The 65,327-nt window shown below is 61.9% G+C and overlaps 9 protein-coding genes across 9 annotated transcripts in view; 4 read left to right on the top strand and 5 right to left on the bottom strand.

The window, feature by feature from the left end:
* LOC118571893 (nuclear factor 1 C-type-like) overlaps positions 1-1,177 on the bottom strand; it is a 15,964-nt gene extending 14,787 nt beyond the window's left edge. Inside the window, exon 1 of the mRNA XM_036171230.1 lies at positions 267-1,177. Coding sequence (XP_036027123.1) covers positions 267-335 — 69 coding nt within the window. The 5' untranslated portion in view covers positions 336-1,177. The remainder of the gene's footprint in view (positions 1-266) is intronic.
* Positions 1,178-1,422: 245 nt separating this feature from the next.
* On the bottom strand, positions 1,423-2,403 carry LOC118572025 (translation initiation factor IF-2-like). The gene is made up of 2 exons (XM_036171430.1): positions 1,939-2,403; positions 1,423-1,896 (listed from the first exon to the last, which is right to left on the bottom strand). The coding sequence occupies exons 1-2, from the start codon at positions 2,312-2,314 to the stop codon at positions 1,883-1,885; spliced, it is 390 nt and encodes a 129-aa protein (XP_036027323.1). The 5' UTR covers positions 2,315-2,403; the 3' UTR covers positions 1,423-1,882.
* Positions 2,404-2,422: 19 nt separating this feature from the next.
* LOC118571892 (nuclear factor 1 C-type-like) lies at positions 2,423-13,112 on the top strand. The gene is given in 10 exon segments (XM_036171229.1): positions 2,423-2,552; positions 3,715-4,044; positions 4,285-4,404; positions 4,489-4,511; positions 4,513-4,613; positions 4,914-5,038; positions 6,684-6,809; positions 7,515-7,699; positions 9,302-9,378; positions 11,203-13,112. Coding segments are annotated over 9 exon segments (1,191 nt in total). The 3' UTR covers positions 9,353-9,378; positions 11,203-13,112.
* Positions 13,113-17,512: 4,400 nt separating this feature from the next.
* Positions 17,513-21,011, bottom strand: Smim24 (small integral membrane protein 24). Its single transcript, XM_036171227.1, has 5 exons — positions 20,999-21,011; positions 20,718-20,816; positions 18,651-18,762; positions 18,412-18,474; positions 17,513-17,633 (listed from the first exon to the last, which is right to left on the bottom strand). Exons 1-5 carry the CDS (start codon positions 21,009-21,011, stop codon positions 17,513-17,515), a joined length of 408 nt encoding a protein of 135 aa, XP_036027120.1.
* Positions 21,012-25,129: 4,118 nt separating this feature from the next.
* Dohh (deoxyhypusine hydroxylase) lies at positions 25,130-27,869 on the bottom strand. The gene is made up of 5 exons (XM_036171336.1): positions 27,713-27,869; positions 26,830-27,128; positions 26,626-26,702; positions 25,831-26,071; positions 25,130-25,749 (listed from the first exon to the last, which is right to left on the bottom strand). Exons 2-5 carry the CDS (start codon positions 27,101-27,103, stop codon positions 25,433-25,435), a joined length of 909 nt encoding a protein of 302 aa, XP_036027229.1. The 5' UTR covers positions 27,104-27,128; positions 27,713-27,869; the 3' UTR covers positions 25,130-25,432.
* Positions 27,870-32,472: 4,603 nt separating this feature from the next.
* On the top strand, positions 32,473-45,402 carry Fzr1 (fizzy and cell division cycle 20 related 1). The gene is made up of 14 exons (XM_036170670.1): positions 32,473-32,675; positions 40,818-40,921; positions 41,017-41,142; positions 41,235-41,298; positions 41,436-41,563; positions 41,737-41,819; positions 41,903-42,086; positions 42,393-42,458; positions 42,976-43,078; positions 43,158-43,342; positions 43,602-43,835; positions 43,935-44,039; positions 44,467-44,559; positions 44,661-45,402. The coding sequence occupies exons 2-14, from the start codon at positions 40,853-40,855 to the stop codon at positions 44,700-44,702; spliced, it is 1,482 nt and encodes a 493-aa protein (XP_036026563.1). The 5' UTR covers positions 32,473-32,675; positions 40,818-40,852; the 3' UTR covers positions 44,703-45,402.
* A 67-nt stretch (positions 45,403-45,469) lies between these two features.
* On the top strand, positions 45,470-49,835 carry C21H19orf71 (chromosome 21 C19orf71 homolog). Its single transcript, XM_036171226.1, has 4 exons — positions 45,470-46,984; positions 48,010-48,248; positions 48,317-48,624; positions 48,781-49,835. Exons 1-4 carry the CDS (start codon positions 46,902-46,904, stop codon positions 48,952-48,954), a joined length of 804 nt encoding a protein of 267 aa, XP_036027119.1. The 5' UTR covers positions 45,470-46,901; the 3' UTR covers positions 48,955-49,835.
* On the bottom strand, positions 48,678-55,909 carry Mfsd12 (major facilitator superfamily domain containing 12). Its single transcript, XM_036170671.1, has 10 exons — positions 55,574-55,909; positions 52,755-52,965; positions 51,727-51,865; positions 51,471-51,650; positions 50,841-50,933; positions 50,616-50,708; positions 50,085-50,255; positions 49,913-50,007; positions 49,306-49,436; positions 48,678-49,213 (listed from the first exon to the last, which is right to left on the bottom strand). Exons 1-10 carry the CDS (start codon positions 55,863-55,865, stop codon positions 49,191-49,193), a joined length of 1,428 nt encoding a protein of 475 aa, XP_036026564.1. The 5' UTR covers positions 55,866-55,909; the 3' UTR covers positions 48,678-49,190.
* A 5,913-nt stretch (positions 55,910-61,822) lies between these two features.
* Positions 61,823-65,327, top strand: part of Hmg20b (high mobility group 20B) — a 5,489-nt gene continuing 1,984 nt past the window's right edge. The window contains exons 1-7 of the mRNA XM_036171407.1: positions 61,823-61,907; positions 62,132-62,187; positions 62,881-62,989; positions 63,281-63,484; positions 63,919-64,039; positions 64,196-64,242; positions 65,324-65,327. The exon at positions 65,324-65,327 is cut by the window's right edge and continues 69 nt beyond it. Of these exons, the coding sequence (XP_036027300.1) occupies positions 61,836-61,907; positions 62,132-62,187; positions 62,881-62,989; positions 63,281-63,484; positions 63,919-64,039; positions 64,196-64,242; positions 65,324-65,327 (613 nt within the window). The 5' untranslated portion in view covers positions 61,823-61,835. The remainder of the gene's footprint in view (positions 61,908-62,131; positions 62,188-62,880; positions 62,990-63,280; positions 63,485-63,918; positions 64,040-64,195; positions 64,243-65,323) is intronic.

Raw genomic sequence — 65,327 nt, 5'->3', positions numbered from 1 at the left:
TGCTTCTGCCCTTCCCCCACAATGGCTGCTGAGGCTGGGGAAGAGATGGGAGATTGGGCTAGCCTCAGGGAGCAGGAGCAGGGGCGGGGGGCTCTTCCTGGGTCAGGGTCGGAACTGACATGCGAGACCAGAGACAGGCAGGAACCAGGTTACACACCCTCAGCGGGGCTGGGGCAGCCGGGAGGAGGGTCCCCGGCCCCAGGATGGGTCTGTGGGTGCAGTAACCATGTGTGGGTTGCAACCCAGGGGCCGGTCTCTAAACTCACCCTGAGTACCTCTGCCTGCTGGTCCCATCTGTCACTGTTCTCTAGGTCCCACCCCCTCGGGGAGGCCATGGTGGGCGTCCATATCACGGTCCCTCGTGGCCAACAAGGTAGGAAGGTAAACAACAAGTGACCGGGTCACAGACCTGCTGGCCATGTTCCCTGTCCTCTCTGGCCAGGCCGGCCCAGGCCCTCTCTGTCCCACAGGACCAGCCACAGCCAGGACATTGGCACAAGGGCCCGTCAAAGGAAAGAGCCAAGGCTGGTGTGGGGCTGAGAACCCTCTTGAACTCCTACACATCCCCAGATGCCCTGCCCTCGGCGCCCCCTCCTCTTCTCAAGCCTGGACCACGTGGTTTAACATGGCCACCCTCTTCCCCAACCAAGGAAGGACATCAGACAGACCTCACAGATGTGGGGGGCTGGTAACCAGGCCTTCCCCATGATTGGGGCGCCTACACTGGGCTTGCTGGCCACTCCTCATGGCTACGCGTCTGGGCGCAGTTCTGAGAACCTGCCGTGTCTACCCCCAAACTCCCAGGCATCCTTCCAAGCTCAAATCCCTTCCCCACATGGCGGGTGGGGGGCAGAGCGCCTGTTGGACATTCTAGAATCCTACTCCCCAGCTGGGACAGTAACGGCGCCCACCGCGCTCGGAGCCTGGCGCCTGTGGTAAGCTCTCTCCTAACTCAGTCACTGCATTTACTTTCTGCCAGCCTGGTACAGGGTGACCCTGGCCAGTGCAAAGGTCCTGGGGGCAGGAAGCGGGGGAGTGGGGGGCAGACCGGAGGGGTACACTCCCCGACCCCCACACTCTCCCAGCTCCCTGTGCACCCTCCTCTCTACTCAGTCTGAGGTCATAAGATGCTTTTTATTTTTTATTTTTTTGAGACAGGGTCAGAAACTCATAATCCTCCTGCCTCAGACTCCCGAGTACCAAAGTCACAGGCCTGTGCTACCACGCCGGGTGGATCTTACAGTGTCTGTCTTCTTCCAACTCTCCCCACGCATGCACCCTAACTTACCATACGGCCGACAGCCTCAGGGTGTGGGGTGTTGGTGTGGGGTGGTGTGGGGTGTTGGTGTGGTGGTGTTGGTGTGGGGTGGTGTGGGGTGGTGTGTGGTGTGGGGTGGTGGTGTGGGGTGTGGTGGTGGTGTGGGGGTGTGGGGTAGTGTGTGGTAGTGGTGTGGGGTGTGGGGGTCAGACTTAAGACTGGAGTGAGTGGGGGGTGGTGGCCGCTGTGACAGGTGCCAGGACCCTCCAGGGCCAGACCGGGACAGGTGGCCCCTGGGGAGCGAAGGGCACGCCGGACCCCACCTGCACCCTGACGTTTGGGGGTCGCAGGTGTCCCCCATCCCCACCTCCAGCCCGCTCCACTTGAGCTGGGAAGTGTCTGCTGGCCAAGCACAGCAGCGTGTATCAGGTGCCTACTGTATACCCAGCTCCGGGCCGTGGGTGTGCCGTGGGTGTGCCGGTGCACGGCCCGTTCTGTGGGAGGTGACTCACCAGCAGCCGCTGACCGTGTGCAGAATACCTACTGTGTGCCACCCCGTGCCCGAGAGCGCTTATGGAGCTCCTACTGTGTGCCACCCCGTGTCCGAGAGCGCTTATGGAGCTCCTACTGTGTGCCACCCCGTGCCCGAGAGCGCTTATGGAGCTCCTACTGTGTGCCACACCCTACAGACAGCACATAAGAAATACCGGTCCCCCAAGCTCGGGGGAGGTCACTGGGATTCTGGGCTGGCTGAGGGGCGCAGGGCCGTGCGGGGGCCGTGCGGGGGGCCGTGCGGGGAGGCGGCGCCGCGGTCCCGTGCACGGGGCGGGGGCTGCACGGGATCCTGCGGGAAGGACAGGAAGGAGCGGGAGGCTCCTGTGTCTGGTGCAGGCGGCAGGAAGAGCCGGAGAGGGAGCCGCGGCGGCTGCGGCGGGAGAGGCCAGAACGCTGACTCGCCAGAATCCAGCGCCCTGATTTACAGGCCTGGGCCCGGGCAGAGGCGCCTTCTCCTCCGCAGCGAGGAGGGCGGAGGGGACACGCGGGGACCGGGCCCATGCTGTGCTGCCCCGGGCCAGCTCTCACCCTCTCTGATCCCCCCAGACCCCCGGGATGAAACCCTAAATGTCAGGTGCCCTGTGCTGCCTCAGTTTACCCGCTGCTGGGATGGCAGCAGAGAGAGGCGAGGCCACGCGGAGGAATGAATGGAGGAGGGAGGTGGCCTCAGCCCAGGCCCAGGGAATCCTCCACCTCCGCCAACAGGGATTTGGCCCCAAACCCGGAATCACTAACGCGGGCGGGAGGGCGGGAAGGAGGGGGGAGGGGGAAGGGGAGGGGGAGGGCAGGGGAGGGGGAGGGCAGGGGAGGGAGGGAAGGAGGGGTGGGGGGAAGGAGGGGGAGGGGAGGGGGGAGGAGGGAAGGAGGGGGGAGGAGGGGAAGGGGGGGAGGGGGGGGAGGGGAAGGGGGGCCTCAGCCGGGGTCGCCGGAGAGCAGAAGTGAGCAGGGGCCTGAGTCACCGCCCAGAGTGACGGCCGCCCCGACGGGGACCCACGGGCTCCCAGAATCCTCCGGGGCACCTGGTGGCCCTGGCACCAGGACTGACAGCGGGCCAACCCCGCCCCGGGCCAGGATCCCGGTAGGATCCGGTCGGATCAGCAAAGGAGTTATTTCAGACTGAACCCTGGCAGTAAAATTAGCCAATTCAGAGGGCCGGGTGAAGAGAGACGCAGAGACAGAGACAGACAGACAGCCGTAGAGACGGAGACACAGACACAGAGACACAGACGGAGACACAGAGACAGAGACAGAGACACAGACACAGAGACACAGACACAGAGACACAGAGACACAGACACAGAGACACACACACAGAGACACAAAAACAGAGACAGAGACAGAGACACAGAGACACAGACACACACACAGAGACAGAGACACACAGACAGAGACACAGACACAGAGACAGAGACACACACACAGACACAGAGACACAGACACAGAGACAGAGACAGAGACACACACACAGAGACGGAGACACAGAGACAGAGACAGAGACACACACACAGAGACACACACACAGAGACACACACACAGAGACAGAGACACAGACACAGAGACACAGACACAGAGACAGAGACACAGACACAGAGACACACACACAGAGACAGAGACACAGACACACAGAGACAGAGACACAGAGACAGAGACACACACACAGAGACAGAGACACACACACAGAGACACAGACACACAGACACAGAGACAGACACAGAGATAGAGAGACAGACACAGGTCAAGACAGACACCGTGTCTGGGCGTCAGGCCAGGACGGGGGTTGGGGTGTGCAGCATCCTCCTGGGGTCCTCCTGAGCCCCCACAGCCGAGATTCCTACCCAGCCTGGGCTTGGGTAGGGCGGGAGAGACCACACTGGGGGCTCAGGGGACCCTGGCCGTCCCAGGGTCCCTCAGGGCAGGCGAGTGGAAGGTGTGGGGCGCGGGGACCCCAAACTCGAAGCAGCTGCCCGACCCTCACCCTCCTGGGGGGGAAACTGAGGCCAAGGCCACACAGCAAGTCCCCTGGGCCGGAGCCAGCACTGGGGTGGCCCCACCCCCAGCGCGCAGCAGCGCCCTGCAGGCAGGCTGGACTCCAGCGGGCCAGGCCGGGGAATTCCACGTGCCCAGGCCGCCTTCCAGCTGGCCACGTCTGCCTGGGACCTCGGCCACCAAGCCCAGCAGTCAACAGAGACTCCGGAGACTGCCTGGGGCCACACGGCAATCCCACCCGACTGGTGGGCCAGCAGCAACCGAGCGAGGCCTGCTCTGGGCTGTGGGGGCGCCCCCTCCCCAAGTCTGGCTTGAAATAGAAACTGTGACCTGCAGAGGGGCCGGCATTTGTCCAAGGTCACCAGGGAACCCTGGGTAGGGCAGGCTGGGGTTCCCTCAGTACTGGGGCCTCCCTTGGGGATGGAGAGCTCTCCTTGCCAAGGTGGAGGGGTCCGGCTGGAGGACCCCAGGAGCCTGTCCCTGAGACCCCGGCCTTCCCCGGCGGAAACTACCGAGCCCTAGCAAACTTCTCAGGACGTGGGACAATCGCAATATCCTTCCGTCGGGCGTGTTCAGCGTCACGGAGCTGATCCAGGTGTCGCGGAGTGAGTGTCCCCGCCCGCGGCTCCCGGGGCGCAGGGTGCTGGGAGGGGGCCGGGTGCCCCCGCCTGACCTGTCCCCGCCCCCAGCTCCCGTGGTGACCGGAACCGGACCCCAACTTCTCCCTGGGAGAGCTGCAGGGCCACCTGGCCTACGACCTGAACCCCGCCAGCGCCGGCATGCGGAGGACTCTGCCCAGCACCTCCTCCAGCGGGTAGGTGCGGCCGCCGGGCGCCCCAGGACACCCGGCCCCCCAGGACCTGTGTGTGCTGTACACGTGGGCCTGTCTTCAGACCCAGCACCCTCCCCCTGCCCCGTCGGCCTAAGGCCACCAAAACTTCGTGAGCTGATCGCGTGGCGTGCCTCTGTTTCCCCATCTGTAAAGTGAGCCTTAGCCCCCGGGTTTAGCTGACACTCTGCAGAGACACTGGGAACACCCCTACAAACCGGAAGTCGGCCAGCCTCCGTCTCCACGGTAACCGGCCTGCATCCCCCCCCACCCCCCTCCGCTTAGGAGCAAGCGGCACAAGTCGGGCTCCATGGAGGAGGATGTGGACACGAGCCCCGGCGGGGACTACTACACCTCACCGAGCTCGCCCACGAGTAGCAGCCGCAACTGGACTGAGGACATGGAAGGAGGTAGGGCTCGGCGGTGATGGAGCCGAGGCGGTGAGGACTACAAATCCCGGCGGGCTTTGCGCGCTCACCTGGGCAGGAGCGCGGCTGGAGTTGCAGCTTGGGAGTTGTAGTCCGGAAGTATGCTTGCTTCACCTAGACCAGCTTTCCCAGCAGGCGCTGCGGGGGGCGATGCCAGAATTAAGAAGCTGGCCCGAGTCGTGCGGCGGGATGTCACCTAGCCTAGATAGTCCTGTGGGGACTGTGCCAGGGCCATGTGTAAGGAACCAGGCCGAGTCGCAGGGCCTCCTGGGAGTTGTATGCGAACGTCCCGCAGTCAAGTCCGGAGACAACATGGGCCCCCCGCTCTTTGGTTCCCGGCGCAGGATTCTCTGCGCCTCCCGGGAGTCCTTGCCGACTTCTTCCCGTTTGAGGGCTCGGGAAGTAGTGTGCGCGTGCGCGTCCGGTGCCAGCCCCCGCCACGCCCAGAGGGGTCGATTCCGCCACTGGCGGGACCCCCGCCCGCGAGAGCCTCGTGCTGTGCGCTGGCTTCTTAGACCTTCCCCGGCCAGGGTGCATCCCGGGGAAACTGAGGCCTGGGCGGGGAGGCCCAGCGTGCGCTCCGGGGAGCCTGGCCTGGCACGGCCGCCCGTGCCTGGGGACAGACGTGCCTGGCTAATCAGCTTAGCGGCCTTAATGAGCCGGTAATGGGGACAGTCTAGACAGGAAGGGGGGTGAGCGGGTGCCGCCCGGGGACCCTGGCTGAGAGGTCGGGAGCGGGCGATCGGGGGCCGGGGGGGGGGACGCGGGCGATCGGGGGCCGGGGGCAGGGGGCCGGGGGCGCAGGGGGCCGGGGGCGCAGGGGGCCGGGGACGCGGGGGGCCGGGGACGCGGGGGGCCGGGGACGCGGGGGGCCGGGGACGCGGGGGGCCGGGGACGCGGGCGATCGGGGGCCGGGGGCAGGGGGCGCAGGGGGCCGGGGGCACGGGCGATCGGGGGGCCGGGGACGCGGGGGGCCGGGGACGCGGGCGATCGGGGGCAGGGGGCGCAGGGGGCGGGGGACTGGGGGCGTGGGGGCATGGGCGATCGGGGGGCCAGGGACGCGGGGGGCCGGGGACGCGGGGGGCCAGGGGCCTGGGGCAGGGGGCTGGGGCCGCCGGGGGCGGGGGGCTGGGGACGCCGGGGGCGGGGGACCGGGGGCGCGGGGGCACGGGCGATCGGGGGCCGGGCACGCTGCCCCCTGCACTGGAAGGCTGCAGGGCGCTGCAGCCACACCCGTCCCCGCCACCGCTCGGACGTGTGTCTGCGGCAAGCACAGGCTGTTGACAGCAGGCGCAGGCAGTAGCTGGTACCCCAGCATTTGGGCGGCTGGGGCAGGAGGATTGCCATGAGTTGGAGACTAGTCTGAGTCAGCGGGGCAGGGTACGAGGAGCACCTGAGCCCCGTAGTCAGGTCCAGGATCCCCAGGGGACCCTCCCCTGAAGAGGCCTGTCAGGGCCTCACCCCTGTTCGTGGCTGTGTACTATTCCACAGTGCTCTCTCCAGAATGCCGCCCCCGGCCCCTGGCCCCGCCTGCCGGCCACGTTCCCATTCAGAGCCTCGGGCTTTGGGGGGCGTGGCACCATTCGCTGCCCCTCAGAGATGGAGACTCTAGTCCCCTCCCTCACAGGTATCTCGTCCCCGGTGAAGAAGACCGAGATGGACAAGTCTCCGTTCAACAGCCCGTCCCCCCAGGACTCCCCCCGGCTCTCCAGCTTCACGCAGCACCACAGGCCGGTCATCGCGGTGCACAGCGGTGAGTGTCGCCAGGTCGGGGAGGCGCCACGGCCACCAGCGCGGCCACTGAAGCCTTCCCCCAGGAAGCAGAGTGTGGTGTCCCGGCCTGAGGCGAACTGCAGGGGGCAGCCTCCGCGCTGGCTGGGGCCTGCTGCGTGTTCACAGGATAAAGTTGTGTTGGCACCCGGCCCCAGGCAGCCAGTTCCTTTGACTTGTTTGCACACCGTGTTGGCCGTGATGGGCAGTCCCACCAAAACCGTGTGATAGGAGACATAAGCGTGTGGACATCCGCCTGGGGCCTGGGAAGGGATGGGGGCCCCCAGTGACCCAGACACACCGTGTGGGCTCTGTGACGGGAAGTGTGCAGAACTGGGGGATTCTGGAGACAGGAAGTAGAATTCTGGGGGATGTCCTGAAAATATTCGAGCAGCTGGGCCTCAGCCCCCGGGGGTCTGGGCTGCCGGCCGCGCTGGCCGCTGCTCCGGGCCCTGTGTTTTGCCCTTTTTGTGTTTTTACATTTCACTGCCTGGTGCTCTGTGGAAAAAGCTTCCAGGGCCCAGGGCTCCACTCACCTGCTACCTGCTGCGGCATCCCTTAGCAGCTGAGGCAGGAGGATTGCCTGCAGTTCGACTCAGTCTGGGCATCCAGAGAGCTTGGGGATGTCGGCCGCACACCCACGGTCCCTTTGACCCCGTGACCACCCTGCACATGTGTCTGTCCACAGGGATTGCGCGGAGTCCCCACCCGTCCTCAGCCCTACACTTCCCTGCGACGTCCATCCTGCCGCAGACGGCCTCCACCTACTTCCCCCACACGGCCATCCGGTACCCGCCACATCTCAACCCCCAGGACCCGCTCAAGGATCTGGTGTCCCTGGCTTGTGACCCGGCCACCCAGCAGCCTGGACCGGTGAGTGGCTGGCGCGGCCTCGGCTCACATGGACTATGGGTTGGCACAGTCCTGCTCTGCCATAGTCGGGTGAAGTGGAACCTGGGCGCGGGCCACAGCTGCCCCCTCGTGCAGCCTGGTGGCTCCAGGGGATCCGTGCACGAACCCCAGGCCCGAAAGGCATCGGTGTTGGTTTGTGCAAAACACCGATTGTCAGAGATTCAGAGCGTTTGGGAGGCTGAGGCAGGAAGATTGCTACAGGGCTGAGGCTACCCTGGGCTGTGCGGTGACGGAAAAGTACGTGGGACTCGGGGCTCTCGGATTCGGCTTGTTGGGGCGAGAGACTGGTGTGAAGTGTCGCCGTCTGGAGGACACTGGGTGTGGGTGGCAGGACTCCAGCGCGGCCCAGGGCACTCCTGAGCAGGTGTGCCCAGGAGAGTGGTGTCTGTCCCCATGTGTCCCCTCCCTGGAGCCAGCGCCCACCCAGCATGTCCCAAACCCCAACTGACCTTGGGACCTGTAGTCTCCCAGACCTGACATTCCCAGAACCCACAAACCATCAATCCCCACACCGGCTGTGGTGCAAATGCACCTTTCCACACAGCTCATATCCTGTGTGACCTCGGACAAATGCCTCTCCCTCTCTGTGCCTCAGTTTACATACCTGTAACATGAGTCAGTCTCTAGAATCCCTAGTGAGGGGCTGGGGGCGTGGTCAGGGTGGAGCCCCGCCTAGAATCCCCAGTGAGGGCTGGGGGCGTGGTCAGGGTGGAGCCCCGCCTAGAATCCCCAGTGAGGGCTGGGGGCGTGGTCAGGGTGGAGCCCCGCCTACAATCCCCCTTGAGGGGCTGGGGGCGTGGTCAGAGGCGGGACCTCTGCTTGGTTTACAACAGGAACTGCATGGATGCAAAGCCGCCTCTCCTGGGGCTTCATTACCATCCGCTCTGCCCTTCCTGCCCCCCATTCCGAGCTGTTACCCTCTTTTGTGCCCCGGTGGGGCATGGCTGGTACAAGTTGTTCTTTTGTCCCTGAGTGCTGAGGTTTTTGGCCCAGACAAGATGTGGTGGCCAGGACAGATGTGAGAAGCAGGGCGTGGAGGTGCAGGATTTTCATCCCAACACTCAGAGGGCTGAGGCAGGAGCATGGCTGCACGTGCAAGTCTAGCCTGGGCTACAGAGAGAGACTCTGCCTCAGAAAAGAACACCACAAGCTAGTTAGATGATAAATAGGTTTGTGCAGACACCTTGCCCACCCCACACTCTCCACGAGGGGAATCAATAAATAAAATGCCCTTAATAATTGATGGCACCCAGCGCGGGATGCCGCCAGCCTGGCCGCTGCTAGCCCTGAATAATTCACAGCCGGCCTTCGACGATTAATATTTTATTCATTGCCTCAGCCCAAGGCTGATGCTCCACTACCCTACTACCTAGGGACCCCAGCAGGGATCCCCAGGTCCCCCCGGACCTCGGGCTTCTCAGGGTACCCAATGCCAGGCCTGGGAGAACCGTGAGCGCCGCAGCTGGGTGCGAAGGGAAGGCTGTGTGACCCCCGGGCAGCAGACACCCTTTCTGGTCCCGGTGCCCTGGTGCTAATGGGCTCTGGTCTCTCTCCTCCCCACAGCCTGCTCTCCGCCCGGCACGCCCCCTGCAAACCGTCCCTTTGTGGGATTAGGACGGAGGGATCCTCTGGCGGGACAGGTAGGGGCCGAGAGGCCGGCTGGGGGGAGGGGGGAGGGGCCGAGGGGCCGGCCGGGGGCTCAGGGCCTCACCAAAGCCAGCCTCTCGCTCCTGACCGGGCCTTGAGCCCACCCTCAGCACCCGGGTGCACTTGTCTAGTGGGGAACCCGAGGCTCAGGGAGGAGAGACAGGCAGCCCGGGGTCACACAGCTGCGGCCGCGCCCCAGTGCTCCAGAGAGCCAGCAGGAGGCGGGCAGGAGGTCAGGGTGCGAGGAGAGGCGCAGAGAGGGCAGGCAAGTTGTCTGTGGTCGCACAGCGGTGGGAAGCCGCCTCCGTCCCCTCCTTGGCCCGCGCTGCCTTGGTGCCAACCCCGTCCGGCTGTCCAGGCTCCTGTCGGTGGGTCAAGGAACCCCAAACGTGGCCGCAGGGCACCAGGCGGCCAGCCTGCGCCTCCTGGCCGCGGCGCCCCCAGCCCTGCCCTGGCCCGCTGGCCGTCCACCCCATCTCCAGGCCCTGGCTCCTGCCTCCTCCGTCGGGCGGCCAGGGCGGCAGGCCATTGCGGGCTGCAGACGGAGGAGCACAGTGACCCAGTGACCAGCCCGGCCCCGGGGATGCGGGGACGCGCGGGGCCAGACGAGGGCGCGCTGGCAGCCACGGAAGGCTGTGGGGAGGGTGGACAGGCCTTCGGGGGCCGTGTTCCGGGGCGGATGAGACCTGCGCCCCGCCAGGGAAGTCGGAGGCCGCGGGCGCCCCTCCTCCCGGCCCCGGCCTCAGCGCGTTCCGCGCAGTCAGCACTTCCTGGCCAGCGGGCTGCTTTGTTATTCCTGGCGCGGCCTCCCTGGCAGCCCGGCCCCCATCCATCCGCCCGAGCCTGCGCCCGCCCCATCTGAGCATACAGATGACCGGGGGCTGCGGCCGGCCCCTCCTGCTGCCTCGGTCTCCCCCTCCGCTGGCCTGGCAGGCTGGGGTCCCCGGGGAGGTGGAGGCGGAGGCCGTGGTCCAGCGCCAGGCCAGGGTTACGCCCCAGCCTGTCTGGTTGCCAACGGAAACCAGACATGAGGTAAGGGACACCGGAGCCTGAACTTGGCTGAGGGAGGGGCCGAGAGGCGCTGCCCGCTAGGCCACCCTGCCCCCTCCCTCGCAGGCCGCCCCCTGCCTGAGTTATCAGGCCCCAGGCTAGAACCCCCTTGTTGTGGGTTGTTTTTTTGGGTTTTGGTTTTTTCGAGACACCTTGCTGTGGTCTTGAGGAGACTTAGCCACAGGCCAGCCTGGACTCCCAAGACAGTGCTCACGGATAGCCCAGGGGCCTTGGAGGGGACAGAAGGAACCCGAAGCCAGACTAATCCAAGCTGGCTGCTGGGGCAGGGGCATGACTGTTAGAGATAAAGGCCCAGTGTGGGAGCACGGCCGCCGTCCTGATACGGGGAAACTGAGGCGGTGGGTCGTTAAGCTCAGGCTCTCCTGGTACGCTGAGTTTTGGGCTAGCCTGGGCTAATACTGAGCCAGAGTCGGAGCCTCCCACACAGGCCCCTCAACGAGGGGGTCGAATTAGCGAAATACACAGGACGCTCGGCCACCACATACTTAATAGGGTCACACCTCTGACGTCACACGGGTCGCACTTACCGACTCCCTGAGAGCACGTGGGGTGTTGTACTTACACCAATGTGTGACGTCACACGGGACTCGCCGGCCTCCTGCGTCCCGGCAGCCTTGGGCGAGGCGCAGCCGCAGCCGCGGTCAGCCCCGGCGTTGCGGTCTGCCTGCAGGGATGGAGGCGCAGCGGGAAGGGAGAGGCAGCCCACTCCTGACGCGCTTTCTCTCTCCCCCTCCCGCCCCGGCCAGTCCTGGTACCTGGGATAGCCAAGGTCGCCTTCCCGCGCCTCCGTTGCCGGGGGAGTCCCAGAGGTGATGGCCCCAGCCTGCATTTTCAGTGGGAATTAGAACGAGCGAGCGAGAAGCTCCCTGCCGACTCCCAGCGCGACAGAAAAGACAGACACGCAGGAGGAGAAAGGACAAAAGACAAACAGGAAAAAAAGAAAGAAAAAAACCTTCCCAACCGAGACGACAAAAGGTGGGAAGCTGCGGGTCTCTGTGGCACCTGCTGATGGACGGCTGCTTGCAGCCCTCTGCGCCCCAGGACGCCGCCATCACCCCCAGACCAGGCGAGCCCGGCCTGGCACCCACGCCCATCACCAACAGATGGACGGAGTGGACGGCGTGGGCCACCAGCCGGGCCACCTCTCCCCAGACCCCTGCCGCCAGCCACCAGCGCCAGCCTCGGGGACCTCCGCTGACCGTCCCCGCCGACGGTGTTTGCCAAAGACAGGAGACTGGAGGCGGTGCTGGCAGAGGAGGTGGACCGACCCGGCGGGCAGTGGAGGCCTGGAGAGGGCGCGGAGCTGCCCAGCGCGGGCCCTGCTGGGGACGGATGTGCCACAGGTACTTTGGGACCCCCGGGAGGGTCCTGCGTCAGCCTCCGCCTCCTCACCTCCCTGGTCCCCTCCTTGCGGACCTCTTTGGAAGGACACATCTCTATGCAATTAGTCCCCGGCCCCACCCCGGCATGAGAGGCCACGCAGCTCCGACCCGCCGCCTCCTCTCGCACATGGGAAGTATCAGCACTTTGAGAAACGGAGGTGGGGAGCTGGGACCCCACGCCGAGGCCCCCGGAGGCGGGAGGTGCCGCGATCTAAGTGCCTAACCCCTCCGCCCACCTGCCGACCCCCTCGTCCATCAGGGACACAGAGTGGCCAGGGCACCCCACCCTCGTCCCTGCGCACCCTGCTCCTCATCGCCGCGCGCCCGCCCTCCAAGCTAGAGAGATGGGACCCCAGGGGTAGAGCTGGGTGTCCCCAAACCCAGGCTGGGGCCACGCGCTATCCCTACACTTCTGCCAGTGCCTTACTTCCTGGAGACCCACCCTGGGGTGCCCCACTGCAGGGGGATACCCCCTTTGCACTTTGACCCCCTGATGACGTGGGGCCCGGCACAGGGACCAAGAAGGCTGGTGGAAGTACACTCGGACCCCAGGTGGGAGGGCTCTGCGAGTGACGGGGTGGCGGGTTCCCCATCTGCTGTGCGGACTTCACTAACCTAAAAAAGAACACTAAGATGGGGGTGCGAGGTCCGTGCCCCACCCCAGCTCTGCACCCATCCACACCCACCTGGGTCCCCATCTCGGTGGGCTGCCCTAGGAGGGGAAGTTGAGTATTTTAGGGTCACTGAACCCACAAGGGTCCCTCCTCCCCAACCACCCATCTTGGCCCCTTCATGCCTGTGTCCCCTGCCCACGGAGGCCGCAAGCCATCATCCCAGCAGAGCCCCCAGGGCCAGGCCCCACCCACCCGCTGTCCTCCCAGGGATGGGGCGAGGCCACTTGAACGTACCAAGCCCCCCAAGACGCTTCCCCAGCCTTGGAGGCCTCGAACCCCCACCCATCTGTCCGTCCGTCTGTCCTCAGGGACCCTCCAGCAGGGGGGGACCATAGGGGACATCGTGGAGGTCACTGTCCAGGTGTGGGGCTCAGGCCAGTGGGCATGGGACAGGCTGTCCCCAGGGTGGACCTGGCTGGTCCCCTCTGACACCCCCCCAAGCCAGCCAGCCGGGTCCCCCAGGGGTCAGGACAAAACCAACTATTTACCTAACTGCATGGTGCTTAAGGCCCCGCGACCCCCGAGAGTCCCCCCGGGCAGCTGCGTGCATGACAGCTCCACCCGGTCTGCCCCACCCCGCCCACGCCCTCCCCGCCTCTACTAAAAAAGGAAAAAAAGGATACACAAAAAAATATATATCCTTACCAAAAAAAAATTCCATTTCCGAATTTGCACGAACTTTCTACCACAACATGTGCCTTGCTCTCCCGAGGACAAGTATTAACTTTTAAGTAATATCCGCGCACACAGACGCATGCCCTGCACGCATAGTTACAAACAGACAAGCGATTACATGAAATAAAAAATAAAATCCAAAAGGGTGGTATTTCTATTTGTAAAAGAAAAATATCAAGAGAAGAAGGAAATTTTTTTTTATAAAAAAAAAAAAAAAAAGGCTGGGCATGGTAGTACACGCCTGTAATCCCAGCCCCTGGGAAGCTGAGGCAGGAGGATTGCTGTGAGTTCCAGGTCCATCCTGGGCTACAGAGTGAGACACTGTCTCAAGGGGAAAAAAAAAGAAACCAAACAATACCAACAAGAAAAACGACACGATTAAGGAAGTCACAATATTGGTCCTGGTTTGTGAGCCGGCCCCGCCCCTCAGCCTAGCCCCTCCCCGCACCCGCGCATTGGGGGACGGGACTCTCTGGTGCTCATTCCCCACCACCCCAGCCTGAGGGCTCCCAGCCCCCTGCCCGGGGACGGGGCCCTCAGGCCTTTCCCCGCCAACCCTCCCTCCCCCTCCTCCGTCTTCCAGCCAACCCACGAAGCTGAATATATGCAATATGCGTGTGTCTGTGGGTCGAGCTCAGCTGTGGGGCGCCGGGCAGGGGCAGCGGGGACCGCTGGGGACAAGTGGTCTCCGTCCTGCCGGCCGGCCGGCGTGTCATGTCCGTGGTTTCAGTTTTTCTCTTTTCCTTTTTGGTTTTGTTGTTTGTGGTTGCCTTTGAGTTTTCTCTGTCTTCTGTGAACTCTGCTCTTAAGCTGCACCAAAGCTAAGACAATAGCGGGGGTGGGGTGGGGTAGTGGGGCGGGCGGGAGTCCCAGCTCTAAGCCATCCCCTGCCTCTTCCAACCCCCTGCCAGGCGCCGGGCCTCCCACTCACCCGTCTGAGCGCTGGGCTCTACCAGGCTATCACAGGCTCGCCGCAGGTTGCCAGCCTCAGCCTCGGGGCGGTGGGAGGCCCCAGCCCACCTCACCGCCCACCCTGGCCTGGGCAGGGCCCATCAGTTCTCCCCAGGAGTGTGCCTCCAGCCTGTGTGCTCCACCCCACAGGATGGAGGGAGGAGACGGTGGCACCGCTGGGGGGGGGTCACCAACACAAGTTGGGTAGGGACCCTGGACAGAACGTGCCTGGCGGCAGGTTGGGAGCGGCTGCTCCGCCCCCTCCCCGTATTTCTCAGAAAATCTCCAATCCCCGCCCAGGTACCTGGGGACCCCACACTGGCCCGGCCCGCGGATGGGTGACTTCAGGGTCGGACAGGGCATTGGGAATTTGGGCTTTATTTTTCTGTATATGAAACTAACATTTTTCAAGCCCGTCCCCTCCTCAGACCACCATCCCTTGCCCCCTGTCTACCGCTTGGGGTCTAGCCTGTGACCCTGCTTCCTAGTTGGGGACCAGAAGACATCTGGGGTCCTGGGCCCTGAAGTCTTGAACTTGATAATCAGGAATGCCGCCAGGTGGCAGGAACGTCAGCAGCAGGGTGGGTGTCCCGCCCCCCTCCCCTCAAAGACAGGGCCAGGGGCGCCCGGCTCCCTCCCTTTCTCCAGGGCCTTCGGTGTGTCCCCAGGCCACCAGCAAATGTCCCGGCCAGTGGGCAGGGGCTCAGCCCGCTCCCCAGCGGTACCTGGCCCAGGCCCGGCTGTGCTGCACATGTACACACACCCATTTAGTTGAGAGTTAATCCCTCCAGTGCTGAGCACAGTGGCTTCGTCCCTGTTTGTCACTTCTGGGTGCTCAGTTCCAGGTCCAGCCACTTACTCCCCCCCACTGATGGTTTTGTTATCTTGAGACAGGAGGGTCTGGCCAGGCTGCCCAGACATGGCAATAATCCTCCTGCCTCTGTTTCTCAGTCGCTCTGACGGCAGGCGTGTGTGCACCACCACCCCCGAGTCCCTGCCCACCCCCTTACAAACTGCCCAGGCCTCAGATCCCACTTGTCAGTGGCTGTCCTCTCTCCTCCGTCCAGTCCATCTCTCCCGCAAGCACATGGCTTGGGACAGTCATCCCATCACCCATAGCAGGGCTGAGGTGGGAGGGGGCGTCGCAGCGAGTCCCCAGTCCTATAGCCCTGATACCAAACAGTCACTCCCCATCAGTGCCTCATACATCCGATGGTGCAGTTGTGGGGTCCCCCTCCCCTCAGTTCCCCTTAGACTTGGGAGAGAAAAGAGCAGGTGTGCCGGCAGGGAGGGAGCCAGACACCCCTAGGCCACCACCCCTGCCTCAGCACCAAGCCTCACTACCCCAGCTTGGGGGACCCAGCTGGACACCCCCAAAACCTCATACCCCCATCCAGCCTCAGATCCCAGCCAGGCAGCTGCATGGGTCTGAGACCCTTTGAGTCTGAGGTTCCCAGCATGAGCACCCCGAGTTCCCCCTGCAGTGCCTGGACAAGCATTGGGTATGAGGGACTAGACAGGGCAGAGTGGATGGCACTCATGGGTTGCAGCAGGGAGCATGGGGGGCTGTCCCTCTCCCTCACTTACCTTCTCCCCTGTCCTGCCTTGTTTTCTTGGTGGTAAGACTGGATGTTTCATTTTCCTGCCAAGATCTTTTGGGTTTCTTTCGAGATTTTTGTTTCCATTCAACCATCTTGTATTTTACTCCTGGGTTGTTGCATCTCTAACCTTCAGCTTTTCATAAACGCGCCTGCGCACCACCACCACCCCACCCGACCACCCCGTCCTCCCGGAGCAGGTGAGGGTCTGGATGGGGAGCCGAGGCACCCCGGCCCAGCTTGCTCCATCACCCACGCCACAGCATACTCCAGCCATAACCTCATATATTACAAACTCATTTTGGTTTCTGAGTTTTTGTTTTGTTTTGTTTTGTGGACGCGCCTAAGCACCATTGACTGCCTGCTGCTCTGTTTCTCCCTATGCAAAAAAGAAAAAAGATTAAAAAAAGTAAAGGGGGGTCAATAAAAGATTCAATAAAAGGCAAAAAAAAATAAACTTAAGAAAGAAAAATGTATAAAAATTAAACAAGCTTAAGCTTCAACTCTTTCCGACTGTCTTGGTTCTTCTTTTCTGTGTGTCCATAAGGGGCTCGGGTCAGATCAGGATGGGAGGGGCTGCCCCCGGGCCCTTTGCACGGGCTGTCTGTGCCTTCTCCTCACGCCCCTGGACTGTGCCCACAGATCCAGGCTACCAGCTCTCCCAGCTCTCCTGTGCCCCCTGCTCCTGGGGCCTGCTCACTCAGGCTCAGGGTGAAGTGATTCTGGTCTTGGCAGGGGGGTCAGGCTTATAACACACCAAGTGTCCAGCTCTAGCATAGCCCTGGGCTCCTCAACCAGAACAGGAAGAACGTCATGGTAGCCCAGGCCTCTGGGGAGGCAGGAGGGTCAGGTCATCTTTTGCTTCATGGAGAATTTGAGACCAGCCTGGGCTACATGAGACCTTGTCACAAAATAAGAAAGGACCCAACCCCTTTGCCTTAAGCGAAGAGCTGGAGGTTCCCAGAAACCTTTAGGCTCCACAGTTCTGTGGGAAGGACTGGAGAGGAACAGGACCCTACCTCCTGATCACTGCTCCGCAAGGGACTTCAGAGCAGTTGGGCTACTTCCCAGGGCCACACAGCATTGCAGAGGAGCCCAGGTGAGTCTAAAACCTTCACGAGAACCTACTAGACACTTCTGCTGATAGCCTGCCCGGGCCGAGCTCCTTGGTGGCCTGGAACCTCTGCTCTGGGCTCTGGCCTCCTCCGCCTTCACAAAAGGACCAACAAGAGCTTTAGGGGCCTTTATTGAGAGGGAGTGCTGGGGGTTCCCCCTGGTGGCCTTTGCTAGAAGTGTCACCTGAAAACAGCCTCCCCTGGCCACAGGAAGCAGGCGCCCCTTGGACAACATTCTCAGAAGCAGGTGACCATGGAGGCGGAGTCCAGAGAAGAGAGACCATGGCTGAGAAAGCACGCGCCACAGAGCGAGCATCCCTCCTCCTAGACACAAATTCCCCTAGAAGGCACAAAGCCTTCCAGGAGCCGCTCAGGGGCTCAGGGGTGTGTGCCATCAGGAAAGGCAGTCAGGTGATGCCAGGGGGCAGGATGGCTGTGCCAGAGGATGGGGGTGAGGAATGGACAGCAGCAGAGGGGTGGGAAGGGACACAGGTTGATGGTGAGTGTATGGATGGGGGTGGATGGTAGATGGATACATGGCGGGCAGAGCTGGCCTCCTCATGTGGGGACAGTTTTGAGATCCAGGTGGCACCAGCTGGGATTCCTGTAGTGGTTGTGGTTTAGGGGGCGTGGATGGCACTCCTCCAGGCTGCAGGAGGCTTCACAGGGCTGTTTTCTTGTCTCTCTCCTCTGATAACTCCCTCTCCTCTAGTTCCAAGGCGTCGTTGCTCTGACCGCCCTTCCTGTCCACCTGCTTCTTCTGCTTCTTCTTGTTTATTTTACTGTGGGGTTCAGGGACCACAGTGAGAACCTGTCACTGCTCACGGGGTCAAAGGGTCAGGACCTATAGGCACAGTCTCCAGGGTGGCCCAGTGGGAAAGGAAACATGCATTCTGTGGAGAGAGATCTGGGCTGGCTGGCTGGCTGGATGGCTGGCTGGCTGGATGGGTGGGTGGATGGATGGGTGGGTGGGTGGGTGGATGGATGGATGGGTGGGTGGATGGATGGGTGGGTGGATGGATGGGTGGGTGGATGGGTGGGTGGATGGATGGATGGGTGGATGGGTGGGTGGATGGATGGATGGATGGATGGATGGAGGGATGGATGATGGATGGATGGATGGATGGGTGGATGGATGGATGGATGGATGGATGGGTGGGTGGGTGGATGGATGGATGGATGGATGGGTGGATGGGTGGGTGGGTGGGTGGATGGGTGGATGGGTGGGTGGATGGGTGGATGGATGGATGTTTACTGGTGGGGTGTGTGGTTGAATAGAGTGATGGAAATTGTGCAGAGGTCCTACTGTAAGCACACAGCTATGTTCTTGGCCCTGTTCTGGGAGCAAGGCCCTTGTCTCTCCTCACATCTCCCACAGGAACATTCATGATCACGGGGCTCATCTGCTTGTTCCAACTCTGTCCCCTACTCCTGTTCCTCTCCTGGATCCAGAACTTGCGTTAGGGATTCCTGGACAGGAGCCAACCTGCTGGGCACTGTCCCTGCCCCCAGCTGGGCCTCCCGATACCGTCTGATTTGGTGTGGTCACCCACAGAGTACCTTACGTCCGTGTACTCGTTCACACTGGGCTCCATTCTGCCTGTGACCTCCTCGTCCTCTGGTCTGCACACAGGAAAGACAGGTTTACATGAGAGCTGGAGGCTGTTCTGAGTCCCCTCCTGAACTTGCGATCTCCATGAACCAGGAGGTATGAACGGGCGGGAAGCAAGGCAACCTCTAAGCTGACCCTGAGGGTTTGGAGGCCGCGGGAGGCCCTGGGAGGGCACGGGGGTCCTCACCTGGGTTTGGAGCACCAGACACGGTTGGCCAGCATGAGGACGAAGACTATGAATAGGAAGCCCACCACCGCTGCCAGGCCCACCAGCCAGGGCTTCAGATGGCGCTCTGAGGCTGAGGAGGGCAGAGTGGTCAGGGAGAGAGAGGAGGGGCCTGCGGGAGAGGAGGGGCCTGCGGGAGAGGAGGGGCCTGTGGGAGAGGAGGGGCCTGCGGGGGAGGAGGGGCCTGCGGGGGAGGAGGGGACTGCGGGGAGGAGGGGCCTGCAGGGGAGGAGGGGCCTGCGGGAGAGGAGGGGCCTGCGGGGGAGGAGGGGCCTGCGGGAGAGGAGGGGCCTGCGGGGGAGGAGGGGCCTGCGGGAGAGGAGGGGCCTGCAGGGGAGGAGGGGCCTGCGGGAGAGGAGGGGCCTGCAGGGGAGGAGGGGCCTGCGGGAGAGGAGGGGCCTGCAGGGGAGGAGGGGCCTGCGGGAGAGGAGGGGCCTGTGGGGAGGAGGGGCCTGCGGGAGAGGAGGGGCCTGCAGGGGAGGAGGGGCCTGCGGGAGAGGAGGGCCTGCAGGGGAGGAGGGGCCTGCGGGAGAGGAGGGGCCTGCAGGGGAGGAGGGGCCTGCGGGAGAGGAGGGGCCTGCGGGGGAGGAGGGGCCTGCGGGAGAGGAGGGGCCTGCAGGGGAGGAGGGGCCTGCGGGAGAGGAGGGGCCTGCGGGGAGGAGGGGCCTGCGGGAGAGGAGGGGCCTGCGGGGGAGGAGGGGCCTGCGGGAGAGGAGGGGCCTGCGGGGATGAGGGGCCTGCGAGGAGGAGGGGCCTGCAGGGGAGGAGGGGCCTGCGGGGGAGGAGGGGCCTGTGAGGAGGAGGGGCCTGCAGGGGAGGAGGGGCCTGCGGGAGAGGAGGGGCCTGCGGGGGAGGAGGGGCCTGCGGGAGAGGAGGGGCCTGCGGGGATGAGGGGCCTGCGAGGAGGAGGGGCCTGCAGGGGAGGAGGGGCCTGCGGGGGAGGAGGGGCCTGTGAGGAGGAGGGGCCTGCAGGGGAGGAGGGGCCTGCGGGAGAGGAGGGGCCTGCGAGGAGGAGGGGCCTGCGAGGAGGAGGGGCCTGCAGGGGAGGAGGGGCCTGCGGGAGAGGAGGGGCCTGCAGGGGAGGAGGGGCCTGCGGGAGAGGAGGGGCCTGCAGGGGAGGAGGGGCCTGCGGGAGAGGAGGGGCCTGCGGGGGAGGAGGGGCCTGCGGGAGAGGAGGGGCCTGCGGGGGAGGAGGGGCCTGCGAGGAGGAGGGGCCTGCAGGGGAGGGGGGGCCTGCGGGGAGGAGGGGCCTGCAGGGGAGGAGGGGCCTGCGGGAGAGGAGGGGCCTGCAGGGGAGGAGGGGCCTGCGGGGGGAGGAGGGGCCTGTGAGGAGGAGGGGCCTGCGAGGAGGAGGGGCCTGCGGGAGAGGAGGGGCCTGCGGGAGAGGAGGGGCCTGCGGGGGAGGAGGGGCCTGCGGGGGAGGAGGGGCCTGCGGGAGAGGAGGGGCCTGCGGGAGAGGAGGGGCCTGCGGGAGAGGAGGGGCCTGCAGGGGAGGAGGGGACTGCGGGGAGGAGGGGCCTGCGGGGGAGGAGGGGCCTGCAGGGGAGGAGGGGCCTGCAGGGGAGGAGGGGCCTGCGGGGGAGGAGGGGCCTGCGGGGAGGAGGGGCCCCCAATGGAAGGGGCGGTTTTCAGAGGGCAGGGTGTAAAAGTCATAGGAGGCGGGGCTCAGGAAGAATGGGCACCAATAGTGGGCCTCAGGGGCAGAGCTTTGAGGGAGGTGGGGCCGTGCAGGGAGAAGAGGGGCTTCCTGAAGGGGTGGTCTCCTCAGAGTCGCCCTGAAGGGGCTTAGAGGACCAGCTTGGAAAGGGTCTTGGCCTCAGTTTGGGGCACTCAGAGCGAAGAGAAGGGTGAGGGAGGACCGTGGGCCCTGGGGAGCACTCCTCTCCACCGGCCCTCCACCCTTTCTCTTCTTCCTGAGCCCTTTCCGGACCTCAGTTTCTCCTAGTAGGAAATGAGTCAATGGAGAACCCCAGCCCCGGCACTAGCTGCTGACCCCCACCCAGGCTGGGCTTGGCACCCCAATCCTACCCTGCTGGGCCTCGGCAGGTACCAGGAACAGTGCGGCCAAGAAGAGCAGCCTGCCCAGGGTGTCCATGGCCAGCGCGCTGGGGACAGGTCGGAGTCTAGCTGCAGGAGTGAGCAGCCGGAGGCCCGGGTGGGGTTAAGACAGGGCGGGTGCAGGGCGGGGGTGTGGGGGCCTCCCACCTGTAGCCTGGCCTCCTGTGCTTGCCTGGCTGGGCATCAGGCCCCTGCGGCCCTGGAGGGCAGAGTCTGCAGCTGGTTTAATATTAACCTGGACTGTCCCTTACCCGCACCTCCCATCCTGCCCTGGAGACCAGCAGCCCTGGGCCAGCCACAGGTGACAGGTCCCCAGCACCTCCTGAAAGAGGCCAGGCTGCATACGTGTGACACCCTGCACCCTCACAAGTGCACACAGCCGAGTGTGGCAGTCAGGCTTGGTGATTGGCTTCGCAGCTCCCGGCCTGGCAAGTCAGTGTGTCAGGATTGGTCAGCGCCAGGCTCCTAGGGCCAGGGACCCTCAAGGTCATGGCAGAGCCGCCTGCCTGCTGGGCGTCCAGGAATCTGGACAATGATGCATCCCCGCTCCTGCCCTCAACCTTGGGCCTCCAGCTGATTAGATAGTGAGCCCCACCTGGGCAAAGGGGGACCCCACCCAGGGGCATCACGGGAGCAGTCACAGCCTGGGCACATGCAGGAGACAGTAAAACACACACAGGAAGCCTGAGGCAGGAGGATGGCTAGCTTCAGCCCTAGCCTGGGCTCCAGAGCTAAAGTTGTGCTGTGGCTGCAGCTCAGAGCACAGCTTGTTCACCCAGAATGCACAAGGCCCTGGATTCCATTGCCGGCACCCTAGAAGCCAGGTGGGGGGCCCTGTCATCCTGACACTCAGAGGTGGAGGCAGGAGGTCAGGAATTCAAGTGTCATCGTCAGCTGCATACCAAGTTTGAGGCCGGCCTCACACTGTCTGGAAACGTGTGTGTGTGTGTGTGTGTGTGTGTGTGTGTGTGTGTGTGTGTAGACAGGGTTTCTCTGTGTAGCTCTGGCTGTCCTGGAACTTGCTCTGTAGACCAGGCTGGCTTCAAACTCAGAGATCCTCCTGCCTCTGCTGGGATTAAAGACGCTACCACTCCTGGCTTGAAATGTTTTTTTAGAATAATCCTAAACTATTTAAAACTCTTGTGAGGACGTTTATGGAGTGCCTCTGTAATCCAATGACAGAGAGAGTCTAGAATTCTTCATATGAACACTGGGCACAGCCAGCAAGGACCTGCATCCACCCACTAGGCAGGCAGATATTAAATTCCTGATGTATACCCATAATGTGCTGAGCGGTCTCAGTCCAGGGGACATCAGGGGCCCAGATTGACAGGCCTGGCAGATGAGGTGGGGGAGGCCGGGTGGAGAGCAAGCCACCACACTTGGATCCTTTTGTTCCATAGCCCAGGCTGGTCTACCCCCCTCCCTGATGCCCCTGAGTGCTAAGGATGGCAGGCTGTGGTAGGACAGGCCCATAGGGTCGAGGAAATTGTCTCAGACCAGTTGCCAAGGCCTGCACATAATGCCCACCTGCAGTCTGCCTGAGGACCCAGCAACAGGTGCTGTCAGAGATCCTGATCGTGCCCGGCCAATGAGGGATGACCACACGATGCCACCAGATGGGGACACAGCCTGGGTGCTGGGGGGAGGGTATAAGGCCTTCCCCATTATTGAACAGACGAGTCTGCTGTTTGCTGCTACGGTGCTTGTGCCCCGATGCCACGCATTCTCGCCCTCCCCCGAGGGAGCCCTTAGGATCTAGCAACAGCAGGCCACTAATGCTTAACTCCACCATGTGTGTGTCACGAGTTTCCTGGACTATGAGACCTGAGCCCAGACAGTCCTCAGTAGCCTGCCTCAGTTTCCCATCCATGCCATTGGGCTTATCAGAAACCAAGAGGGTTATGTGGGCGTGTGTGGGACCAGACTGAGAAAGGGAGGTGGTAGACACTGGAGAGTTGGATACACTTTTTTTTTTTTTTTTTTTAGATTTATTTATTGCTGGCCAGTGGCAGCACACCTTTAGTCCCAGCACTTGGGAGGCAGAGGCAGGAGGATCTCTGTGAGTTCAAGGCCAGCCTGGGCTACAGAGCGAGATCCAGGAAAGCCAATGCTACACAAAAAAAGAAACCCTGTCCCAAAAAACAAACAAACAAAAGAGATTTATTTATTTATTTTAATGTGGTGTTCTGCCTACATGACAGAAGAGGGCGCCAGATCTCCTTACAGATGGTTGTGAGCCACCATGTGGCTGCTGGGCCTTGAACTCAGGACCTCTGGAAAAGGGGGCAGTGGGTTTAACCTCTGAGCCACGTCTCCAGCCCTCCCCACACTTTAATTTGTATCTAAATTCAGCCTCACTTCCTTCTCTCCACAGACACCCAGCACCCAGGAGGTGGAGACAGGAGGACCAGTGTCATCCTCTGCTAGATATCAAGTTCGAGGCTAGCCTGGGCTACATGAGACCCTATCTCACCGTCTTAAGAAGGTGGGGGTGGTGTCTGCAAGCCCAGCACTCAAGCTGAGGCAGGGGGATTCTGAGTTCCAGGCCAGCCAGACCCTGTGTCATACAAACATGTTACACACGCAGGTGGCCCAACCGAGGTGGCGGGGACACGGGGGCGTGGGAGCCGCCAGGCCGGTGCCGCCCTCTGGGTCAGCCCGGCCTCCAAAAGTCGGTCTGCACGGGTGGGTCCCGGAAGGAGATGGAGGGGCGGCGAGGAGCCCGGGCCGAGCCCTCCTCCCCGCGCCAGGCCAGGGCCAGCTGAAGGTCCAGCTCTTCCAGGTCTTCGGCGGCCAGGCTGGCCCGCAGCTCCCGGGGCCCTTCCTCCTGGTCCGGCTTAGGGCCAAAGGCCCAGTCTGCAGGGGGACCGCACGGCGTGACGCCCAGCCTAGGCCGCCGCGGCGCCGCCCTCCGGCTCGCCACGGCCCCGCCCACCGGCAGGTCAGGCCCCGCCCACCCGCAGGTTAGGCCCCGCCCCGGGCCTCCCTCCTGGCCCCCGCCCACTCACCCCTGGCTGGATTTGACCCCGCCCACCCCAGGCCGGCCCCGCCCACCCCAGGCCGGCCCCGCCCATCCCCAGGCCCGCTCCTGACCCCGCCCACCCAACCTGAGGGTCAGGCCCCCAGCCCCGGCTGGATTTGACCCCGCCCACCCTCAGGTCAGGCCCCACCCACCCCAGACCCCCTGCAGCCCCCGCCCCCCTCACCCAGGCCCCACCCACCCCTGGCCGGATTTGACCCCGCCCCCCAGGCCGGCGCCCGGCCCCGCCCACCCTTGCCGGCCCCGCCCACCCTTGCCGGCCCCCCGCCGCCGGGACCAGGCCCCGACCCCGCACCCGCGGCGCCCCGGCCGGCAGCGCTGGCTCGCGGAGCGGAGCGTGGCTCACCGGCCAGGTCGTGGGCGAGGTCCTTGATGAGGTGGCCAACGATGGCGTAGGCCACGGCCACCACCAGGACGGCGGCCATCAGCAGGTACAGGGCGTAGCGAGGCAGGCGGATGGCGTCCAGCGGGGGCGGCCGGTACTCCTCGTACATGGCCGGGGCCGGGCTCCCGACCTCCGCCTCCCTGGCCGACCCCGCCATGCCGGGGCAGCGTCGCGGGCGCGGGTGAGCGGATGAGCGGGGATTAGGCCGAGCGCCCCAGCCGGCCGCCCCGCCCCGCCCCGCGCCTTCCCCGGAGTGACGCGGGCCCGGGAAGGACGGCCCCGGAGAGCGAAGCCAGGCCCCCACCTCCCCGCCGCCAGCGCGGGGCAGGACCCCGGCATCGGGACCCAGAGGGCCCAGCCGGGCTGCGCCCCGCCCGCCTCAAGCAAGGCTGCAGGGTGCACAGCCGCCGCCACGGCTCGGGGGAGGCGGGGACCCGGGTCACCCTTTGCTACACTTCAAGTTCAAGGCCAGCCTGGGCTACAGGAGACCCAGCCTGGGAAAGGACATGCAGAGCTGGCGGGATGGCTCAGCGGTTAGCGCGCCCGCGGCTCCTGCAGAGGCACATTTCCGAAGAACACGCAGGCTCGGGGCTAGCTCAGGCTAAAGTGCCATCGTGAGGACCGAGAAACGCCACTGCCGAGGCAGGATGGGCGGAAGTGTCGCCAGCGCCACTAGTGGCGTGGAAGCTGCTGGCGGGTCGGCTGCAGGGGCGTCCGCGTCCCCCCACCCGTCTGCCTTGGGGGCAAAGCCCAGCCCTGAGGAAGAGGCCCGAGGCAGGGCAGGGCACGTGGTGGGCAGGCCAGCCTGCCAGGTGACCCGGGCACTGGGTCCCCCGGCAGTGAGGAGCCGTCGGGGGCCAGGATGGGAATCAGCACAGGCTCTGGCTGAACCACTGAACCCCTCTCCCGTGACCCCGAAAGCCACGTCGCTGTCCCCACGCACCAGGAGCACACTCGCCGGAAATTATTTATTTATTTGTGCAGGGCCCTGGGTTCGGCTTGTGCTCCCCGATGGCCGGGGGTCACTGACCTCGGGGACCCCACAGCCTGCCCGACATCTGGAAGCGTGTGCCAGTCTGGAGCGGCCCCGGGGTGAAGTCCGACGGCCCCGGGAGGGAGCACTGTGCACCGGCACCCAGGGAGGCAGGGGCGGGCGCAGCCCCGGCACCCTGGACCGGGTGACCTGGAGCCGCGGAGGGAGTCACGCGACGGCGGGCCGGGTCAGGGCGGCGGGCCGGGTCAGGGCGGCGGGCCGGGTCAGGGCGGCGGGCGCAGGCGCTCCAGCGCGTCGGCGTACTGGAAGTCGCGGCGGCTCTCGTGCTCGTACATGTCCAGCGCCACCTCGCAGCTCTCCCGCACCACGCGCTCGGCGTCGGTGACGTGCGCCCGCAGCGCGGCCAGGCAGGCGGGCCTGGCGATGGCGCCCAGGGCCTCGGCGCACTCGTGCCGCACCATGGCGCTCTCGGTGGTCCGCGCCAGGGTGGCCGCCAGCGCGCCCACCGCCGCCTCGTGCTGCAGCTGGCCCAGCACGTAGCCCACCTCGTGGCGGAAGAGCGCGCTGCCGCAGCGCAGGCCTGCAGGGGGAGGCCGGGTCAGGACAGCGGCGGGAGGGAGGCGCGGGAGGGGGTGCCGGGGTCCGAGCGGGCCAGCCTTACCTTCAGCCAGCGCCAAGGCCGCCTCCTCGCCACCTGCATTGCGCAGGGCGAACATGGCGCGGTACCGCTCGAAGAGTGGCCGCGCCTCGTCCAGCAGCGCCTCCCGCAGCTGCCCCACGTCGCGCTCGGCTGCAGGGGGCGCCGGGTCCACGGAGAGGTAGGGCCCTGCACCGGCGGCCTCCCCGGGGTGCTGCTGCAGCCACTCCAGACGCCCAACGGCCAACTGGCATGTCTCGGCCACCTGCGAGGGCAGGAGGCGGCCGTGGGTCCCCGCGCTGGAGCACGGGGGCAGCCCTGACCCATCCCTCTCCTAGACGGGGGGTGGGGTGGTGTGTGGGTGTGCAGACGCCCTGCGGCCGGACCTTAGGGGCAGAACACGGGGACGGACTCATGCACGGAAGCCCTCGGGGAAGAGCAAGGCCACAGGAGCAAAGGACAGACAACATGCACAGTTCACCCCTCACGGGATGGAGCATTACTCGGCCACGAACAGGAGGGAGGCTCTGACACACAGCACAGTGTGGAGCCCCCTTCGGGACATGGTGCCGCGTGCGTGCGTGCGTGCGTGCGTGCGTGCGTGTGTGTGTGTGTCGGCTCATACAGGTCAGAGGCACCGGCAGAAAACAGACACGGGCAGAGGCCAAGTTCTCCGGGCTGAGGACCCAGCGCTATGGGGAGGGCGTAGGGGTGCCCCTGCCCTCCTGCCCCGCCTTCCCGTGCCCCATCTCTGCAGCGTCCTTTCTTTCGCAGGTGCTCATGGACTGCAGAGCAGGTCCGGCCAGTCGGTCTGCGTACCTCAACCACTGGGTCGGTGGAATACTGCCTCAGGAGGTCTAGAACTTCCGGGTTACCGATCGCCCCCAGGGCTTCCCCTGAGAAGACAGACAAGGCGGGCTGAGCATCAGCTGGCCAGTCAGGACCCTTACCCCCGAGGCTGGCCTGCGGGGTACAGCGAGGACCACACCGGGTCGTCACTGCACCCGGGCAGGGCCGACTCACCGGCCTCGTGGCGCACCATGGGCTCCTGGCCCGTGTCGCGCAGGACGCCCTCCAGCACGGGGATGGCGCGCGGGTCCTGCATCTGGCCCAGGCAGTAGGCCAGCTCGTGCTTCAGCAGGGCAGAGCTGTCCTCGAAGCCCCGGCTGATCCAGGCGATGGCGTGCGGGCCGCCGAGTCCCCGCAGCGTGAACAGGGCCCGGAAGCGGGTCTGCAGCGGCTGCGTGGGGTCCACCAGCGTCTGCCCTATGGCCTCCACCTCCTGCTCCGTCACCATGGTGACCACAGCGTCGGTCCTCAACCTGACCGGGGAGGGGAGGGTGAGGCCGTGCTGGCCGCAGGCCCTCCCTGCTGCGCCCGGGCCCCGGAACTGAGCGACCCCTGAATCACGCCCCCTGTGCCGCCACCTCCTGGGCTCAGACCCTTCCGGACAGCCGGGGCGAGAGCTGGAAACTGCGTGCAAAATGGAGCTCACGGCCCCCGGCTGATCCCCAGGACTACACCGAGACTCCTCGACAGCCGTCCAAGCCCCAGCAAGCCCCCGCACCCTGCCCACCCTGGCGCTCGACCTCGGGGCCTCTCCCTGCGCCTGCGCTCAGCTTCCACCCCTGCGCGGCCCGGCAAGGCGCCCGCTCTCGGGTGAGCCACCGCGGAGCCGTGCGCCTGCACAGACCGCCGCTGCGCCCAGGGCAGGGCACGGCCCTCGGCCCGCGCGGGCACCGGGCACCGGGCACCGGACACCGGGCTGTCAGCCGAGCGCGGGGACGGGGCGAACTCAGGACAGCGGGCGGCGGGCTAGCCGCGCTCACGACACCCCGCGGCGGCTCCACCGCGGACATGGCGAGGTCGCGCAAGACCCCGAGGAGGCCGTGGCGGCCCTACGCACCGCTCCCGGGCGTCCCGGCAGCCGGGCCTCGCCGCTGGGCTCCCCGAGGGCCGGTCAGCAGCCACGGCGCGCGCAGCGGCCCCTGGGCGCCGCCATCTTGGCGGCCACGTGACCCGCCGGGCGCAACCAGCGCCGCGGCGAGGGGTGTCGACGCACGGCGTCGCCAAGGCCTGTCGTCAGAACCGGGAAGCGGCTTCCGGTCCCGCCCCATGGAAGAGAAATCAAAATGGTTTGTTCAGCGGCGACCAGTACGGACGGAGCCTGCGCGCGGCTTCGGGGAGGTGGACCGGGGTTGCCGAGCAGCTCCAAGGGGCGCTTGCAGCCAAACCTGGCGACGGGAGTTCGATCCACGGGCTCGATGGAGCGCCACCATGCTTACAGTGACGCGCGCATAAATCGGTGTTTAAGAAATTTAGCTCAGTGGTAGAGCACTTGCCTGGCAAGCGCAAGGCCCGGGGTTCGATCCTCAGCTCAAAAAAAAAAAAAAAAAATTTAAATACGGGCTGGAGAGGTGGCTCAGCGATTAAGAGCACTGGCTGCTCTTCCAGAGGTCCTGAGTTCAATTCCCAGCAACCACATGGTGGCTCACAACCATCTGTAATGAGATCTGGCGCCCTCTTCTGGCCCGCAGGCAACATGCAGGAGGAATATTGTATGGATAATAAATAAATAAATCTTTAAATAAATAAAAAAAAAATTAAATATGCTGGGCGGTGGTGGCGCACGCCTCGGGAGGCAGAGCCAGGCGGATCTCTGTGAGTTCGAGGCCAGCCTGGGCTACACAGAGAAACCCTGTCTCGAAAAACAAAAACTAAATAAACAATATAAAATAAAAAAGTAAGTGAAAGCCACCTCTACTCATTCGTCGAGATCTTTACTCCTCAGTCAGCCCTCTATGGCTTAGTGTCCCTCCCTCCAAATACAAGCTGGAGAGCAACTGAGGAACACATCTGGTGTTCACCTCACGTGCACACGCACAGGAAAAGAATAACAAACACAGTTGCTGATAGTGAACTGTACCGTCATCCTTGGCCGGCTTGCCATGGGGCACAGCTCCAACTCATGTTTACGTGAAGCTTCTGGAAGGGCTGTGGGGGCTGCAACGGGCCACAGGGTGGGGAGATGCCAGGTGCGATCTGGCCCTCAGACCAGCAGAGGGGAAGCTGCAGGCCCAGGGGTGCAGGAAGCAGATATGGCTGCAGCAGGAGGCTGGCGCTTGGGCCACAGCTTGGCATGCTGCCCGGGCTGCCCTGGGAGGAACTGATACCAGGAAAAGCTTCACAGGGCCCACCGGCCATGACTTCCCTTCAGCAGCTTCTCTGCCCTTGAGTCCATGATGGCCAGAAGTCTAGCATCCGTGTGGCTGAGGCCCACCAACCTCTGGCCTTTTCCCGCTTTGCCAGCTGTCTGGGTTAGCTAGCAGCCATGGACTTGTGTCCCCAGTCTCTATCAGAGTGGGTGTTGGTGTTGTTGTTGTTGTTGTTGTTGAAGCGAGCCCATGGCTCCCCTGCTTCAGTGCCCCACCTGTGCAATCACAAGCCTGGGTCACCGTGACTGGCTGGTTTGGTGGTGGTGGTGGTGTTTTACTTTATTTATTTTGTTATATTTATGGGTGGAGCATACACGCCCAGGCGGACAGAGGACACCCTGGAGGAGTCAGCCTCTCCTTCTACCATGTGCATCCCTGGGCTTGGTGGCAAGCTCCTTTGCCTGCTCAGTCATCTCACAGACCCCAGGACTAGAAGTCTGAACTCCTGGCCTGTGCCTGTGAATCTACTGTCCCCTCCCCACTCAAGTCCACGTACCCCAGGTCCAGAGTGATGGCCTGCGGGTGCTCTGCAGGCATACCCCTGGCTTATGTCACCACGCTGGATCTGTCTTGTCCAGACCTGGCAACCAGGTGTTTCTGACCCGGACCCTGTCCGGTATGCTGACTTAATCAAGTTTAATAGTAAAATTTAGGGCTGGAGAGACAGCTCAGCAGTTAAGAGGCACTGGCTGCTCTTCCAGAGGACCTGGGTTCAGTTCCCAGTGCCCACACAGGAGCCTGCAACTGTAACTCCAGGATCCAACACTTTCACATAGACATACATGCAGGCTTAACACTAATGCACATAAAAATAAAAAAATAATAACAAAGGTATAGATTAACAAACTTTGATGCATCAACAAAATATTTATTCAAACCTCTTGAAAAACTCAATTCATACACACACACACACATATATGTGTGTATATATATATATATATATATATATATATATATATATATATATTTATTTATTTATTTATTTATTTTTTTTTTTTCCCCAAGTCAAGGTCTCTGTGTAGCTCTGCCTGTCCTGGAACTTGATTTGTAGACCAGGCTGACCTTGAACTCACAGAGACCGCCTGCCTCTGCCTCCTGAGTGCTGGCATTAAAGGCGTGTGCCACCACCACCTGGCCCAAATATATATTTTTAAAATGTATGTATACTTATATTAGATTTTTGGTTTTTTTTCTTTTAAAGAGTTATTTTGCGTGTATGAATGTGAGAAAATGAGTTTATGTGCAACTCATGTGCAGTACTTTCAGAGGCCAGAGGGGGCGTCAGGTCGTCCCCACGGGCACACCTCACACTCTAACCCCTCCCTGTGTGTGCAGTACCCACAGAAGCTGGAAGGGGGCGTCGGGTTCCCAGAACTGGAGTCACAGGTGGTTGTGATCCCCCTGTAGGTGCCAGAAACAGAACCCAGGTCCACTGCAGGGGCAGCCGCTGTGCTAACTGCTGAGCCTCCTGCCTCCACTCCCCCAGCACTGGGATGACAGGAATGCCCCCTGTGTGTGTGCCTGGCAAGGGCTCTACCACATGGGCCCAAAAATGTGTTTTAAATTATTTTTTGGGGATTCTGGGCATAGGATCTCCTTCTTGTTGGCAAACATGCTCACAGAGCTGTATTTCTGGTCGTTCTTATTATTTATTGTATATTTGAGATCTCTAGATGTTCATTTCTTGTGCGTGCTCACGTGTGTGCATGCTACAGCCCTCCTGTGGAGGTCAGCCAGATGATGATCCCATCTCCCCTTCCTCCAGGTGGACCTAGGGGCCGGACTCAGTGTCTCAGGCATGGCAGCAGGTACCTTTACCAGCTCCTTCATCATTTATTCTGAGCCAGGGTCTTCCTGATCTCACTAACTTCACACCTGAGCCTTCCAGCCCCTGGCACCCATGAATCCACTTCCCATCTCTGGACATTTCCTGTCATGGAGTCCACACTGTGTGTCCCTCTTGCTGAACGCAGCATCCTTTTGGGTCCCTCTGTTTGACAACCTGGCTTTTTTCACCGCTGTGTTGTGTTCCACTGCATGAATGGGGCTTGCTCCCTTCTCCAGGGGGTGGACACTAGGTTGTGAATGAAGGGGGCATCCATGTTCGCTGTAGGAAGCTGTGGTGGTGGCTGCGCTTCTGGCGGCCTGGGCCGGTGGCTTGGCTGTTCTGCGTTTCCGTTTCTGAACAGCTGCTGGCCTCTGTCCTGTGTAAGCTGTGGATTTCACAACCTGCTCAGCGAGGAGAATGGCCCAGCTTCCCCCAAAGCCTTGCTGCAGTGGGCTTTGTCTTGTTTTCGAAGGGTAGTCAGGATCCGAGACTGTGACTGCACTGTGTGCAGAGCACCCCAGGGCCTTTGCACAAATCCCCCCCGCTTTGCCCACTGAGCCCGACCCCTCAGCTCGCCCTCTGTGTCTTCTCTAACTTTTCAAAATTTCTATTTGTTTAGTGAGTGTCATTTAGCCAGGGGAGCCACAGGTGTGTGCGTGTGCGTGCGCGTGTGTGTGTGTGTGCGTGCGCGTGCGAGCGCGCAGTCGGAGAGTTACAGCTTGCAGGAAGGCTCTGTCCTTCTACCAAGTGGGCTCCGGGTACTGAACCCGGGCCATTTGTCTTGGCTGCAATCACCCCACCCTCTGAGCCTTCTCGCCGGCCACATCCCCAGGTTTGTCGAAGCGGGACTTTCTTTTTGTTTCCAGCTGTCATCATTTCTGGGAGGACTCAGTGGGCGCACGATGATGTTGTCACATGCATGTCGGGAGCCGAGGCTGGAGGATTGCTTCCAGTTCGAGGCCAGCTGGCTGGAGAGTGACATCTCTCCAGAAATCAAAACAGACACAAAAGGGAAGCGCGTGCACAGCGGCGTCCGCGCGCCGACTGCACGTAACTGTCGAGTGAATCAAAGTTTCGGGGTGACGCGTCCCCTCTTCTTCCCCAAACAGGAGCCACGCCTTCCTCAGCGCCGAGTCATCCGCGTTATTTTCCCCATTCCACACTCCTCCAGTCTTCCTGGACCGCGCTTCCGACCGCCGTTGCCCCGGGCAACGCGTGCCGCCTCGCTTCCTGTATTGATTTGAATCCTGAAGGACGTCCCATACTCCCGAGCTGCCCCGCGCTGCCTCGCGCAGGCGCAGTTGTTCGCGGTGGGCGCGAGCCCGGCGCGGAGTGGGCGTGGCTAGAGGGCGTGGCTTCCAGACGCAGTGTGGCGGGGCCCGGGGGGCGTGGCCCAGGAGGGGCGCCGGGCCACTGGTAGGGGCGTGGCTTCTGTTGAGGGCACAGGGGATTGGCGGGTGCGCTGTGAGAGGGGCTGCGATAGGCGGGGTCAAGGGCGTGGCTTCCCCACGGAAGTCCCTGGAGGCGTTAGGGGGAGGGCTGAGGGGGCGTGGCCCGGCGGGGCTAGGCGCGCCTGCGTGTGGGGGCGTGGCCTAGGCGCGGGGATGCGCTCGGCGGCGGGGCCGGTCGCGGGCGCGCGCGCGGCCTGCGGGACGGACGGAGGGAGGGAGCCGGGTTGCCGCTGAGTGCCGCCATATTAGCGACCGCGGAGGCCGGGGGATTCCCGTGAGCTGCGGCGGCGGGGCCTGGCGCGGCGGAGGGGCCTCGAGCGGGCGCGGCGTGTTCCTGGGACCGGCGGGAACCGGCTGGCGACGGGAGCGAGGCAGGTGAGGACACAGGTGACTGGGGACCCGCCCCCCAGCCGGCCCTTCCTCCCGGGGCGCCGGCTGGCCCTGAGCCCCACGGCGCAGCGCCCCCGCTCCAGCCGCGCCCCGCACCCGGGCGCCGCCGCGCTGCCCCGGCCCGCGGTGCGGGTGCACCCTGACCCCCAACCCCGCGCCGCCGCAGCCGGCCACCTCGCCCTGCCCATCACGGCCCGCCCTCCGCCGGGCGCTGTGGCTGCTCTGGACCCTGGGTCAGCCCTGACCACCCCCCCAGCTCCACGCACCCCCGAGCCCGGCTCGCCCCGATTGTCCCACACCGCCCAGATGGGGCCCTTCATCCCAGAGCCTCGCCCCGGGCACCACAGCTCTCTTACCCTTTTGGGCGTCCTCCCCCGTGCTGCTCACTCAACTACGGCTACTACCACTCCTTTGCACCCTGTTGACTTCCAAATCTAAGTCCCCCTGCCTCCGACACTCCCTACATCCAAACTGAATTCCCAGATCTGAGTCACCCTCTTCAAATTGCGGTCAGAGCCCCGGAGTCTCAGATGTGGCCTTGTGCGGGTCAGGGCATGGGGGTCCCAGTGGATGCGATTGTGGAACTGGAGCTGCCACATAACACTCAGTGGTACACCCAGCACCAGGTGTCTCACCTCAAGGGAGACATGGCCAGAAGCCCAAGACAGTCTGTGTGTCCCCAAAACCACCGCATGCCCTTTCAGATCTGAACCTCCTCTGTGTCTCCAAATGCAACCCCAGGCCCTCCATCCTCTACCCCTGATTCAGAGCCATTGTCCCCACAGAGCCCTCAAACCACCCTGCCCACCCATCTCCTGACACCACCCATGTAGAAGTATCCTTCCTTCATGCCCCCCACCCCGTCTTCACTCCCTAGTCCGGGGCATATGGCGGGAAGCAGGTCCCCTACCTGTCCTGTGTGAGAGATGACCTCATTCCTCTGGCTGCTGGACCCCAATCCCAGCCCCTTCCCCAGTGAAGAATCACCCAGAACAGACAGCGCACAGGGGATCGATCGGGCTTGGAGAGAAGGGGACTTTGGTGGCTCTGGCTCTCATGGGTGCTGGAATGGCTGCAGATATTTTGTTTGTTAGTTATTTGAAACAGAATTTCCCTGTGTAGCCCTGACTGTCCTGGAACACGCTATGTGTACCAGGTGCCCTCAAACTCAGAGACCCGCCTGCCTCTGCTTCCTGAGTGTTGGGATTCAAGGCGTGCGCCCACACCCAAGAGGTGCTACAGATATTAATGGGGTTCCTGCAAGGATATCTCCAGGGTGTACTTGGTACTTGAGGATTTTAGCCCAGTGTGTCTTGTGGGTCAAGATCTTGTGGCTTATGTCAAGGGTGTATTCTCTTTGCCAATACTAGTCCTCTGCTTCCTTGTACTGGAGGGTTGGAAGCTAAGTGTGAACTGCAGGAGTGCTGGTGTGTTTCATTTCCTGGTGCTGGGCATGGAGCCCAGGGCCTTTGCACATGCTAGACAGTGCAACAAACCATGTCCAGCCCCTCTCTCAGAGATGCCCCAGCCCTGACCGTGGTGCCCTAACCTTTTTTCATTTTTTTAAGGTGTGTGTATGGACTTTTTGTTTGTTATTTTTATTTTATTTGAATGGATATTTTTCCTGCGTGTATGTCTGGGCACCACATGTGTGCCTGATAGAGAGCAGAAGAGGTTGTCGGATCCACTGGAACTGAGGTTCCAGACAGTTGTGAGTTACCTTGTGGCTGCTGAAAACTGAACCCAGCTCCTCTGAAAGAGCAGCCAATGTTCTTTTCCACCAAGCCGTCTCTTCAGCCCTAATGTGTGTGTGTGTGAGAACGCGCACGCTTGTGTCTGTGTGTGCTTGTCTACATGCATACCATGTGCATGCAGTGCTCATAAAGGCCCGAGGGGGCATCGTGTCCTAGAACTGGAGTTACAGGTACCTCACATGGGTGCTGGGAACCAAACCTGGTTCCTTGCCTGTGGTCTTTACCACTGAGCCATCTCTCTAGCCCCATTTATGTCCTTAAACTTTTTGGTTTTTTGAGATAGGGTTTCTCTGTGTAGCTTTGCGCCTGTCCTGGATCTCACTCTGTAGCCCAGGCTGGCCTCGAACTCACAGAGATCTGCCTGCCCCTGCCTCCCCAGTGCTGGGATTAAAGATGCGTGCGCCGCCGCTACCACCACCTGACAAACTTTTTTTTTTCCAGTATGTATATGGTGTACATGCATGTGTGCAGGCACACTCAGAATCCAGAGGAGAGGCCGCATGTGCCCCACCCTGTCACTGTCTATTCCCTTGAGACCGTCCTCACTTGGAGTTGGGCTGACAGCCAAAAGCCTCAGCCATGCTCCTGCCTCGGTTGCTAGAAGCACTGAAGTTGACGTGCATGTGTGTTGGGCAGGGCCTGGCCCCTGTGAGAGTCTTGGGGATCTGAGCTCTGGTCCTCAAGGGAGCCACTCCCACAGCTCTTCCTTTTGGTTTTGAGACAGGATCTTAGTAGGTTGCCCAGGCTGGCCCAGAACTGGTAATCCTTCTGTCTCAACTGCCACCGTAGCTGGCATCACAGGCCTGTGCCTTCAGGGGCTTGGAAGGACCCAGGCTGGCCCTCTGTTCTTTGCTCCTGAGAAGTCCAGGAGAGCCCTGTGGGTGTGGGGGCCTGCTGGGACGGGGGAGCAGGACACAGGGCTTGGGGGCCTGAGGCTGGAGGGTCATGAGTTCGAGGTCCATCTGGGCTCTATAGCAGCAAGAATGGAGTGAGAGGGAGTTGACTGGTCAGTCATCAAGGGGGCCGTGTCCAGGTGCAGGCTCGCCATGTTTCCCAGTTTCTCTCGGTCTGACGCCCAAGCTTCTGAACTTTGCGTTCTGGGTCATGTCTGAGTAGTGGGGCAGATACCAGGAGCGCCCCATGATTCCTGCTTCCTGGAGTGAGCCCTGGCTCCACTGCCCTGCACAGTGGCCCTGAGGATGCCGGTGGGGGGCACCTGTCCAGCAGGCAGCCACTGTGCTGCTGGGAGTCCAGAGCCACAGGTCGAGGACAGCATTCACCTGCCTCAGCCTCCTACTTAGCACTCGGCCTTGCTGCCTTCCTAGTTCAGTTATTAGGTGCAGCAGGTGGCCCCACACCCCCAAAGCTGTAGGTTTTTTTTTTTCCCTTTAAGATTACTTTTTTATTTCTAATGTGTATCTGCGGGGTTGTGCACGTGTGTGGGAGCCCGAGGCCAGAGAGGACATTCATGCTCTGGAGCTGGACTTAGAGGTGGTCGTGGGCCAAACGCAAGTCCTCCAACACCAGTGAGCATTGACTCAGGAACCGTGTCTGCACCTCACTTGTCTCCTTGTGTCTGGTGTCTGTGTGTGTGTGTGTGTGTGTGTGTGTGTGTGTGTGTGTGTATGTATGTGTGTGTGCGCATGTGTGTGTATGCCTGTGTGTATGCGTGTGTATGTATGTGTGTGTATGTGTATGTATGTGTGTGTGTGTATGCCTGTGTGTGTGTGTGTGTGCGCGTGTGTATGTGTGTGTGTGCGCATGTGTGTGTGCGCATGTGTGTATGTGTGTGTATGTATGTGTGTGTGTGTGTGTGCGCGCATGTGTGTGCGCGCGCATGTGTGTATGTGTGGGTGTGCCTGTGCATCTTGTGTGTGCGTGTGTGGGTCAGAGGCCACCATGCAGGTGTGAATTCTCTCCGTCCACTGTGTGTGTCCCAGGGCTACAGCTCAGGTGTGCAGGCTCTGCGGCCGTCCTGCTGAGGCCTCGGCCAGCCTGGTTTCCTCAAGCACACAGCAGTCCTCCTGCCTCAGCCTCCTGAGGGCCAGGGCGGCATGCCTGGCCAAGAGACTTCTGGGGATGGGCTGCTGTCCCCATCCGTCTTCACCAGCCTTTAGAAAAGGTGGGGTGTTGTTGGTGTTGTCTGTTGTGGGTTTTTTAGACAGTTATTCTGTGTAACTGTCCTGGGTCTCGATCTGTAGCCCAGGCTGGCCTCAGACCCACAGAGATCCTCCTGCCTCTGCCTCCCGAGTGCTGGGATTACAGACGTGCGCCACCACCTCCTGGCTTGAAAAGTTGGTTTTTATTAATTGTTTTCTCAGATTTTTATCTGCTTTATGCAGGTAACATTCTCACATCCGTCTCATGTCTTATTGAAACAGACAGTTGTGATGCGTCCGTCACCCTAAAGGGCTGCCCATTCTCATAAGGCAGCCTCCAGCCTGCAGCCCAGTGTTCTGCTCTGAAAGCTTCCTGCCACGCATCCCTAGGCCACATCACTGAACACGTGTCCCCCTTCTCTGCTGGCGATGGGTACACACCCTTGGACATTGGCTCTCCCTCCGCCATCGCTGAGTGTGTCCTCAGAACTGCCGTCGTGTGACTGTTGACGAGTTGTCCCTCTCCTGTCCCTGGTGCAGTTGTGAAGGGTGTGCACAGTGACTGGAGGCCAGGGACTGGGAGAGAGCTTGGGGCTAGGTCACTTGCCCTGGGGAAGCGGCCCACCTTGCTAAGAGATCCTCAAACCCCAGAGTCTCGGAGACTGCACCCCGCCCCCGGGTGGGCAATGCCGGGGAACAGGGATGACTGGGGCAGCTGCAGGTATGGGGGAGTGGAGGCCCGAGTAGCTGCTCCACACCCTGCGGGGCCTTTGCGCTCCATGTGGGCAGCGCAGTGGCCCACGGGACAGAGGGCCTCTGCGTCCTGTAAGGACCCTGGGTACTTAGTGTGCGAGGCATTCACACACAGGCAGCCACACACCTGAATGAGGCACCGGGTCACGTAGAGACCAGGTTACAGTGGCAGGTGCCTCTCCCCGTGGGCCAGCTCTGCAGGACGTGATGGCCACCTAGTCTGCTCAGCTGGCGCAGGGTGGCTGAGGGTGGCACAGCCCAGATGAACAAATGAACGGTGGGCGCATGCCTACTGGGGATGTTCTTGCACCCTGGGCCCCAAGCTAGGGGGGGTGACTTGGTCAGACCCCAGGCATCCAGGGCAGCTACAGTACCCCTGGGGTCCCTCACTAATGGGAGCTGTCAAGACCCCCGCTCTGCTTGCTCCCTGTGGTTCGAAGGCCAATGCGCAAGAGTGAAAGGCCGTCTGGGGCCTGTCATGTGCCCCCTTCTGCATCTGCCACACCGGCCACCGCTTACCGACTGGCCCCTTCCATCCTTTCTCAGACCCTTTGTGCCGCCCTCCCCCAAACACACACACACTCAGAGGAAGAGCCCGAGGTCCTGGGGGTGAACCCAGGTCTCCCATACACCTACTAAAAGGTTCCTGGGCATAGGGTCTCTTGGAGACTCTGGCCAGAGCTGGGTGTCTCACAGGGAATTTGTGGAAACACAAGCGAGAGCAAAGGGGGTGGGGCACCATTCCTGGGGTGCAGGGAGCTGGGCAACAGGCTGTTTGTCGCCTGTGTCGATGGGAAGTCCCTGCCCGTGCTTCCTAAGGGTGTCTGGAGCACAGGCTCCCGTCAGTACAGGAGCTCTGTGGGACATCTGCTTTAAGGCCACATATGAGGAGCCGGGGTCTAGGCACCCCAGCTGGGCACTGCTCCAGGCACCCCGTACGTTCCAGGCAGGTGGCAGTCCTGACCACATGGCTGCCACCAGCTGTGACAGGGAAGAATGGGGTGGAAGGCCTGGTGCTTTGCTGGGCCTGGGCCGGGTGGTGCCAGGGCCGTGGGTGCGGCTGGCCGCCGGCCTCGTATTGGTGAAATTATTAAGGCCACTCCACATAGTTAAAAGGGAGGTTTATTTTGTGGGGTAACTTACAAATGAAGGGGTAGGTTGCAGGGTCTGGCAAAGGTATAGCACAGTCCGGCGGTGTTCTCTGGAGAACTCTGCTCTGTCTACCTCCTTCGTCCAGTGTCCCCGAACCAAGAGAGCCACCTCCTCCTGATCCTCGGTCTTCGGCTCCCTCCTCTGCCCCGCCTTGTGGGCATGACCATTACTGAAGCCTCAATGGGGGTTGGAACTTCCAGGCCAATGCTGGGTTGGCTATCCACTACAGCCTCGTCTCCCACTTGCTCCACGCTGGAGTGCCTCGAGCAGTCTCCGCTGTCCTAACCAGGAGTGTGGAGTGTTCCTGACTCTGGGGACACGTGTCTGTCGGGACATGGAGTGGGTGGAGATCAGGAATGCGGCTCAGCACCCTGCAGGGCCCAGCCAGCCCCACCATGGCCATAGTGCAGCGTGGCAAGTCTCCACACTTGGCTCCAGGTGGGGGTTCTCCTTGGGTTCTTTGACACACAGGCTGTGGGGACCAGTTCTTCAAGATTTGTAGCCCCTGGAGGGTGTGACCAGTGGTTGAGGGCCAGATGCGCTGAACTTCCGTCCTTGGGGGAAGCTTCCTGGTGGCAGGAGCCCAAGGGCTCTCCAGTACCCAGTGCCAAGCAAGAGGACAGGTGTGCAATGGGGGGGGGGGTGCCACCCTGGCACCTGGTGGCACTGGCTGGGGCAGCCGCAGGACTGATGGCCCCATCACTTCCATGGCTCCACTCACTTTCATGTGCTCTTGGCCCCAGTGGGCACCGCACTGGGACGGCTTGGGCCCTGCTGGGCACCATTGCATGCCTAGACACCCCACCCACAGCATCCTGGGATACAGCCAGGGTCAGGGTGCCTGAGGGAGACTGATCCACAGCAGGAAGCTGCAGGACCCAGAGCAGCTTCAAGGGTTGGCTGGGCCAGACTGGGCTTAGGAAGGAGTGGGCCAGGCTTGGAGCCAGGCCCTGCCGCCTGATGGTAGTTCATGGGCCTAGGCCGCCAGCCGCTGGGTCAAGGTTGTACCCGGGGACTAGGGACCAGCAGGAAGATTGTCGCCTGGCCTCTGGGGACCAGGGAGCAAGAGAAAGTCTAGCCTCTCCCTCAGGGCCAGGCAGAGGGAGGGGTGGGTCTGCCCTGCCAGACCAGACAGGCTGTGCCACCAGGCAGGGCCTGTGACTGGGCTCCCCGCCCTGAAGCCCCTCAGCCTCACATCACCATCTGGGGCCATAGTGCTCAGAGCAGGAATGGTCTGGATCCGCCCCCAAGTCGGCCTCAGCTGTAGTGTCGAGGTGACTTTCACTGCCCTGGCCTCGGATCTTCCAGGCTGACCTCCAAGCATTGCAGAGCAGCCTGGTACACAGTGAGAGCCTGTCTCCAGGGTGGTGGTTGGGTTGAGTGGTGGGCAGCAGTCCCTCTCCTTCACCCCTGGTGTCTGTCATGGAGCGCACACTGTGGCCTCTGTGTCTGGGTCCTCAAGGTCATGTGGCCTTCCTTTTCATGGCTGAGTAATGCTCCAGTGTGTGGATGGACCTGCAGCTGTACAGGCTTCCGCGTGGGGGTCGTCCATCTCAGGTGGACATGTCAGAATACAGTACAGTTCTCGGTCACACAGACCTTCAGCTGTGTGAGGACTGGGGCCTGAGAGGCGGCTCCAGGGAGGCTGCGGAGTTGGTGTCGAGTGAGGAGCGCGGGTGCCGTCTGCGGAGTGGAGTGTCGTGGAGAAGGGTCTCTCTCGCTTCTGCCTTTTGTGTTTTCTCTAGTCAGTATGTTCACCCTTGGGTGGAGGGAAGGCTCAGGCCAGAGGGGCCCTGTGGGGCCTGGGGCTAGGGCAGGTGGGCATGGAGAAGTGCGCAGCCCTGGAGCTCTGCACTGCTGTCAGCAAGGACCGTCCCCAGGCTGTGGGGACCTTTGCCTTTTCTGGTCTGCCATGGAATATAAAAGCCACCTAGTGTGCAGGCCGAGGGCCTGGTCCTGTGTAGCAAGCAATAGCCCCACAGCCTGCGATCCTGGGCAAGACAACCTGTGAGCTCTGCCCTGGCTGGCCACACCCCTCCCACCTCAAGAGTAAGGTGTCTGAGTGGGCACCAAGGGTCACAGTTGCTCCAATTGCTGATGAAGGCCGTGTCCCCAGTTCCCCCACACTCATGGCTTGGCAGTGGCCCACCCCCTGCTAGCACGGTCACTGCAGGGACTGAGGGTCACCACCACACATGCACACACACTCTGTTCTCCTCTGCTTCTTAGAGGTTGGCGGCCAGCCTGGGCTACATGAGACCTTGTATCAAAAATAAAATTTGCAGAACGGCCCAGCAGCCTGTTTTCTTCGCAGTGTGTCTACGGGGCCTGGGCTGCTATGAGCTTCCTTCTGTCTGTCCACCCTGCAGGCTGCCCTCGGCTGCGGGGCCCCGCCCCGCCCGCCATGGACCAGGACTATGAGCGCAGGCTCCTGCGACAGATCATCATCCAGAATGAGAACACAGTGCCATGTGTGAGTGACGGGGCCCCCCTGCTCGAAAGGGCAGTGTGCATGGGTTGAGGGGCCTGCCCTGGGGGTCACCGCAGCTAACCCCCGTCCTCCCCCAGGTCTCAGAGATGCGGAGGACCCTGACACCAGCCAACTCCCCAGTGTCCTCGCCCAGCAAGCATGGTGACCGCTTCATCCCCTCGCGGGCCGGAGCCAACTGGAGCGTGAACTTCCACAGGATCAATGTGAGCCAGGCTGGGCAGGGCGTGGGGCCTGTCGCCCTGGGGTGGGCACAGCCCCGTGTTGCGGTGTCCCCTCACGGGTTCCTCTCCCCTAGGAAAACGAGAAGTCCCCCAGCCAGAACCGCAAGGCCAAGGATGCCACCTCAGACAATGGCAAAGGTGAGGGTCGGCCCCGCCCACTCGGCCACAGGCCCCGCCCAGCTGGTCTGCCCTCCCCTTATGCCCCGCCCCGCCGACTCCACCCGCCCGAGGCTCCGCCCCAGAGACGCTCCCAACATCCTGGGCCACCCCCGCAGATGGCCTGGCCTACTCGGCGCTGCTGAAGAACGAGCTGCTGGGCGCCGGCATCGAGAAGGTGCAGGACCCGCAGACGGAGGATCGGCGGCTGCAGCCATCCACGCCTGAGCACAAGGGCCTCTTCACGGTGAGCCAGCGCCAGCCAGGTGCCCGCGAGGCAGGGGCCGCGCGTCGGGGGTGGGGGGTCCGGACCCGCGATGTCCTTCGGCCGCCTCCAGCCCAGCATGTGCCAGCCTTGGGTGCTCAGGGTTTCCAAGTCCCGAGGCTGCAGCAGCCGCTCAGTCCACGGCCCTGCCCCAGTATTCCCTCAGCAGCAAGCGCTCCAGCCCTGATGATGGCAACGACGTGTCCCCGTACTCCTTGTCCCCCGTTAGCAACAAGAGGTGAGCCGGGCGGGGCCCAGGGGGTGACGGGGCGGGACACGGGCTCTGGGGCGGCGGCGAGCCGTGTCCTGCTGTCCCCGCAGTCAGAAGCTGCTGCGGTCGCCACGGAAGCCCACGCGCAAGATCTCCAAGATTCCCTTCAAGGTGCTGGACGCGCCGGAGCTTCAGGACGATTTCTACCTCAACCTGGTGGACTGGTCCTCCCTCAACGTGCTCAGTGTGGGCCTGGGTACCTGCGTGTACCTGTGGAGCGCGTGCACCAGCCAGGTGGGCGCCCAGGCACCCTCTGGGGGGTCTGTGACCACAGCCAGTGCAGTCCACGGGGAGGGGGCAGGAAGGGGAGGGGCAGGACGGAGGGAGCAGCCTGCCCTGCAGAGAGCCACCCTGCCTGCCACTCCCCCTCTACCCTGCAGGTGCCCACACACCCCCACTTCTCCCTGAGTCAGGAAGCACCGTGGGCTCTGGGACGCTGGCCTCCTTGCCAGCCGCTGATGCCACCTCTGCTGAGTGGTAACTGGAGAGGCACAGCAGAGGGCCAGCCCATCAGTCCCTCTCTCTGCCTCCTGCCCACAGGTGACCCGGCTCTGTGACCTCTCTGTGGAAGGGGATTCAGTGACTTCTGTGGGCTGGTCTGAGCGGGTGAGTAAGGAGGGCGGAGCCACCTGACCCTTGGATCTTCAGTAAGTCAGCCCGCTTAGCTGAAGGCGCTCTTCCCTACCACACAAGCACCCACCTCCTGGCGTCGCCTCGCGTGTTGTGAGACTGCGCTGCTCCTCCAGCGGCTGCAGTGCCGGGGTGGCCGGGGTGCCCCAGCACGGGGCTGGAGCAGCGAGGCCGGATGGTGACCTCTCCTGGAAAGCCCCATGGAGGGTTTGAGCAAAGCAGTTTGTAGGGGGCGTGGTGGCTCCCATGGGTAATCTCAGCACTCCAGAGGCTGAGGCCGGAGGATTTCCCTGAGTTTGAGGTCAACTTGGGTAACATTTTGAGTCTTTGGCTAGCCTGGGCTACAGGGTGAGCCCTTATTTTAAAAGGCAAAAAAAAAAACCCCCAAAAAAAGAGCTATAGAGATCGCCCTGCGTCTCTGGTGAACACAAGGTGAACAGACCTCTCGTCCCCACACCCACCTGATGGCCACCTGGCCACACTGTCACCCTAGGGGAACCTGGTCGCAGTGGGCACACACAAGGGCTTCGTGCAGATCTGGGACGCAGCCGCTGGGAAGAAGCTGTCAGTGCTGGAGGGCCACACTGCGCGAGTGGGTGAGGACCTGGCCGGCCAGCCGCGCCCTCGGGCCACAGCCCTGGTCCAGGCCCAGGCTGATTTCCTGTCACCTTTTAGGGGCCCTGGCCTGGAATGCAGACCAGTTGTCATCTGGTAGCCGTGACCGCATGATCCTCCAGCGGGACATCCGCACACCACCCCTGCAGTCGGAGCGGAGGCTGCAGGGGCACCGGCAGGAAGTGTGTGGTCTCAAGTGGTCCACGGACCACCAGCTCCTGGCCTCGGGGGGCAATGACAACAAGGTAGGACTCCTGTCACCCCTCCCGTCCACCGTTCAGCCAGGCCCACACTAGAACCTGGGACGGGGTAGCCTGAGTCCCCCAAGGGAGGGGCTTCACTGGTCCTGGCCCAGGTATTCAGAGCCCACATCCCTGGGGTCATCTTGGAACATACAGCTCTGTGTCCCCAGAGTTGGCCTTGGGGTGTGCCTGCCTTCTGCCCCTGGGCGGGCCTCCTGCCCCTGGGCGGGCCTCCTGTCACAGCCTATGGCCTGCCCTGCAGCTGCTTGTGTGGAACCACTCAACAGTAAGCCCTGTGCAGCAGTACACAGAGCACCTGGCGGCCGTGAAGGCCATCGCCTGGTCCCCACACCAGCATGGACTGCTGGCGTCTGGCGGTGGCACGGCCGACCGCTGCATCCGCTTCTGGAACACCCTGACGGGCCAGCCTCTACAGTGCATCGATACCGGCTCACAAGTGTGCAATCTGGCCTGGTCCAAACATGCCAACGAGCTGGTGAGTGCACAGGGTTGGCATGTGCAGGGTGCAGAGGTGGTCCTGCCCAGAGCGCTTTCACAAGCCCTTGGCAGCTCTGACACCCAGTCTCCACACTAGGTGAGCACACATGGCTACTCGCAGAACCAGATCCTCGTGTGGAAGTACCCGTCCCTTACGCAGGTGGCCAAGCTCACTGGCCACTCGTACCGTGTCCTCTACTTGGTGAGTGCTGGCCACTGTTGCTCCCAGCCGCCTGTGGCTCCATGTGGTGGGCTTGTCTCTGCCAAGAGTGTGACAGAACCAGACTGCCTGCTGTTGGCTCTTAATCTCAGGAGCAAAGCCACCACTAACCAGTGTCCCCCATCCTGGGATGCGGGAAGTGGAGGAATCCTCCCCAACAGACCTCAAGCCACATGGCCTCTGTCCGGCATAAGTGTCAGTGTCCCTAGCTGCCTGGTAGACTCAGCTGTGTCTTGCCCAGCTCAAGAATCTAGGGATCAGACCCACCACTGTAGGGGCCTGTGTGCCCTGCACCCTCAGCCCAGGGTCTGTGTCCCCTGGCACCAGCCTGGCTTCTGCCTGGGTCTCAGAACCTGCCTGCTGCAGCTAGAGAACAACCAGGGCCCTGTTCCCTCTGTCCCCTATGTAGGCCATGTCCCCTGATGGGGAGGCCATCGTCACCGGGGCTGGAGATGAAACCCTGCGGTTCTGGAATGTTTTCAGCAAAACACGCTCTACAAAGGTAATGTGGGTGGGTGATGACTGTGCATGCCCACCCTCCTGTCATGCCCTTGGGTTCTCAGGGCACCCTGGCACACAGTTACTCATGTTCCCTGTTCCCAGGAATCTGTGTCTGTGCTTAACCTCTTCACCCGGATCCGATAGACCCGCGGGCGGGATGTACAGCCCCATGGGGCAGAGATGGAGCAGCCAGCATGCATGGACCCTGCTGTCCCTGCAGTTCTCAGAGGCATCTGGCGGGCGGGAGCCGGGCCGGAGACCCCAGAGTCTCATTAAATGCCTCGTTGTGAGCTGTGGAGCCAGTGTCTGGGACAGGGACACGGGGACCCTCAGCCGCTGGCTGCATCCCCTTCTTGCTGGCCGTCAGCGCTCAGATGGACACTTGTGACCTCCCTGTCACCACTGCCCGAGCCATATTGGACACAGCTGAGCAGGAAGCCCGAGATCCCATCAATTCCCCAAACAAACCCAGTATCACCTGGGGACCTGTGGACCAGAGCCATTGCGCCCCTTCCTGCAACCACCCCAGTGTCACCCAAGCTGGAACATCCTGGGAGGCGCTGGCGGGGGACCTGCGCCTCTCGCCCTCTGACGTCCTGATTGCGTCCCACCCCGTGTCTGTGTGTGCACCTCCTGTGACCCACGCCTGTCAGCGTGCCTCTTCCCAGACAGCTGCCTCGTCTGCCGTGTCCACCTCCTTCTGGCCTTCTGGAAGCTTCCCAGGCCTCCCTGACCTCAAACCCATTTCTGCCGCCCCTCCTCACCTGGGGACACTGCAGATCCCCAGTGTGGTGGCTGAGGCCCATGGTGTGTGCACGTGTGTATATATGTATCTGTGACGCCCTGGGGTCTGTTGTGTGTTTTGTTGCCTTGTTCCAACTGATGGCCGGAGAAGCCACGGCCATTGGGACCCAGGTCACCGTGGGGCTTGCTGCCTGCAGGGCTGGGTGTGGCCTCATGTGCCAGGCTCTGGTAGAGATTCTTAGCAAAGCCCAGGCCAGTGGCCTCAGTGGGTGCTGTGCTCCCCAGCAGGGTCTTCATCCCAGCAAGGCATCGGCTGGGCCTGTCAGGGGTTCAAAGTTCAGGGTCACTTGCTGCTACCCACAACCTGGACTTTGCCCTGTCACCAAAAGCAAAATGTCCAATTGGGACCTTCAGCTGTGTGCAAAGGGTCCCCTGTTGCCTGTTCCTGGTGGGAGCCCTGCTGGCCACAGATGAGACATGCAGGGGACCTAGATGCAGTTTGTATTCTGTTCCCGATGTCCCAGGTGGGTGGTGCAGGAGGCTCCCCCTGAACAGAGCAGCCTTGCCCATCTGTCCACCTCAACACCAAGCTTGTCACAGAGTGTGGGCTGATCCCCAGGGGGCAGCCAGCTGTGAAGGGTGAGGGCCAGTGGGGGACCTGGGCAGTACACAGTTCCTATCTCCACTGGCCTTAGGTAATTAGCTGAGTTGTGGGTAGAGGAAGAAGTCCAGAACCCAAGCCCATGGAGCCTTCCAGAGTGACAGGCAATCGAGTGTCCCTGGGGGAAAGCCTGCCATGGGACTCCAGAGGTCTAAAGCACAAAGGCCCTGGGTCAGGACAGGTGACCAGAGTTGATGTCTGTGCTGTGGACCCAGGTGCCCAGGCAGCTGCCACCTGATACAGGCCCTGCCCAAGGGCAGTAGAGTGTGCACTTTGCGTTTGGTTGTGTTGGTATTTGTTTATTGTAGTGAAATACACAGCGTACAATGTACTATCATAAAATGAGCTGGCCAATGGATTCAGCATCTTCAGTTACAGAACAATCACCGCTAACTCCAGATGATTCTGACCAAAGAGGCAAGCCCTAAGCACAGCCCCACAAGTCCACTTCCCTCTGTGGATGCCTATAGTGGAATTCCCTTCCAGGGAGCTCACACTTTGTGGCCCTTGTTTCCGGGTTCCTTGCTGAGCACCATGTCCTTAAGGTCCCTCCATGTTGCTAAGTAATGGTCCAGAGCATGTACCCATCAGCCAGGAGAATTCCCCTGGCTCACATTGAGACCCACTGAGCACAGTGCCTTCCTTGTGGTGGGATGGGTAAGGGCAGGCTGTAAGGGTAAAGGCTGGCACAGAGAGTATGGCTTCCTGCTGTGGGACAGGGAGAGAGCAGAACATTCAGATGTCCCCATGTTGGGAGCTGGCGGAGTCAAAGACCCCAAGCCCCACTTTGGTCCTGGTGGCTCCAGCCCCACACCAGGAAGTAGGCTGAGGTCATGGGTACTCTGGCTGACCACTTCCCTGTTGCTGGGACACCTTTGTCCCTGTCAACAATGGCCCAGGGCCTTGGTGGCCCGAGCCTCTGAGAAGCAGAGGTGGACATGGAGAACCTGAGACGGGAGGCTTCTCAGCCGTTTGTGCCCTCGGGCACCCTGGAACTCTACTTCCCTGCCCTCCTATACAGGTGGGTCCCTGCACTTGGCACCCCCTTCACCCAGGCACCAGCTGGCCCACCTCCTAACCTGCAATCAAGGTGGTGGAGATGCAGACGGCTTGAAAGCTACTAGGTTCCACAACAGAACTCCCTTCCCAGCCTGGCCCCTAGATAGATTGTGTGTGTGTGTGTGTGTGTGTGTGTGTGTGTGTGTGTGTGTGTGTGTGTGTTGGGGAGTGAGGTCTCATGTAGCCCATGTTGGCCTCAGCTTCACCATGTAGCTAAGGATGGCCTTAGCTTCTGATCCTCCTGCCCCCCTCCACCGTGCTGGAATGTGCCACCATGATATACATTTTTTTAAAATTTGACACAGGATCTTAATGGGTAGACCAAGCTTTTTTTTTTTGAGCTGAGGCTCGAACCCGGCCTTGCGCTTGCTAGGCAAGCACTCTAACACTGAGCTAAATCCCCAACCCCTCCAAGATATTCTTAAACTCACAAAGACCTTCCTCACTCAGCATGCTGAGCATGGGTATGTGCTCCTCGGCAAAACAGTCCCATTTCACAGTTCATACTTCGCACTTTTGTGGTACTGATGACAGTCCCAAGGGTTCACCATGGGGCTTTGAAACTGTAGGACCACACCCCCTTCTCCACTGCCAATTCCTTAAGCCTGTCGCTGCATGGATGGGCCTTGACAAGCGGCACTACCCGGTACCATCTATGGGGAGCTCCCTGAAAAGCTGCAAAGCGCGACCCTGGCTTGGTCCCCGGTGACGCCAGAAGCCAGGCTCATGCCTGGTATACAAGCACTGGGGAGGCTGAGGCAGGAGGATTGCTTCAAGGTCAACACTGACAGTGAGACCTGCCTCAAAAATAAGCAGGCCACGCCGGCTACATGAGGCAATGACTGCGGGTGGGGTGGTGCACGGAGGAGAAGCTGGGCAGAGGCGGAGTGACCTCCCGCACGCACCTCGGCGAAGGGGTCGCACACCCTTGGGAGGGGACAGGCTGGGAGCAGCAGGGCTTCGTGCTCAGCCGCCATCCTCCTTCAGCAATGACTACCTGTCCCTGGAGGGGCCCCGCTGGGCGCCGGCCGTCAAGCAGGCCACGCGCTGGAAGTTCACGCCCATGGGACAGGACGCCGCCGGCCAGGTGTGGTTCACCGGCCTGACCAACTCGGAGCCACGCGAGGCCTGGTACATGCTGCCCAACGCGCTCGACAGCCCGTACCGCGAGGCCCTGGCGCGCTGGCACGGTTGCTTCGAGAGTCGCCAGCGCGGACTGCCCTCGGGTGAGTGTCAGGGCCCCGGGCGCGCACACGCGCGGGCCCACGCTGACCCCGCCCTCGCTCCCCTGCAGCCTACACGCAGCGCCTGCGGGAGACGGCCTTCTGGGACCCCACGCTGCCTGCGCAGTACCTGGGCGCGGGCACGCGCTGGGGGTGTGTGCCCTGGAGGGACAGGCGTGTGCGCGGCAAGGAGTTCGGTGAGCAGCGGGGCTGGGGCTGGGGCCGGCCGGGGCGGGGCGCGCGGGTCACCCGTACTCCCAGGGCAGGGGCAGCCCGGGCTGCACCGAGTCAAACTCGAAGAGACCCTGTGTCAGTAAAGAGCACGCAGTGGGTGGGGCGGGTCGCGGAAGCGCCGGGGCCAGGTGTGGGCGTGGCCGCAGTGGGGGCGGGCGGGGGCGGGGGCAGGTGTGGGCGGGGGCGCAGTGGGGGCGGGCGGGGGCGGGGCCGCGGCGGGGGCGGGGCCGCGGCGGGCGGGGCGGGGCCAGCATGCCCAGGGGCCCGCAGTGCCGGCCTCTGAGCACGGTCGTGTCCGCAGTGGTCAGCAGGAAACCAGTTTGGGGTGGAGCAGCCCAAGCGGTCCAACTACGTGCCCCACCTGTCGCCGCCACAGCGGCCGCGCTACACCTCGCAGGACTTCAGGCAGCGCGGCGGGGAGCGCCCCTGCCCCGCCACCGGGCAGCCGCCCCCCGCCTTCACGCCCGCGCTCTGATAAAGCCCTCCTGCCGACCCGCGCCTGCCTGCGCCTCCCTCGCCGGCGACCGTCCTCCGGTTCCCGGCCGTCCCAGGGCTGCCCGAGGCCACGGCTGGGGCGGGGCACCCAGGGCGCAGAGAGCTTGGCCAGGTATCACCCCGCACTCGCACTCCGTGCCCTCTGACCCCACGCAGGTGGGGGGCGGGGGTAGGGTGTCGGCCTGGTCCTCCGTCCAGTTGCCCTGGGGAGCCAAGTCAGGGCCGGTCTCCGAGGTCCCCTGAAGTGGAGGAGCAGGGTGGCATTGGGAAGGGCGGGTCCCAGGTCGCACCCCCAGCCTCCCCCACCCAAGCCGCCGCCATGGAGACTCACGGGCGCGAATGCGGATGGGCCAGATGAGGAGGCTGCAGAGGGCCAGGGCCGCGGCCACACCCACGCCGCCCGTCACGGCCACCATCACCCAGTGGTAGAAGCCAACGCAGGCCCCGCAGCACAGCTCGGAACTAGGGGCAGAAGGCGGGCTGAGGGCCCCTGGGGACGGCTGCTGCACCCCTGCAGCTGCAGCACCCCTGCGACAGCCCTCCGTGGCTCCCATCCCGAGTTCCAGGGCACCCTAGGCCTACACACACCCACACAGACACAGTTCCCCTGCAGCCCACAGCCCTACCCGGTCGGTTCCTGAGCTCCAGCATGGGCTCGGTCCTGCCCCAGGGCCTTTGCACGGGCCCTGCTGTGGTACCGAGGCTCCTAACGGTTCAGGTTCTCAGGAACCCTCCCAGCCTCCTGCCCAACCCCGACTCCTGCGACTGCACCTTCCTACCCCCACACTCAACTCCACTTCTGCATTAGCCGCTCAGGACACGGCTGGCTCAGGAACCCACGCCCTGAGGGGTCCGAGTGGGTCTGTATCACCTGCACCCGGCCTTAGCTCAAGGAAACTCAGTTTGCTGTCCTTGCGGTCTGAGGAACATGAACTCACGGGCAGGGATGCAGGCTCTGCACGACCATGACTGCCAGCCCGTTGGCTACCTTATCCGAAAAGCTCATAGCACCATACACGAAGGCTCCACTGTGCTGTGGGACACACGGGGTCAGTGCCCAGGCCCAGGGTCCAGACCGCGGCCTTCCACGGCTCCTCCCACCAGCCCTACCGTGTGAGGGCCAATGAGGTCGGCTGTCATGGCCAGCGAGGTGACAAGAATGGTGGCACAGCCGGCGCCCAGCAGCACGGCAGCCCCGTACACGGCTACGCCCAGCTTATCTGCCAGGGCCACCCACGCTGCGAAGGCCAAGATCACCAGCAGCCCGGTGAAGTAGGTCATCTAGGGAGGAAGGAGGTAGGTCCTGCATCAGGCCCACTGTGCTGGGCACCCTGTGCCTGACACCCAGTGAGAGGCTACTCCCACGACAGGCAGGTCCACGCCCAGGGCAGACATTACTAATCGACCTTGTGTTACACATCCAGGGTAGGTAGTCCAAGCCAACCCACCAGGCTTCTAGAAAGAACGGCCTGGAAGATTCCAGAGCCCTGTGTCCTGAGGGCCAGAGATTCCAGCTGCCCAGAAGTCTGGATTGTAGAATCCAGGCTGCTGTCTGACACCAGGGGTGTGGGCCTGCCCTGGGGGGGTGTCCCCGCCCCCAGCCCTCCCCCTCCCGGTCCTCCCCGGTTCTCCGTCACTCACATTCCTCCCTATGCGTCTGTTGACTGGCTTCATGAGGAAGGAGGAGATGAAGCCACTCAAGTACATCACCAGAGGGATGGTGGCGATGAACTTCTGCAGAGGGAGAGACAGCGGTGGTCCAGAGAGGGCTTCCGGGTGGGAGGGGCCTCCACCACCCCGCTGTCCACCACCCCGCTGTCCACCACCCCGCTGTCCACAACCCCGCTGTCCACCGCCCCGCCTCACCTTGGGCAGGCTGAGAGAGTAACTCAGGTACATGGCAATGTAGGTCTGAGACAGGTTCACAATGAGCCTCGTGGTCATGTACAGCATGCCCACCTGTGGGCAGATCAGCAGAGGGACAAGCCCAGGGGTCAGGGGGAGACCCAGTGCGCTCCCACCCGTAAGGGGTTTGGAGAGCAAGCCAAGGGCTTCCACGGCGGGCATTGGCTCATTACAGATGACTGCTCAGCAGGCCAGGGGGGAAGAAATCTGTGATTAGTGAGGTCTGTCCTGGATGGGCTATCGGTAACGTTTGCCCTGCATGTGGAATGGAAAACTGATTAATAGTGTCTGCCCTAAGTATGAAACAGAAATCAGTTTGCCCTGAGAGTTCAATGAAGGAGTGATTTAGTGATGTCTGTCCTGGGAGTGAAATGGAAATCAGTAACGTCCACTCTGAGCACGGGATAGACCGTTGAAAAATAATGTACACCCCAGCTGTAGAAGATTGATTCATAATGTCTGCTCTGGATGTAAAATGGAAGGTTGATTAGTAAAGCCTGCCCTGGGTGTGAGATCCACTGGTAATGTCTGTCCGGGGTGGATCTGGGGGGACTGGTGTCTTCTCTAGTCAGATCGGCCCCTACAACATACCTGATAGAAAGCGGGCTCCCGAAGCCAGTGTTTCCAGAGCAGATGTGGCCGGGCCATAGGGGCCACCAAGGGACTGTGCTCATCAGGTTCCGTCCCCCGAGGCCGCCGCCCCTCCTTGGTGCCCAAATGGAAGAGCAGCGAGAAGATGGCTCCCACGCCCACCACCAGCAGGGCCAGGTTCTGGGAAGGACAGCAGGGGTCAGCTATGGCTCCCACAGACTTGAGGAGCCTGGGATGACCATGAAGCCCAACTTACCCGAAACACTGGCACATCCTGGGCTCCCAGCTGGTCACCTACACTGATGTCCTGCCCAGCATGTGAGGAGCCCTGCAGATGGAGCAGCAGCCAGGCGGCGCCATACACCGTGATGTTGGCCACCACTGTGAACGCATACCTGTGGGCGAGGGGCCAGGCTTAGCACACAGCAAGTGCTCAATAAATGCTTACTGTCTGTCAGAAATCTAGAATACCATCTCCTAACTTCCCAGACTGGCAGAATTGGTGCACAAGCCCACAGCATCCCACCTCTGAGGACCCGGCCACAGATCTAACATGTGGAGACAATTAGGTCCTTGGTCAGCTGGGGTTCCTTTGACCGGGGGGGGGGGGGGGGGTGTCCCTGAAGGGCCTGGCTTAATCAGGTGACCTCAGGACATTGGCCTTGGGCTGCACCCTGGAGTCACAGACCACTCTGCTAGCCTCAGAGAATCGCCAACCCACATTCGAGGATAGTGCACACCTGCCATCCCAGCTACTCTGCAGGCTGAGGGGAGTTCGGCGTCAATATCAGCCTGGGCAACTTAGTAAGAGACTGACTCAAATGTTTTATTTTTTAAAATATGGGCTGGCAGTGGTGGCACACACCCTTAATCCCAGCACTCGGGAGGCAGAGGCAGGTGGATCTCTGTGAGTTTGAGGCCAGCCTGGGCTACAGAGTGAGTTCCAGGACAGCCAGGGCTACACAGAGAAACCCTGTCTCAATAAACAAAAAAAGAAGAGGGGCCGGGCGGTGGTGGCACATGTCTGTAACCCCAGCACCCTGTAACCCCAGCACTCGGGAGGCAGAGCCAGGTGGATCTCTGTGAGTTCACGGCCAGCCTGGGCTACAGAGTGAGATCCAGGAAAGGTGCAAAAGCTACACAGAGAAACCCCCTGTCTCGATAAAAAAAGAAAGGGAAAAAGTGTGAAGACAAGAGAGTACTTGTTTCCTCTCCGTGCCTCACCTGACAGAGACACAGTCCCCAAGATTCCCAGCTAGGCCTCCATCCCCAACCCTGGAGTACCTGAGGGCTGTGAGCTCCACCTTCTCGTGGTCACTGGTCACCAGCTCTGGGATGAGACTCAGGTGGGCAATCTGCGTGGCAGCCCAGCCAAACTGGAAGATGACGATGAAGGGTGCGTAATAGAGCAGGGCGGCCCACTCGGGGGTGGCCTCCCCGCAGCCGAGGCATGGGCTGAAGATGAACGGGAAGGACAGAAGGACGCAGACGGTGCCTATGATGACAGAGGGTGACAAGCGGGTGAGGGGAGGCCACAGATCAGGGAGAAACAGGACACAGCAGGCCAGGAGTCTTCCCGATGCCTGTGACTAGGACAGGGAGGAAGGACAAGAATGGGGGTCCCTCGCCGGCTCTGAGCTCGGTCACCCCCGTCACATCTACAACCCCCCTATGCTCTGCCCTGCGGGGAGGGAGACCAGCTGGGCAGGGGGGAATCAGAAGTCTGCTCCTGCTCCTGGGGACAGGACACACTGGGTGCCCCGTCCTGCTCCATGCACTCAGAAGCAAAACCCTCATCCCCTCACGCCTTCCCACCCATCCCGACCAGCCAAGCCCCTGCTCCAACGCCAGGCTCCGGGCTGCCCCTGGCCCTTCACATCCACCAGTCTCTGGCCCTGTGGTGTCGCAGTCCCGGGGTTTGTCACACCCACACCCAGGGACTCCCGACTGTGTGAACCACTCTCCCCAACCTGACCACAGGCTCCCTGGGGCTGGCGCAGGTACCCGCAAGTCCCTTCTGGGTCCTAGGCACTCAGGCCAGACTGCGGACACTGAGCCCCAGGTGGGTCAATAGCAGGTCTCTCTACAGCCCAAAGGGAGACATGTTCACTCCGTCTGGAGGAGCGCAAAGGTATCGCATAGCCAAGGCCAGCCTTGAACTCCTGAGCCTCCTGCCTCAGCTGGGATTAAAGGCAGGTGCCACCCCTTGGGACTTGTGCCGGAGCTGAGGACCGAACCCAGGGCCTTCCGCTCGCTAGGCAGGCACTCGCTCTACCACTGAGCTAAATCCCCAACCCAACATTTTTAAGTAGATGAACTTGATGAACCTGAGGCCCGGCAGGACACGGAACCCTCAGAAAGCACTCTGAGCCTCGTCCCTGTGCCGGGGCTTCCAACTTCCCCTTCCTCCCGGAGGTGACCTCACCAACCCCCAAGCCTTGGATTGAGAAATGAAACCAACCCCCAGGAAGGGACGGGGCAGATTCCTAGGGGCTGCCCCAGGGGGCCGTGCGGCCTCTGGACTCTCTCCCATGACCACACCACACCCTGCTCTTTCTGGGGCCTGGTTAACCATTGGCCTAGCCAGGGGCAGGCTGGTCAACTGCAGGTGGGCGGCTTGGCCTCTCTGGCCTCCGTTAACATAAGAGTTGTTTGGTTCTGGGACCCAAAGTGGGTAAGTCTCAGGTTTAAGGAGCTCATCTGCCAGTTGTGGTGACGCACGCCTTTAGTCCCAGCACCCAGGAGGCAGAGGCAGGTGAATCTGAGTTCGAGGCCAGCCTGGGCTACGGACTGAGTTCCAGGACGGCCAGAGAGTGCCTCACTATCCTGGCCCAGGCAGCATAGAGAAGTGGTCGGTTTGCTGGGGTGTCTACCCACCTCACCTGGTTGGGTGCCTCTCCAGTCTGTGCCACTGTGATGGGGGCAGGGAATCCTCCTCAAACCTCCTACCTACGCCCGGGCACAGGCTCCGCGCCTCGGCACGGCTCAGCTGGCCCGGTGTCTCCAGGCAAGCAGGAGCCCTTTAAAGTATGTTTGCTCTTTTGGAAACCAGGTCTCACTAAGCCATCCCCCTGCCTCAGCTTGTGACTATGATGACAGGTGTCCAGACTGCGCCTCAGATGCCCACATCAGGCTACGACTGCCCTCTTGCCCCCGAATCTTCCAGGGTCCACAGTCTAGAACAATCCTGAGAAACTAGAAATTCCAGCCCTCAAGCCGGCAGCTGCCGCTCAGCACCCAGCCTGGGGCCAAGGTCCTGTCTCCAAAAAATGTCACCGAGGGGCAGGGCTGGGCTCGGCGGCCACCCACCCACCCCAGGGGCAGGGCCTGAGCCTCTGGACAGCTGCCTGGAATTCCAAGAGGAGCAGCCACGACCCCAGCACCAACCTCCCCAATGTCCCCACCAAAGGACAGCCAGAGCGGGACCCCCGGCTGGGCCGCCCCCGGACAGGCCGGGAGGGATGGAGGGCAGGCAGCGTGGGGCAGGAGGCTGGTGTTCAGAGGAAGGAGGCTCGACCGCTCGACAAGTCAGGGAAGGACAGGGCCCAAGATAACAGACTGGGTGACAGAACCCTGAAAAGTGAGAGGCGGGAGGCGAGACTCGGGGAGACAGTGGGGGGAGAACAGGGACACTGGGTGAGTGTCAGAGGGAGGAGAGTCATGTCACAGGCTGGCAGCCAGCGGGGAGGATGGGGGCACTGGGTGGCAATTAATAGGGCAGTCCGGGGGACAGGGGTGGGGAAAGTCTGGGGGACAGTCGGATGATGGAGGGGGGGCCCGGGGGACAGCGGGGTGGGGGACGGCCTGGGGTGGGGGACAATCAGAGGTGGGGACGGCCTGGGGTGGGGGACGGCCTGGGGTGGGGGATAGCCTGGGGTGGGGACAGTCAGAGGTGGGGACAGCCTGCGGTGGGGGACAGCCTGGGGTGGGGACAGCCTGGGGTGGGGACAATCAGAGGTGGGGGACAGCCTGGGGTGGGGACAATCAGAGGTGGGGGACAGCCTGGGGTGGGGACGGCCTGGGGTGGGGACAATCAGAGGTGGGGGACAGCCTGGGGTGGGGACGGCCTGGGGTGGGGACAGCCTGGGGTGGGGACGGCTCACCCGCCAGGTGCCAGGCCTTGCGGGGCCCGCAGCGCGCGCAGGCGGCGCGGTCGGCCTCGTAGCCCACGAGCGGCGTGCAGAGCCCGTCGGCCGCCTGGCCCAGCAGCAGCAGCAGCCCGGCGCCCCGCGAGCTGTAGCCGCGCACCGAGTGCAGGAACAGCAGCAGGTAGGTGAACCACATGCCGGCGCACAGGTCGTTGAGGAAGTGGCCGACCGCGAAGCTCAGCCGCGCGGCGGGGGACAGCGTCCGCGGCGGCCCGGGGCCCGCGTCGCCCGGCGGCGGCGGCGACATGACGACCGCAGGCCCCGCCGCGCCGCACAGCCGCGCCGCGCTCCTCTGCGGCCGCCGCTCGCGGGAGCCGCCTCGACGGGGCGGGGCCGCGGACCGACGGCCAGGCTCGCCAATCAGAGCCGCGCGCCTCGGTGGGCGCCCAATCAGCGAGCGGGGGCGTGGCCTCGGCGCCCCGCACTCCCGCGGCCCTAACGCCGCCCGCTACCCGTCCGGTTTTCATCATCCCGTTTAGTTTTCTTTTTTTTAATTTTCCTTCGAGTTTTTATTTCTTTAACTTAAAAGCAAAAACGAAAACATTGTTTGTTTGTTTCTTTTTCTAACGCAGGGTTTCGTGTAGCCCAGGCTAGCCTCCAGCTCACTGTGCAGCCGAGGATGACCCTGAACTCCTGATCCTCGCGGGTTGCACCCACACACCAGGCCTTTTTTCTCTCTCTTGTTTTGAGATAGGGTCCCACTAGTTGCCCAGGCTAGCCCTGAAGTCCCTCTACAGCATAGGCTGGCCTTGAACTCTCAATCCTCCAACCTCAGACTCATGAGTTGATGGGCTTTCAGGCCTGGCTTAGGGAATCCAGCTGTTGTCGGCGCCCACCCACACCTTGGGCCCCAGCCAGCTTGCAGCTGGAGCCCGGGGCTCCCTGCAGAAAGGATCAGAATGAGAACACAGCTGGGCGATCCCATAAACTTCCAGATACACAGGCACTAGGGAGACATATTAGTACTAATTAATTATTAATTGCAGATAATAGTAGGGCGGAACATCGTAACACTGGCTAGCCTTTAATGAGGGTTGCTGGCCAGGCGCCCCACGTGGCAGCCGCCCGGGTTTCACGCCTACTTACAGGCTGGTTCTGAGCCCACACTCAAAGAAAGGGGAAGCTAGCTAGGCCTGGGTGGTGACTCAGGGACGCAGGTGCTGCACACCCACAGGCCCAGACCACGGGACCACCTCCTCCTCAGGACATTTTATTCCCCCTTTTTTTTTTTCCTTCCCCCAGGCTGGTCTCAAACTCAGTAACTGAGGACGACCTTGACCCTGAGTGCTGGATGCCCTCTCCTCTGGTTTTTATGGAGCTCAGGCTGGAACCCGGGCTCCGTGTCTACCCACTGAGCTACAGCCAGAGCACCTTATTTACTTTTTAAATGAAGGGTCTCACACCATAGCCTGGTCTGGCCTGGACCTCAGCTCCTGTTGCTGGGGTGATGTGTCCTTGACCACACAGAGCCTTCCTCCGGAGGCACTTAGAGATACACAGCCTGGTTCTGAACCCCCAAGTGAGACTGCCCCCCTCCTTTGCCTGCAAGCCTCTGCACACCCAACAACATAAGTCGGAAGTGACAAGGCATCACGGCTACTTCTTTGACTCCAGCTCTCGGGAGGCAGAGGCAGGCGGATCTCTTGAGTTCGAGGCCAGCCTGGGCTACAGAGTGAGTTCCAGGAAAGCCAGGGCCACACAGAGAAACCCTGTCTAGCAAGTTGGAGGCAGGAGAATCTGGTTCTGGACCACAGAACACGGGGCAGAGAGGATGTCCGAGGCAGATAACAGGCGCCCATGGCCCTTGGCCTGAGGGTATTAAGAGACAGGAAGAGATAAGGAGAGATAGGGAGTGTTAGAATGTCTACCTCAGGCTGGCATGTAATTCTCAGCTTTCGACCCAAACTTCACAGCTGTCGCAACCGAGGCTCTGGGCCAGGCCACTGGCTGGAGGGCGGAACCTGACGGAGATAACCTGGACTAACAGCTCTAAGTGGCCATTTAACCGCTGGTTGGTCGGGCCTAGGGTAACTTCTGTTCCTATCCTTTTCATTAACCAAGTCCCCAGCCACCCCAGAGGCCTCGATTTGCTGACAAGGTCTCCTGTAACCTAGGTTGGCCTCAACAACCCCCTGTAGCCCAGGAATCCCTGATCCTCCTGCCCAGCCCTCCCGTGTGCTGGGATGAAGGCCCATTTATTCCTTTGCTAGAGACAGAACCCAAGACTTCAAACAAGCTGGGACAACTCTATCTACTGAGCTATGGCCCTAACCTCGGCTTATTTTATTTTACAGACAGAGTCTCATGTACCTCAGGCTGGCCTGTAACTCTCTCATAACCAAGACAGACCTTGAACTCCTGACCCCACATCAAATGCTGGGGTGACAGACAAGGCGCTCAGCTTCTGACAGCCTCTCGAGCTGACCCAGCAGCAATGGGTTTCTGGCCCACTTGATTTCCCCTGCCCTGACTCTCTACCCCACGCCCTCCCCAGTGCTTCCCTGGTCGGAGAAGTCACCAGGAAACCTTGGTCCAGGGGCAGGTTGAAAACCGAGTGTCAGTGAGGGCATTGGGGAGCCACGGAGAGCAGGGCCTTCTGGGTGAGACAGGATCAAAGCTGGACACCCCCACCCCCACCCCAGGATGCGGGATCTCCAGCCATGGGAGACAATGCCACATAAAGAGCCCAAGAGAGGGAGGGGATTGACTGCATCTAAACTCATGAACGGAAGGGATGTGTGCCCCTGGAAAGGCTTTGGAATCGGGCAAAGGTCAAAAAGACCAGTTAAGAGGAAGGTTAGCAGGAAGAATCATCCCCTGGACCCTCCGGGGCAGGACACAGGCTCTCGGAGTCCAAACAGATCCTGACAGCCTTTGATGTCCTCCAGCGTCCGGCAGCCTCGGACGCCAAGCACACGCTTCCATCCATCCACTGGGCATCGGATGTCCTGGTGGCTGGAGTCCAGCCTCAGGGTGTGGGGGCAGCTTTGATGTAGTGGGGATCAGATCTGCTGACAGGCGGGGGAGGGAATTTCCAAGTCTGTGATATTGTTCTGAGATCTGAGGGTGGCTGGAGAGGGAGGTCAGGTGTCAGGGCAAGTCAGTAGGCCTCAGTTTCCCTCACGGTTCAATAAGGAAGAGAGCAGTCTCTTGGGACAGAGTGCTGGGGCTTGGTCTGGCAACACGTGTGTCTTTAAATTTTAACTTCATTTGTTTATGTTATACTGGTTTTGTTGAGACAGGGTCTCCCTTTGTAGCCCTGGCTGGCCTCGAACTCACAGAGATCCGCCTGCCTCTGCCTGAACCTCCACCTCTGAACTCTGTCCCAAGACCTCACATTAAAAGTTTAAAGGTAGGGTGAGGCAGGAGGATTGCAAGTTTAATGGCAGCCTGGTCTGTTGGGTGTTCTGCATTACACGGGCTGGTCAAAGAAAGAGGGTCGCTCCAGAACGTAATTTCCGGCTGTGGCAGCAGGGAGGGTGTCTGTCAACTGAACCCGGAGCCTGTGTTCAGAAGCATACTTGCTGAGTTTGAGTGTACACAAAGGCTGAGTCTGGGGTACAGTGAGTTCCTCATACCAAAGCCCCTTTCATCTATTCCATGCGTTCCCTGAAGGAGCCCATCAACACAAGTCCTCAAACTTTAGTCTGCAGTAGTACACAATCATTCAGGACCTCGAGTGTGCCTGGACAGTCTTGTGAAAAAAGTCATGTAACAGTCGGAAAACCTCCTCAGAAAAACCACTCTGTAAATGATCCATAGAAAACAACCACAGTTCTCTGCTGAGTTCTTCAAAGTCTAGGTTTTTGTTTTTTTGTTTGGGTTTTAAGATTTAAATTTATTTATTATGTACACAGAAGAGGGCACCAGATCTCATGACAGATGGTTGTGAGCCACCATGTGGGTGCTGGGAATTGAACTCAGGACCTCTGGAAGAGCAGCCAGTGCTCTAACCTCTGAGCCACCTCTGCAGCCCAAGTCTAGGTGCTTTTAACAAACACTAATACATCCAACTGTTCCCCCTACAGCGAGAAACAACTGTAACACTCTAATGCTCAACTTAGATACAATGACTACTAGATTCCTCCTACACCGGGCAATAGGGAGACCCTGAATTTAAAAAAATTGTTTTTGTTTTTGAGACAGTGTTTTTCTGTGCAGCCCTGGCTGTCCTGGAACTCACTCTGTAGCCCTGGCTGTCCTGGATCTCACTCTGTAGCCCAGGCTGGCCTCGAACTCACAGAGATCCGCCTGCCTCTGCCTCCCGAGTGCTGGGATTACAGGCGTGGCCACCACTGCACCGCTGCCCAACCTTGTCTTAAGGAGTCGGATCTGACTGCTTCCCCTTCCCGAGGGGCTCAGAATCCTCCAGTCTGGGTTTGGGCGAATCACGAGCACTTGCCACTAAGGCCTGCAAGTGCGCGTGTCTGTGTGGTCCCATAGAAACATGCCGTGATCACCATGTGTCGAATGAGTCACCTACTTTGTGATGAGTCCAATGTTGCACCATCATAGGGTCTGTGGTTCAGTTCACTGCAGTGGGGAGGATGGAGCACAAGACCCCAGTGCGCGGTGGGTAGACCCTGACCACGCCCCCAGCCCTCACTGGGGGTTCTGGGCGGGGCTCCACCCTGACCACGCCCCCAGCCCCTCACTGGGGATTCTGGGCGGGGCTCCACCCTGACCACGCCCCCAGCCCCTCACTGGGGATTCTGGGCGGGGCTCCGCCCTGACCACGCCCCCAGCCCTCAGCCTGACTACCAGATACCAAACTGGAAGCAGTAAGTGTTTTTTGCTTTTAAACCACTGAGCTGTGTCTTCAGGCCTTTCCTATCTTTTTTTTTTTTTTTAAAGATTGACATTACTTTATGAGTATTTTTCCTGTGTGTATGTCTGTGTGCCATGTGCTTGCCTCATGCCCAGAAAGGTCAAAAGAGAGATACCCTGGGACTGGAATTACAGATGGCTTTTTAGCAGACAAGCGGGTGCTGGGAATCGAACCCAGGTCCTCTGCAAGAGAAACAGGCACTCTCGACCCCCGAGCCAACTCTCTTCAATTTCTCTTTGACTGTGGAAGTTACGGGAGACTAGAGTGACAATCACCTTTGGCAACGGAGGCAGATAAAGTCCTGTCTCTTCTGTTCAAATGACGGAGACCAAGCACCAGGTCTTGGGTTCCTCCTCAAGCCCTTTGCCCGCTGAGTCATCTCACCAGCCACAGCTGTCCTTCCAGATGCCACATCCAGGGGTCAGCCGAGAGGCCGCCAGCCTGCCTGCCGTGGTGCAACGGCTCGGTGGGAAGGAGAATACAGACCACCTCCGGCCCTCCGCGTCTGCGCACGCCACAGCACTCGGCGGAGCTGGGGGACAACTTGCGGGACGGGTTCCCCGCCGCCGTGTGCACCGAGTTTTGCCTACACGTATCTGTGCGCGTGTGCGCGGGTGTCGGGACCCCTGCAACTGGAGTCACGGACAGCTGCGAGCGGTGGTGTGGTGCTGGGAACCGAACCCCGGTCCTGGAAGAGCAGCCAGTGCTCTTAACCACTCGGCCATTCTCCAGCCCATTGTAGTTATCATTCATTCATTCGTTCGTTTCCCCGTTCCACTTTCCGCCTTGCGAGCTCAGAACTCATGTTGTCCACTAGGTGGCAACCTCCTTCAAGTGCGGAGCCATCTCGTCAGCCCCTTTTCAATGCGGTCAGAGTAAGTACACCGGCCGGGCGGCAGGAGGATCTGTGAGTTCGAGGCCAGCCTGGGCTACAGAGCGAGATCCAGGACAGGCTCCAAAGCTACACAGAGAAATCCTGTCTCGGGGAAAAAAAAAAAAAAAAAGTGAGTGCACCTTGCCCTACTGCAGGGGGTTGACCTCTTTGGAATTTAGCTCCTTTCTGGGAAACCCACTAAGAACAAGAACGTCTCCTCTACCGAGGACCCCGTCCTCACCTCCACACTCCAGGTCCCGCGTCAGCAAGGGGACTACTGGCCCTTTAAGGAGCTCCGCCCCATAGCGAGCAGCCACTCGCCTCCGATTGGTCCCGAGCGCGTCCCAGCGCAGCCGAACTTGACGCACCCGCCCGCAACCTGCCCGACGCACCTCCCACGCGGCTCCGCAGCTTCTCAGCCAATCACCGCCGGGCGCGCCGAGACTAATCTGCATGACCTCGCCCCCCGCGGCGTCCTTGGCCAATCGGGGCGCTGTGCTCGGCCTCATTAGCATATGGGCGGGGCTGCCGCGGACGCTTGGTTGGAGCGTCGCCGCATCCCAGGTCCCGGGAAAGTTTTTTCGGAGGTGAAAAGAGCCGGGAAGTCGGGGCCTGCGCGGGGCGGGGGCTGCGGGGCGCGGGGCGCGGCCTCCGGGACTCGACCTCGCAACAAAGGATCGCGGCGCCGCCCGCCCCGGGACCTCCCGCCCCGGGATCCGCCTCCCCCTCCCCGGGGCGCCCCGGGCACCGTCCTGGGGTTCCCGTCGGGGTGGCGGGCGGGACCCCCTGACTCTGCCGCCCTCCCTTGCAGGTCCCGCCCAGAGAGGCCATGTCCCACGGCCCCCGGCAGCCAGGCGGGGCCGCCGCGTGAGTGCGCCTCTCCCAGCCTGTCCCCTCCCTGGGTGCCCCTGCACAAGCCATGTCTTCGCGCCGGCTACCCCCAGACACGCCCTGTCTGCACGCCCCCAGGCCCCTGGACGTACCGTGACCCGCCCCCGGCTACTGGAACTGGGCATGCCCTGTCCCCACTCCCGTGTAACTCTAGAGATGCCCTACCCCCAACTCAGGGTACTCCAGACGTGGCCTGTCTCAACCCCAAGCGCTCCTGGGCATGCCTGCCCCACCCTCCCGCACCTCTGAGTATGCCCTGTCCGCACCCTGGGTACCCCCGTTTCGGGAACCGAGGTCTGGTCCTGTCCCTGCCCCCTAGCTGACTGATCCCCACTCCTGGGACCCCTGGCTATACCCTGTCACTGTTCGGAGGTGCCTGACTCCCCCAGAATTGCCAGGGCACCCTATGGTCTCCCTCACCACCTCATCCTGCTCCCAGGCGTCAGGGCGGCCCCACACCCACCCCGTCCCCAGCTTGGCATCCTTGGACTGTTCCCACAGTGGCCTGTGGACTCTCGATCCTCAGACGCGGGGTGCCCACTCCTCCCTTCCCCCGGGCTCAAGCGCGCTTCCACACACTTCTGAGATCTCCAACCCCCAGAGGGGGATGTGCGGGTCCGAGGGAATGCTTCTGGCGTGGGGCATGACCTGGTTTCCCATGTCCCCAAGGCCGGCGGGAAGCAAGACTCCGGGCCAGCACGGGGCCTTCGCGGTGGCCGTCAAACAGGAACGCGGCGAGGGCGCGCGTGCCGGGGAGAAGGGGTCCCAGGAGGAGGAGGTGAGTCGCCACCTGAGAGCCCCGCCCCCTCGGTGCCACACCCCTCCCAGGTCCGCACCGTCAGGTGCACTCCCACTGCCTAGTGAGAGGCCCCGCCCCGGCCTGTCGGTGGCTTCAGCGCCCCCCCCCCCGTGGGGGCAGGCTCAGTCTTGCCCCAGGACCCCCTCTTTTGACCTTCCAGAGTTCTGACCCTTGACCTCAGCCCTGCCCCTGAGCTAGACCCCGCCCACACGGCCCAGGGCCACGGCCACATGGCTCAGGGCCCTCCCAAGGACACAGCCCCTCCTACAGCCCGTGAAGAAGAGAGGCTGGCCAAAAGGCAAGAAGAGAAAGAAGGTTCTCCCCAATGGGCCCAAGGCACCCGTCACCGGCTACGTCCGCTTTCTCAACGAGCGCCGGGAGCAGATTCGCACCCGCCACCCAGACCTGCCTTTTCCGGAGATCACCAAGATGCTGGGCGCCGAGTGGAGCAAGCTGCAGCCGGCAGAGAAGCAGGTGGGGACCGCAAGGTGGGGGAGGCAGACAAGAGGGTCCCCGGGGCTCTGGGCCAGCAAGGCAAGCCCCACGGGCGAGATTCGGGGTCAGTGAGAGACCTTGCCTCAGAGAACAAGGAGGAGAGTGAGCGGTGGACAAGCATCTGCATGCGCGGGCGCACAGATGCACACCCATACAAACCGCACAAACATGGAACACAAGCCACACACCAGCCAGCGCCTGTTGGACATGGCAGTTCAGGGGTCAGAAAGGGTGAAGGAGAAAAGCCAGACATCAGTTAGGCCTGGAGAAGGCATGTTCTCTAAGGGTTTGAGGGAAGGTGGGAACTCCGGATGTTTAGTACAGGGGGAGGCAGGGTCCTGGCCCTGGCCCTGGCCCTGGCCACCGGCCTTCCTTGGGGCTGGCCCTAGGCTGTGGGTGCTGTCCCCTCCCAGCGGTACCTGGACGAGGCGGAAAAGGAGAAACAGCAATACTTGAAGGAGCTGTGGGCATACCAGCAGTCAGAGGCCTACAAGGTCTGCACAGAGAAGATCCAAGAAAGCAAAATCAAAAAAGGTGAGTAGGCCCTGGCCTTCGATGCGGTGCCAGGCACAAGTTTACCAAGACGGAGTCACCGGTGTTGACCCTGGCCTGGGAGGGGACCGGGCCTACCTGACAGTATGGGAGACTCCGTGCAGTCCTGGCTGACCCACCCTCCTCTCTCTCCATCAGAGGACTCCGGCTCTGGGCTCGTGAACACGCTCCTGAATGGGCACAAGGTAAGGGTCTCCCTGGCCTGAACGACTTGGGGGAGAAGACATGGATGTTTCAATCTATGAGGTCCATGTTCAGAGGAGGAAGTGCCCATGACCTTTTCTGGTCAAGATGTGCTTCCCAGTCAGAGGCAAGACCACGGTGGGCATACAGCCACCTTGGGATGGGGCGTGGCTTAGCGGTGAAATCGTGGTCCAGCATGCACAGGACCCCTGGCTCCACCACCATGCACACACAGAATCAACCCAAGTTTTTTCATTTAAGAGAGGGCCTCGGGTAGCCCAGGCTAGCCCTGAACTCACTGTGTGGCTGAGGATGGCCTTGAACTCCCAGTCTTCCTGCCTCTGCTTTTCCAGTTCAGGATGACAGACACACAGTGTGTGTGCCAGGGCTTTGGGCTGGGCAAGCGCTCCAGTCACTGACCTTCAGCCCTTCTTGTGGTTGACTGTGGCTGAGGTGGACATGACGGCACGCACCTAAGCTGCCAACATGTGCAAACTTGTGCTAGGAAGGTGGCATTGGGTTTGCGGGCAGCCTGGAAGTAAGAGCCGGGCGGCGGTGGCCACGCCTGTGATCCCAGCACTCAGGGGCAGAGGCAGGCGGGTCTCTGTGAGTTCAGGCCAGCCTGGTCTACAGAGCGAGATCCAGGACAGCCAGGGCTGCACAGAAACCCTGTCTAAAAAAATTAAAAAATGAACCATAAACATGAAGCAAATCACAGGAATAAATCTGTGCACAGTGCTCGTCTGGTATGTAGAAAGCCCTGGCTTCAGCCCAGTGTGGCTCAGGGTTAAGAGCACTGGCTGTCCCTGCAGAGGACTGGGGTTCAGTTCTGAGCACCCACATAGACATTCACAGCCCCCTGTAATTCCTGCTCTGGGGGAATCTGCCGCCCTCTTCTGGCCTCCGTGGGCACTGCATGCATATCACACACACACACACACACACACACACACACACACACACACACACGCACACACACTAAATAAAAACAAATAAAAGGCTGCCCTGCCCCGAGAGTGGCCCAGGAGACATCCCCCAGTTCCAGACACGTGGGTCCCCACCAAGCTCATTGCCGTGTCCCAGGGTG

Source organism: Onychomys torridus, chromosome 21, assembly GCF_903995425.1.
Source record: "Onychomys torridus chromosome 21, mOncTor1.1, whole genome shotgun sequence".
Taxonomy (NCBI): domain Eukaryota; kingdom Metazoa; phylum Chordata; class Mammalia; order Rodentia; family Cricetidae; genus Onychomys; species Onychomys torridus.
The sequence above is the reverse complement of the archived record's forward strand: the minus strand, read 5'-3'. Positions and strand labels throughout refer to the sequence as shown.

Bases quoted from the DNA above. Each gene is read 5' to 3' on its own strand.
- C21H19orf71 (XM_036171226.1), top strand. From the start codon at position 46,902: ATGGAGAACCTGAGACGGGAGGCTTCTCAGCCGTTTGTGCCCTCGGGC. The intron at 46,985-48,009 runs GTGGGTCCCTGC...ATCCTCCTTCAG, and splicing joins TTCCCTGCCCTCCTATACAG to CAATGACTACCTGTCCCTGG. The intron at 48,249-48,316 runs GTGAGTGTCAGG...GCTCCCCTGCAG, and splicing joins CCAGCGCGGACTGCCCTCGG to CCTACACGCAGCGCCTGCGG.
- Mfsd12 (XM_036170671.1), bottom strand. From the start codon at position 55,865: ATGTCGCCGCCGCCGCCGGGCGACGCGGGCCCCGGGCCGCCGCGGACG. The intron at 50,709-50,840 runs GTGAGGCGGGGC...CTCCCTCTGCAG, and splicing joins ACTCTCTCAGCCTGCCCAAG to AAGTTCATCGCCACCATCCC. The intron at 50,256-50,615 runs GTGAGTGACGGA...CTTCCTCCCTAG, and splicing joins ACAGACGCATAGGGAGGAAT to ATGACCTACTTCACCGGGCT.
- Smim24 (XM_036171227.1), bottom strand. The intron at 18,475-18,650 runs GTGAGGACCCCC...TCCTGTGTGCAG, and splicing joins GTCTGGTGCTCCAAACCCAG to ACCAGAGGACGAGGAGGTCA. The intron at 17,634-18,411 runs GTACTCTGTGGG...TGAACCCCACAG, and splicing joins AACGAGTACACGGACGTAAG to TAAAATAAACAAGAAGAAGC.
- LOC118572025 (XM_036171430.1), bottom strand. From the start codon at position 2,314: ATGGGCCCGGTCCCCGCGTGTCCCCTCCGCCCTCCTCGCTGCGGAGGA.
- Dohh (XM_036171336.1), bottom strand. From the start codon at position 27,103: ATGGTGACGGAGCAGGAGGTGGAGGCCATAGGGCAGACGCTGGTGGAC. The intron at 26,703-26,829 runs GTGAGTCGGCCC...CTGTCTTCTCAG, and splicing joins CATGGTGCGCCACGAGGCCG to GGGAAGCCCTGGGGGCGATC. The intron at 26,072-26,625 runs GTACGCAGACCG...CTGCCCTCGCAG, and splicing joins CCACCGACCCAGTGGTTGAG to GTGGCCGAGACATGCCAGTT.
- Fzr1 (XM_036170670.1), top strand. From the start codon at position 40,853: ATGGACCAGGACTATGAGCGCAGGCTCCTGCGACAGATCATCATCCAG. The intron at 41,820-41,902 runs GTGAGCCGGGCG...CTGTCCCCGCAG, and splicing joins TCCCCCGTTAGCAACAAGAG to TCAGAAGCTGCTGCGGTCGC. The intron at 42,459-42,975 runs GTGAGTAAGGAG...CTGTCACCCTAG, and splicing joins CTGTGGGCTGGTCTGAGCGG to GGGAACCTGGTCGCAGTGGG.